The 72,089-nt window shown below is 35.4% G+C and overlaps 6 protein-coding genes across 6 annotated transcripts; 1 reads left to right on the top strand and 5 right to left on the bottom strand.

Annotated features, from left to right (window-relative positions):
* Positions 1 to 1,859: 1,859 nt before the first annotated feature.
* On the bottom strand, positions 1,860 to 9,227 carry LOC136387933 (olfactory receptor 8K3-like). The gene is made up of 2 exons (XM_066360038.1): positions 9,211 to 9,227; positions 1,860 to 2,813 (listed from the first exon to the last, which is right to left on the bottom strand). The coding sequence occupies exon 2, from the start codon at positions 2,799 to 2,801 to the stop codon at positions 1,860 to 1,862; it is 942 nt and encodes a 313-aa protein (XP_066216135.1). The 5' UTR covers positions 2,802 to 2,813; positions 9,211 to 9,227.
* A 2,683-nt stretch (positions 9,228 to 11,910) lies between these two features.
* On the bottom strand, positions 11,911 to 12,879 carry LOC136388644 (olfactory receptor 5T9-like). The gene has a single exon (XM_066360467.1). It carries the CDS (start codon positions 12,877 to 12,879, stop codon positions 11,911 to 11,913), a length of 969 nt encoding a protein of 322 aa, XP_066216564.1.
* Positions 12,880 to 22,358: 9,479 nt separating this feature from the next.
* Positions 22,359 to 23,369, top strand: LOC136387934 (olfactory receptor 5T2-like). The gene has a single exon (XM_066360039.1). It carries the CDS (start codon positions 22,407 to 22,409, stop codon positions 23,367 to 23,369), a length of 963 nt encoding a protein of 320 aa, XP_066216136.1. The 5' UTR covers positions 22,359 to 22,406.
* A 5,647-nt stretch (positions 23,370 to 29,016) lies between these two features.
* On the bottom strand, positions 29,017 to 29,964 carry LOC136388645 (olfactory receptor 8H1-like). Its single transcript, XM_066360468.1, has one exon. The coding sequence runs from the start codon at positions 29,962 to 29,964 to the stop codon at positions 29,017 to 29,019; it is 948 nt and encodes a 315-aa protein (XP_066216565.1).
* A 16,621-nt stretch (positions 29,965 to 46,585) lies between these two features.
* LOC136388646 (olfactory receptor 8H1-like) lies at positions 46,586 to 48,638 on the bottom strand. Its single transcript, XM_066360469.1, has 2 exons — positions 48,612 to 48,638; positions 46,586 to 47,552 (listed from the first exon to the last, which is right to left on the bottom strand). Exon 2 carries the CDS (start codon positions 47,531 to 47,533, stop codon positions 46,586 to 46,588), a length of 948 nt encoding a protein of 315 aa, XP_066216566.1. The 5' UTR covers positions 47,534 to 47,552; positions 48,612 to 48,638.
* A 17,344-nt stretch (positions 48,639 to 65,982) lies between these two features.
* LOC136388648 (olfactory receptor 5J3-like) lies at positions 65,983 to 66,921 on the bottom strand. The gene has a single exon (XM_066360470.1). It carries the CDS (start codon positions 66,919 to 66,921, stop codon positions 65,983 to 65,985), a length of 939 nt encoding a protein of 312 aa, XP_066216567.1.
* Positions 66,922 to 72,089: the final 5,168 nt, after the last annotated feature.

The following is a 72,089-nucleotide window of genomic DNA, read 5'->3' on the forward strand; positions in this document are numbered from 1 at the left end:
TTGACACGTGTAATTGAAAGGACTTTATATTCTTCCTTCTTCTAAAGTTGCCTGGCTAGATCCTTTGCATTTCCACACAAATCTGATATCAACTTGGGTATTAAAAAATATTAATGTTATTTTAATTGTTACTTCATTACAAGCTATAGAAAATTTTAAGGAGGACTGATCCCATCACAACATTTGCTATTCCAAACCAATGGACATGTTATAATGTTACATTTATGTCTTCTTTAACAACTTAGTAAATTTTTTGTAGTTTCTACAAAGAATTCATTAGAATTTTCCTTAAGTATTTTACAGAACTTTTTGTTGTATAATCAATGGGTTAAATTTCTTTATCTGGGCTGTGGCCGGTTGGCTCAGTGGTAGAGCATCGGCCTGGCGTGCGGGGGACCCGGGTTCAATTCCCGGCCAGGGCACATAGGAGAAGTGCCCATTTGCTTCTCCATCCCCCCCCCCCCCCTTCCTCTCTGTCTCTCTCTTCCTCTCCTGCAGCCAAGGCTCCATTGGAGCAAAGATGGCCCGGGCGCTGGGGATGGCTCCTTGGCCTCTGCCCCAGGCGCTAGAGTGGCTCTGGTCGTGGTAGAGCGACGCCCCGGAGGGGCAGAGCATCACCCCCTGGTGGGCAGAGCATTGCCCCTGATGGGCGTGCCGGGTGGATCCTGGTCAGGCGCATGCGGGAGTCTGTCTGACTGTCTCTCCCCGTTTCCAGCTTCAGAAAAATACAAAAAAAAAAGAAAAAAAAATTTCTTTATCTGGTCTTACTAGTATATAAGAAATTGATCTTTTATATGCAGCCTTATATCTACCAACTTGCAAAATTCACTTATTGTTTCTGTTTTAGCTTGAAAATTCTTTTGGATTTTTAAAGTACAAAATTATGTGACTTAAAAATAATGACATGGCCGTGGCCGGTTGGCTCAGCGGTAGAGTGTTGGCCTGGCATGCGGGGGACCCGGGTTCGATTCCCGGCCAGGGCACATAGGAGAAGCGCCCATTTGCTTCTCCATCCCACCCCCCCTTTCTTCCTCTCTGTCTCTCTCTTCCCCTCGCCCAGCCAAGGCTCCATTGGAGCAAAGATGGCCCGGGCGCTGGGGATGGCTCCTTGGCCTCTGCCCCAGGCGCTAGGGTGGCTCTGGTCACGGCAGAGCGACGCCCCAGAGGGGCAGAGCATCGCCCCCTGGTTTGCAGAGCCTCGCCCCTGGTGGGCGTGCCAGGTGGATCCTGGTGGGGCGCATGCGAGAGTCTGTCTGACTGTCTCTCCCCGTTTCCAGCTTCAGAAAAGTACAAAATAAATAAATAAATAAATAATGACACTATTATTTCTGTTTCCCCAGGCATATATGTGTTCACATGTCATATCTCAAAATAAGGCTGAGATCCCACCCAGATAAAGGAAGACAGAGTTAAAGTGTCACAAAGGCAATTTTTTTTATGTATTATTCAGTGCTATATATACTCCCTGCACAAAGAACAATAACTACCATCTTCGATTTATCATTATACCAGTATGATGGGCACAATATATTTTATTAGAAGACACAAAATGTCTTTAAAATAAATTATCTAATAGAGGGCATGTTAAAAAAACTTCCCTTTAATTGTAACATAAGTATTTGGCAATATGAAAACATTTATGGGAACTTCGGCCTCTTACAATAAAACCTTAGGACAAATCAAAGTTGATACCGGAATAATCACCACTACTTGAACACCTACCTATTAGTTGAAAACAAGAAAAATATTTCTAGTTTATCATGCCTTTTCCACATCACTGCTTTCTAAGGCTTATCTTATATCATAAGCAGTTTCTATAACTTAATTCATTGTATATACATTCTACAATATATTGAACTTCACCTGGGGGTTTGGCTCAGATTTTTCCATATCCTATGCAGGGCACCTTTCACTTCTTTGTTCCTCAAGCTGTAGATCAATGGATTCAGCATGGGAATGATCAAAGTGTAGAACACAGAGGCCATTTTATCATTATCAAAGGAATGGCTAGACTTGGGCTGCATATACATGTAGGATAGAGTTGCATACAATATAACCACCACTGTCAGATGAGACCCACAGGTGGAGAACGCCTTCTGCCTGCCCTCCGCAGAGTTCATCCTGAGGATAGACCGAAGGATCAGTATATAGGACACAAGGACTATCAGAAGAGAGGACACCAAATTCAACACTGAAAAGATCAGTATTATCAACTCAATTTCACGTGTGCTTGAGCACAGCAAAGTCAACAAAGGAAGATTTTCGCAATAGAAATGATTAATGACATTATAGCCACAGAAGGGCGAAATGAAAATCTTTATGCTGATTATCAGAGAGAGAAAGGCACTGTAGAGATAGGGAACTGCTACTAGCACCCAGCATACCCTTGGTGACATGATGACTGTGTACAGTAGAGGGTTACAGATGGCCACATAGCGGTCATAAGCCATTGCCGACAGAATGAAAAGTTCACTAATGATGAACAAGATGAAGAAAGCTAGCTGGGTTGCACACCAATTGTAGGAGATGGTTTTTTGTTTAGTTACAATGTTTGCCAACATTTTGGGTCCCACAGTTGTTGAATAACCAACATCAATGAAAGCCAGGTGTCTGAGAAAGAAGTACATGGGTGTTTGAAGCATGGAGTCTATCGTCGAAAGGATGATCATGCCCAAGTTGCTCACCACTGAGATCGTATAAATGAGGAGGAACACCCCGAAAAAGGGCACCTGCAATTCCTGGATGTCTGTAATTCCCATTAAAATAAATTCTTTTAGCACTGTTTGGTTTTGCTTGTCCATTAAGGAAGATTACTGTGGGAAGAACCATCAGAAGAGTCATTAGTTTTCAGGAGCTATCACCTGGTAAACTTTTAGTATGCAAAGCCATTATGTGTAACCCAAATTCAAGGTTTTTAGATGCAGTACTTTAAAATAAGGACCACTCCCATCATTAAACTTAGAATCAAATATATAAACTATTACAACATAACATATAGTAGCCTTAATTTTTGTGTCACATGCTGGTTATTATTATAAGGTGCATACAATCTATGGCCTGTCATCAATGTATTGTTAGAAAAGTTTGGCCTAGAATGGGAATATTGTTCGCAAAAAAAAAATCAAACATTTTTAATTCAAAATTTATGTAATTAGGTAAATATATCACATTTTAGTAGAAATTATAATAAAAAGTAACATAACCTTCTGCTTCTTGACCATGATACTTCAGTGTCAATATCCAAAGAAATCTATTTTTATTTTTTTTTGTAGCAGAGACAGAGAGAGTCAGAGAGAGGGACAGACAGACAGGAAGAGAGAGAAATGAGAAACATCAATTTTTCATTGTGGTTCCTTAGTTGTTCATTGATTGATTTCTCCTATGTGCCTTGACCAGGGGCCACAGCAGACCGAGTGACCCCATGCTCGAGCCAGCGACCTTGGGTTTACTCTGGTGAGCCTTGCTCAAACCAGATGAGCTTGCGCTCAAGCTGGCGACCTCGGGGTCTTGAATCTGGGTCAACTGCATCTCAGTTTGATGCTCTATCCACTGCGCCACCACTTGGTCAGGCCCAAAGAAATCATTATTAACTTATTTACTAGACTTTGATTTGTTTCTCTTCATTATAATAATATTCTCATTCCAGAATTCATGTAACTTTTTTATCCTTTTTTTCTCTTTTAAAAATTTATATTAATTTTAATTTATTGTGTTAACATGAATTCAAGTGTCCCACTCAATTTAACACCCTCACCCCCACCCTCATGTCCCCCATTCTCATCACTTTGTCCCCCTTCTCCTCACTCTCTCCCCCCTTCACTTTGGGATTAGCTGTCCTTTTATCTGTATCTCTGTGTTATGTATATATAATTTCACTAATTCCTTCACCTTCTCTGATCCCATCCCTTCATCCTCCTTCCCTCTGACAGCTGTCCTTCTGTTCCCTGTGACCCTGCCTCTGTCTCTATTCCGTTCCTCAGTTCACTGTGTTCATTAGATTCCACATATAAGTGAGGTCCTATGATATTTTTCTTTCTCTGCCTGGCTTATCTCACTTAGCATAATAGTCTCCAGGTACATCCATGTTCTCACAAAAGGTTAAGATTTCCTTCTCTTTCATGGCCACATAGTATTCCTTTGTCTATATGTACCACAACATTTTTATTCGCTCGTCTATTGATGGTCACTTGGGCTATTTCCAGATCTTGGCTATTGTAAACAATGCTGTAATAAACATGAGGGTGCATTTCTTCTTTTGAATCAGAGATTTGGTATTCATAGAATATCTTCCTAAAAGAGGGATAGCTGGGTCAAAGGGCACTTCCACTTTTAATTTTTTGAGGAATCTCCATACTGTTTTCCACAGTGGCTGCACAAGTCTGCATTCTCACCAGCAGTGCAGGAGGGTTCCTTTTTCTCTGCAGTCTTGTCAGCACTTATTGTGTGTTGTTTTGTTAAAGAGCACCATTCTGACAGGTGTTAGGGGGTATCTCATTGTGGTTTTAATTTGTATTTCTCTGATGATTAATGACATTGAAGGTTTCTTCATATGCCTATTGGCCATCTGTATGTCCTCTTTGGAGAAGTGTCTATTCAGTTCTTTTGCCCATTTTTTAATTGGATTAACTTCCTGGTATTGAGTTTTAGAAGTTCTTTATAAATTTTGATTATTAACCTTTTATCAGATGTATTGGCTAATATGTTCTCCCACTGTGTGGGTTGTCTTTTTATTTTGTTAATGGTGTCTTTTTCTGTGCTAAATACTTTCAGTTTTATATAGTCCCATTTGTCTATTTTGTCCTTATTTCACTTGCCCATGGAGATAAATTGGCAAAAATACTGCTATGAGATATATTGGAGAGTTTACTGCCTGTGTTTTCTTCCAAGATGTTTATGGTTTCATGACTTACATTTAAGTCTTTTATCCATCTTGAGTTTATTTTTGTGAATGGTGCAAGTTGGTGGTCTAGTTCCATTTTTTGCATGTACCTGTCCAATTTTCCCAACACCATTTATTAATGTCTGTCCTTCCTTGTATGCTTTTATCTCCTTTGTCAAATATCAATTGACCATAAAGATGTGGGTTTATTTCTGGGTTTTCTGTTCTGTTCCATTGATCTGTATTCCTGTTCTTATGCCAGTACCAAGCTGTTTTGATTACAATTGCCTTGCAGTATAACTTGATATCAGGAAGTGTGATACCTCCTACTTTATTCTTCATTTTCAAGATTGCTGAAACTATTTATGTTCTTTTTTGGTAAAATGTCTATATTACCCAAAGCAACCTATAATAAATTCAATGCCATTCCTATTAAAATACCAATAGCATACTTCAAAGATACAGAAAAAATATTCATGTGACTTTTTAAAAATTATAATTTTATTTTACTATGCTCTTATATGTTGTATTTTTTAATGTATTGATTTTAGAGAGAGACAGGAACATCGATCTGCTTCTATATGTGCCCTGACCAGGGATCAAACCTGCAACCTCTGCACTTTGGGATGAGGCTCTAACCAACTCCGGTATCGAGCCAGGACAACTTTTATGAGTTTCAACAGTATTTAATAATTTTTACAGTGACAGAAAAGAATTTAGTTACTTTGCAAAAGTGCCTAACATGTTCACCCGAATGCACATAAATAACTTATTTTCTCTAGAAAATAAGTAGGCACTAGTGTGCTGATTTTTGAAGTTCTTGACATTTCTTGTTTCATACTGAATTAGCCCTGAATCTTAAGTTATTTAATTTGAGGAAAAACAATTAGCTGGCATTCCCATATGAGCTTTTTGACCTGAGGACTAATATCTCTGAAACTATGGATTTAATATTCTAGTTGTATTTTTCTAGCTTATTTTGAAACAAGTAAAAAAATCATTAATTTGCTGATATACTTCCCAAAATTATCTGGTAAATACTATGAGTATAATTATCCACAAAAAGAACATCACTCCAGATAATGCCATCTCAAATGCCTCAAGGGCTGAACACAATATTATTACATGGAGTATAAGGGTTGAAAGATAAAAAAATGTAACAGGAAATAAGGGGAAATACATATTGCCTGATTTATTTAAAATATTTAAATTTTACTTGTTTAAATGTATGTGGACAGGACAACTAATTATTTGATCCAGATAAAACCACCTGGACATGACATTGATAGAAATGGAGTATATTTGCTATATTTTAGTTTTAGTACTACTCTTACTGTCTTATTCCACCTTCTATCAAGTGAATTAACACATTTTAATTTAAATATAACATTTTCTCTACCTATAATTTCCTAATTTATTTCCCCTTCCAATTGTTTTTAAAGCAGGTGTTTCCAAACTTTCATGAAAAAAAATCATCTAAATTTGGTGCAAGCTCTTTCAGAGTGAAAATAATGAGCTCTACACTGCATCTCATCCTAGGAGGCCAACAGAATCCTGATTTAATTACACAAACACACACACACAGACACGATATCCATGACTACCATTTCATTTGTATAGATGTAAACATCTTAAATAGTATTAATATATCATTGATATCAATTCTAAAAAATGTATAAAAATACAATTCACTATGATCAAGCAGGGTTGATCAGAAATTTTGCTGAGTGCTTCAGTTTAGGATAAATATCATTTGCCACATTATTAGATTGACTTAGAAAAAAATATTAACATTAGATGAATAAATAGTACTATTTAGGATAGACAAAAAATTAAGAATTAAAATAAAATTTATAAATTGATAAAATATCTTATAAAAACTAGACTAAATTTGCTCTCAAAAGGAAAAAAATTAAAACTTTATTGAGAAACATTATGGAAGTCCTAAATAAATTGGTATAAATGCTATATGTTCCTGGATTGCACTAGTCAGTGTTATAAAATTATCAATTCTGCTTACGTTACTTGATTGACTCAAGGGCTTTTCAATCAAAAGCTCATTAGGGGATTTGTAGAATTTTACATTGGTTTAAAATGTATAGATAAAATATGTATTATAAAGAATAACAGGATAATTTTGAAAAGACCTTCCATATCTGATATTAAACCATATGAAAGTACAGTTTTATGTACTATAAAATTATGTAAATTGGACAGTGATGGGAAAATACTCTAATGAATCAAAATAGAGAACTCAAAATAAAACAATAAAAAAGATTGTATCGAAGTGTGGTGTATGACAGGATTGGCATTTAGGACAGGACGTTGAGACAAAAATCGTCTTTTCAATAAATAGAGCTAGAGAAAATGACCACCTCCATAGAAGATGATGAAACTAGATGTTCAGTTTCAAATAAAAATCAATCCTACACTGATCAAACTTAATGTCAGAAGAAAATATTTAAACTCTTACAGCCTTAAAAACTAGAAGTTCTGAATGCCACTAAGTAAACATAAGTTTCAAGAAAATCAGAATAGACATTCAAAATGTATTTGGCAGATTAAATCAGCTGCACAAAAATTATTCTATTCAAAAATATACTCACAATATTAACAAAATATTTACCAAAATGTAAAAATAATCACTCAGAAAGAATCAAACAAGAAAAATGGCAAAGTATAATGCCATAGCTATCAAGTTCTAACTAAAGAAAAGAAGATTTCACAGCAGTCTGTGTGGTTTGACAAACCTCTTCATGTGAACATTTGCCTTATTTTACAAATCCCTGGAGGCTTCCTGAAGCTCCGCTGAGTTGATATCTTTATCTGACCTGCTCCCCACCACTCCTGCTCAAGCACTCATTAGAAAAAACACAGGGAAACTGAGCAACAAGCCTGACCTTTTTCCGAAGGAAGCACAGCTTTTTTCTGAGTTGCACCAGACTTGGGGACTAGAGCTGATGCTGGTGCATTTCCTTCTTTGCAAATGCAAACACCAATCTCAACTAAGTTTTCTATAAAATTGAGCAAATATCCTCTACTAAGATAAATGTGTTGGTCAAATTGAGAATGTTGTATTACTAATCAAAAAAGAGAGAGAAAGAAAAAAGAAAGATTACAAAAAAGAAAAAATCTTGAAGAGTTAATTCTAAAAATATTTCAGGCTCAGCAGTCCTTGGGTAAGTTAACATCAGCAGCAATATGCACACATATTATTTTACAATTATCAAAAAGGGCAAACACCATATTCCTCTCATCCAACACAGCTAATAAGGCTACAGCTTTTATATATCTTTCTCTTTCTTATAGTGTAAAATACACTGCATTGCCTCAATAAGAGAGCACTAACTCTGCAATTATTTTGCATTTGTGAAGGATGTGAAGTAAATCTTTCCTAACTACACCTTTGAAATCTGACAATATATGCTGCCTGACTAATCTTACTTAGCAAATAGCAACATTTTGTAATTTAGAATGCGCAGTATTATAAGTACCAACTATGGGATTCAAAGCCAATCCCCAAATCACTATTTCGTGTCTTTCCATAGTGGTTGAAGATTTTAAAAACTGCACTTTGTAGAGCTATATCTCATTATGCTAAATTGTCAAACGTGTTCACAAAATTCTGTGGACTGAGTAACATGATGTGTGTTGTACTTGCAACAGAAAACTGAGACTTGTGGAAAGGTATAGAAGGTCACCTATCCTCTTTCTAGTCTTCAAAAAATAATTCTCCTTATTAACTTGTGATATTGTAACTTATAACATAGAACAACAGATGAAGAAGAAAACTTTCCTTAATGCATATAATAGTAAGGGAATACATTACGAGGGAGAAAAGGGAATAACCAAGCCTAGCACTCTGAAATGTTTAAGGAGAACTAACTTCACCAATCCTGACAGCAAGACATTTAAAGTATTCGATTTGAGGCATAGACACTCACTTAGCATCCATAACTCTGACCTGACCATCAGCATCTTCGCTTAGACAACATTCGAGATGAAACTTTCAAAACATTTTGCTCTTTCTTCAGAAAAAAAGCAATCATTTTTTGGTTCAGAAAATATATTTATGGTTTAGAATTTCAGTATAAATATAGAAATCATAACAAATAGAAATGAGGACACTTACTACCCTCAAAGAACATAGTATAGTGGTGAAAACATATCATTACTCCAGAAAACATAGTCATAACAAGAAGTTATTGATATGTGTGGTGTAATGTAATGAGTCTGGCATTGGTGATTAACATATCCAAAAATTAAATTAAAGAATAAAAAATTTTCACTGGGCTAACCTAGTAATCAGACAATCAGTGCCATCTACTCACCTAAAATAAGAAATGAGTTCTTCAACCTTGTGATCATAAACCTAACCGAAGCCAGAAGAATTTATAATTGTCTCTCCCCTTTGAGTCACTCCCCTGGGTTCTTGATTGCAATTTTTTGGTTATTCCCAAAGCATCGGAGAATGAGAAATTATGCCATGGTCTTTGCTAATTACCCAGGGTAACTTTTTTTTTTTTTTATTGAGGAAATGTTTTTTTATTTACAATTTACCTGCTTTTCTTTGTTATTATCTTTTCTTTATTCTGCATCCACTCAAATATCTGGATGCAAATATATTATAAACTACTTCAACATTCAGCATTTTCCACAATGCATTCTCCTCAAGTTTTATGTCTGAGGATGAAGACAGCACTCTTTACACATGTCCTATGGTGTTTTAAAAGATTTATTAAAAAAATTAAAAATATGTGTGTAACTCTTATTTTTTATATTAATTGACTACATTGAGTTAATAATACCCTAATTCCACACTTATAACCATTCTCATTTATTATTTCCTGTGTTCAACTTCCCTCCCCCACCAGGACCTGCCTCTACATTAGTTGATTCATGTCCTTAAGAAGAATTAGTGTTCTAAAATAAATATGACGGCTGCTTTAATGTGCTCATATGTTGTTATAGAACTCATTTTGTACCTAAAGTTTCACTCAACTGTATGTTCTGAAAATACATTCATTTACTACATACACATCAATATTTGTCTGACTTCTGTTTAATAAAATTATTATAATCTGGGTCTAACCTCATTTAATATGTTTGTTTTTATAGTAATAGGTATTTAATAAGGGAGCAGCTCTTGACTTCAGCATGAATGAATTTGCCTTCTTTCACTCAACACAAGATATCTGGGTTCCTCCATGTACTAGAATGTATCAACGGTATTATCCCTATTAGATGGTTAAGTAGTATCCCATTTTATGGATGTATTACAATTCGTTATTCATTCTCTGTTTGATGGATAGTTGGGTTGCTTTTAGCTTTGAAATACAGTGAAGATAGCCATTCTAAAAATTGGAGCCAAGATCTTTGTGTTCATCTATGTTTTCATTTTTCTTGGGTAAATGGCAGAATGACATGGCAGAGTCATGTGGTAAGTGTATGTTTTACTTCAAAAGAAACTGTCAGATTTGCTAAAGTAACTGCACCACTTGAATTTCCACCAGAAATGTGTGAGAGTTCCAGTTGTTCTGTATCCTCAATGACCACTTTATATTTTCAGTTATTATCATATTTTTAAACTTTACTCATTATAATAGGTATATGGAATCACGGTGTTGTTTTAAGTGGCGTTTCTTTCCCTAACATAACATTTAACGCTATTTTTATGGATGTATTAACCATCTGTGTATCTTCTGTGGTGAAATGTTTGTTCAAGTTTATGCCCATTTATTATTGTCCCTTTTAATATTTTGTGTTAGAGTTCTTCATATATTCTATATACAAGTTCTTTATTTAATAGCAATTTAGCAAATAGTCTGTACAAGTCTGTATTTTGTGTGTTTTTTTTGTTTTTAATTCGTAAAGATGGGTTGGAGCTCGGGTGTGAGAGGAGCCCAATCTGCCAGCCAAAGTACCGGCTCTCAGACTTGTGTTTGTCTTTTTACATTTGTTGAGTGTAAGAATAATCTTTGTGAATGCTAGTGCATAGTCTCTGTATTATGTAAGGAATTAAAGAATGGGATTTTATTCACACTCTGGATAAAATAATAAAACAGAGAGAAAAGTACCCTCCCAAATCAGCATAGTATCGACACCAGAAATTTAAACACATCTGTGGCCTCCGAACTACACATTACTGCCAAGTTATAGATCTGAGGATGAAGCTCAGTGCTTTGAACTGAAATCTAAACCAATGATTGCATGAAACGTGGTGTGGGCTATGATTTCGCTAACCAATTGGGTTACTTGTTGAAGGCAGTCAGGAATGGTTATAAAGTCACTAATAATTGTGAATGTTAGAACTTATCTGATTTGAGTAATATGATATGAAAGTCTATACTATACATTTTAAAGCAAAGATTAAGTGCATCAATGACTGTGTGTAAAAACATATGTATTATATACCAATATTCAAATGTGGATATTCTGACCTCAGAATGTGACTATATCTGGTGATAGAGTCTTTGTAAAAATAATTGAATTAAAATGAGGTCTTTAGTTTGGCCCTTAATCCAATACGACTGCTGTCTTTATAGAAAGAGATAAGACACAGAAATACTCAGAGAAATGAAAATGTGAAGATAGAGGTTGAAGATGGCTATCTACAAGAGAAGAAAATAAGGCCTCAGAAGAAATCAGCCTTGCCTTTAACTTGACCTAAGATTTCTAGATTCTGGAATAGTGAAAAATTAATAGCTGTTGCTTGAGCCAACAGGATGTGGTGCTTTGCTATGGCGACCCTGACAAACAAATGCAACAGATAACAGCATGCATGCGTGCGTGTGTGTATCTGAGAACAAAATGAGTGACACAAATGCATGACACTGTTTTCCTGCATGTGTGCAAATTGCACAGGTAGAAGTATGCCTATAATCCTCATATAACAATATCTAAGACAAATACAAAGACACAAATACACTAAGACAAAACATTTTTATTATGACTTCTTGATATGGAGACAACAACAAACATCCTTCTTAAATTTTTAAAAATGTAATGCATAGTGTAAAAATATACTTTATTCATACACCCATTTTCTCAAACATTCTTTTCATTGCCTCTTTCACATCCCTGTTCCTCAAACTGTAGATGATGGGGTTCAGCATGGGAATCACGATGGTGTAAAATGTCGACACTATCATGTCATGGTCCAAGGCGTAGCTGGAAGTCGGCCTCACATACATGAAGAGGATGGTCCCATGATAAATCGACACTCCAGTTAGGTGAGAGCCGCAGGTGGAAAAGACTTTTCTCCTCCCTTCAGCAGAATGCATGCTCAGAATGGCCAACAGAATGAACCCGTAGGAGATCAGGACAATCAGGATAGTGACCACCTCAATAGAGCCCACAAAGTAGAAGAGCAGAAGCTGGTTTGCGTGCGTGTCAGAACAAGAAATAGCAAGGAGAGGAGGGATGTCACAAAAGACATGTCTGATTTCATTGGACGCACAGAAGGATAAGCTAAAAGTAGCCACGGTGTGTATAGAAGCATGCAAAATGCCACCGACATAGGAAGCAAGGATGAGTGACAGATAGACTCTGGGTGACATGCTAACTGAATACAGGAGAGGGTTGTAGATTGCCACATAGCGATCATATGCCATTGCGGCCAAGAGGAAGCATTCTGTGGTCCCAAAAGTAACAAAGAGAAACATTTGTGCTATACAGCCAAGATAAGAAATAGTTTTATTCTCGTTCAGGAAATTGACCAACATCTTAGGAGTGACAACTGAAGAATAACAGGCATCCAAGAATGATAGCACACTAAGAAAATAGTACATAGGGTTGTGGAGCCGAGAATCTCTAGTGATTAATAAAAGCATTCCCAAATTCCCTATCAGAGTAAAAAGATAGATTGATAGAAACAGTAAAAATAGAAAGACTTGCACCTTAAAATTATCTGTGAAGCCCACTAATATAAACACAGTGACTTCAGTCACATTTTTCACCTGAATCCTGTGTAAATCTAAGTCTGATGTCAAGTGTGACATTTTTAATTTTATTTACAGGTTTTAAAGCATTAGTTTTGTAAATAATATCTACCCTATTACATCCTGTTTTTTGTTCCTTAGAAGGAAATATTAAAATCCTTGGCAGTGAGGCAATAGGCAATGATGAAGAAGCTGGGCCCAGTGACTGCATTCCCCTGTTAGATTAAAGAAACGTGCATCGAATGATTGGCTAAATTTATCATGTTAAAAAAAGTCAATTCATGTCAAATAATTTCCAATTTATTTTATGTTAAATATACTATTAATCGGTTTCATGTCCCATCATCTTAAAATTCACAGAGATAAATGAATATAGGAATTTTAGCCCCAAAACATTATATATAAACATTATATATATATATATACATACATACACACACACACACACAACTGAATACTAATTCTAGATTTTTTACAGTGGTCATGAAATGCCTTTTCTTAATGTCTACAATTGTTAAAATGAAAGCAAACACACTTATATCACAAGATTGTGTATACAGGAGAACTGCATTTAAATGAGAAAAACTATATTTATTTTTAAATTGATCCCAGATAACTATTAAATAGGATAAGTTAGACTTATGTCTCAACTTTTTGTATGGAGTAACTTTTTTCAACCAAACCATTGTGTGTGTGTGTTTGCACATATCATGTATATGTGTATGATTTGTAGCTAGTATCTCTTTCCACTACTGCTTCTAGAACACTGGTGAACAAACAGCAGATATTATTCCCCAGGTGGATGCATCTTATATGCAAACTATAATAAAGCATTCATTTCACTTTGCTTTCCAGTGTTCTTTTCAGATACCCCGTCACCAATTGTTCAGTTCGGCCTGCAGCATTTATTATACTGTTAATGTTTTTCCATATCTAATTTAATGCCAATGTAAGAATTTCTTTTGTTTTTAAACATACTCATTATCCTTGCAAAGTATGTGGGTGTTTTTTTTAACACACATATGTCAAATATAAGTCATGGTAATTTCTTTAACATATATAATTTCTGAAGGGTCACTAAAATGATTATAAAAGAAAATTACCCGATAATAGAATATAAAATTTATAGAAGCTATTGTTAAAAGAGTAAAATTACATTAGGAGCCACAGAGCATTGTTTTATTTCTGATATATTTCCCTACAACTTCAGACTGTTTCTCATTTAGTGAAGTAGGAAAAACAGGAAACCATATAAAAAACAGTTGAAGAGTCATCTGTATTTCGCCTGAAAGTCTTCAAGGTTTAAACGAAAAGAAACATTGCATCTACCATACTTAGGAACAGGGTTTCAGGACTGTGGTTCTTGATTTTCCTTCAAGGTCAGAGACTGAAGGAGTGAAAAATTTGCAATGCATAAGAAAAGGGACATGCCAATGATTTATATTTGTGACATGAAACACACGGCATGTTTGTCATATTGAGATGTCTACACACCAAATAGAAATGAGAACATTAGCCTAAAACTCTTCTAGAAAAAGGGAAAAAGCTACATGTCTCTATTTCTCAAGAAAGGTCTGTCCCGATTCATGTGGAAGGCTTTAAATAAAGAGAATAAATAGCTTTTTAAATATGAGAATTCCAACAATCCTCCCCATAAAGTGCTCATTTAATTCTTAAAGAATGCTAAAGTAGCCTGACCAGGCGGTGGCGCAGTGGATAGAGCGTCAGACTGGGATGCAGAGGACCCAGGTTCGAGACTCCGAGGTCGCCAGCTTGAGCGCCAGCTCATCTGGTTTGAGTAAAAAACCCACCAGCTTGAACCCAAGGTCGCTGGCTCCAGCAAAGGGTTACTCAGTCTGCTGAAGGCCGTGGTCCAGGCATATATAAGAAAGCAACCAATGAACAACTAAGGTGTTGCAACGTGCAATGAAAAACTGATGATTGATGCTTCTCGTCTTTCTCTGTTCCTGTCTGTCTGTCCCTGTCTATCCCTCTCTCTGATTCTCTCTCTGTCTCTGTAAAAAAAAAAAAAAAAAAAAAAGAATGCTAAAGTAAAGAATTTAAGCTAATTTCAACTTCTGTGCAAATACAGGTAACTCACAGTACTCTTTAGAACACACACATAAAAATGTCCTACAATAATTTTCAGTTTAGTTTGAATGGTGACATTAATAAAAAAAACAAAGCAAGCAATTAATAATATACATATTAATTAATATTTTATTTTGGCACCATGATGAATTTATTTCTGTTTAAAAATTTTCTCATTCTTCTCTCTGTCCCACTATTCTCTGTCTCTGTCAGTCTCTGTCTCTGTCTCTCTCTCATTTATGGCTTATATGCAAAAAATAGTTATGAAAGAGATTCAGGAACAAAACAGGAATTAAGCTGATCAAAAGAATCACATTGAAAACAACAAAAAATACGCAAGCAACTTTAGAAAAATATACCAATGTGTAATCTACTAAAGGTATCCCTTACAAAATACATGCTGTCTGTTCTATTCAGAAGAAATTTTCAGCAATGTTACAATTCTAACATTTACTTAATAATGTGTCTGAGATAATACACTTGTGGAAGGTTGAGAACATTAAATTTTTACTCTAAAACCCTGTATTAAAATCTGAGCTTGAGCACCTAGAGACAGTGTAACCTTGAAAAAGTCACTTTAGCTTTCCAAAACAAAGAGTAACTAAGCATCACCAAATTTTTAGGCATATATTGTTCAACAACATGAACATGGAGTAATTTTAAAGTGCTTATTTATGACATGTATTAAAATACTTATTAAGGTGTTTGAATTATGTATAAAGGATACATTCATATGAAATATGACTTTCAATTTTGATTTAACTACAAAATATAAATAAAAAGGTATGAAATGAGTTTTTCTACAAAGTAATGAGCAATAAATGTGCACCAAACTATTCTTCTTTTAGTTATATGTATGTTTGTTACATGACTATGACAATTAAGATATCTTTAAATACTCTCCTCATGAGATTATACCCAGTGAATCCCAATATTCTACGGTATCAAGAACCTTAAAAAAAGAACTTTAAAAATGCATTTCTGTCATTGCATTTTGAGAGGCTGTTACAGTAAAATTATAACGTGTTTTCTTAAATTCTTCTGATATTTTTGACGTAATTTTCTTATAACTTTCGATTTCTCTGACTTTATTCGTAGTTCAATTAGGTGGTTTTAGAATGAAGGCATATTTGAATTCAAACTGTGTCCCATTGAATCAATTATCTGCTTCACTCTGGGGAACTGGAGGGATGATGGAACAAATGTATGGGGTTTATCTATTTCACTGAAGATGCTCTTCAAACAGGCATTTCAGTCAACTAATATAGGACACTGTAACTAATTGTGATTATATGGAACTAATTTCACTTTAAGAGACAGGAGTTAAAAGACAAATATTAGATTTCAAAATTTAACAAAACACGCTCATTCTGGAACATTAAAATCAAATGAGTTCCTCCATCCTCGTTACAATCAGAAAACATAAAGCACCACCCCTGAGAATAGTAACACAAACACTAAGCTTGAAACAAAGGAGAGCTATGATAGCAGCTACAACATATTATTAAGTAGCTACTGGTGTTAGAAATTTTGTGTACATTATTTTATGTAATCTATATGGCAACCTGCAAACTAATTCAGTGTCCTTTTATAGATGGGAGAACTGAGAACCAGCCTGACACATAACTTGACTAAGGTCACATAGTAACTAACAGAGCCAGGATTCATTCCAGGTTTCTCTGTCTCTAAACTAAGCTCTTTGCACTTGACCATATCACAGACTCATTCTGATATGCCATAAATTTGGAAATGTCATCTCCTAGAAACAACACAAAATAACATCCTCATGTATCTGAATTCATTTACGAAGCCACGAACTTAAGTAGACCATTATATACTAAAAAAAAATAATAAAGTAGCTTCTAGATCAACTAGCTGCTTAGTAAAACACATTTAAAATTCTTTGATAGGCATTCATGAGAAAAAAATATGATTTCAAAATGGCATATAACCTACGGTCAGTTACTTTTCTCTTCATTTAATAATTTTCTAAAATTTGAAATATAGGCCCTTTTCTACTACCTTTATTCTGTTATCTTCAATCCAGGAAATTAAATGAAGTTTATAATTTACAAATATATTGACCAAATTACATTGAGTCTTTCTCGTTATCTCTGCCATTTCCTTGGAATTCTCTTATTCAATTTTTAATTTAACTCTACTTAACTAGAAATTTATATTTCATATTTAAATATTAAAGTATATAATCTAGTTTGAGATTCAAGATTGCAACATCTAATATTTCTTAAAGTGATGAAAAACCTTTCCTTTTACCTGTGAAAATGTAGTCCTCACTCAATTAAGATATGTTCTGAATACTAACCATTTGGACTTTTATACCAAGTTCTCAATCTCTTCTTGAAGTCCACAGGGATACTAAAAAAAAAAATCACTAATTCTCTTATGGGACTCACTAAGTAACTAGATGACTTATTTTTTTTTTGTAGTAAATAAGAAAATGATTCTGGAGCAATAAACAATATGATAAAAATGATTACCTGAATGTATTTTGGCCTCTGGCATAAAATTATACTTCAATGGAAAATGAATTTGAGCAAGACTTGAAAAGAAATTTAATGATTCAGAGCATAAACCTCACTCTGACACCAAATAGCTATGTGCAATGGCTTGCTAACTTAAATTCTCTGAAATCCAGTTTCCTTTTTCCTGCTTCCTTCTCTTAAAATCTTGTCACCATATACATAATGAAATAATCTAAAAGTATAATCTATGATAAAATTTATAGAAATTTAACAAAGATTACTATCCTTATTTAAATTTTAATATAGCACACTTCTAATTGGTATGAGAGCTACAGATAAACTCATTACATATTTAATAGAGGAGATAAGATATGAAAACATGAACAGGAATAACAACAGCAGAGATGGGACAGTGTACACATAATGATAACATTATATGTAACAGAACACAATATCCATCAAAATCCCAGAGGTATGTTTTAAAAAGTAAAACAAAAAATTTATCAGATTTCTGTGGAACCACAAAAGACCCCAAAGAGCCAAAACAATCTTGAGAAAAAAAGAACAAAGCCAGAGGTATCACACTCCCTGACTTTAAATTATACTACAAAGCAACAATAATTAAAACAGAATTGTATTGACAGAAAAATAGGCACAGAGACCAGTGGAACAGAATGGAGAACTCAGATATAAACCTAAATGTATACAGGCAAATAATTTTTGACAATGGATCCTAAAACATACAACAGAGAAAAGAAAGACTCTCCAATAAATGGTGCTGGAAATATTGAAAAGCCTCATGCAAAAGAGTGAAACTAGGCTGTAGTTTGTCCTTGTTTACAAAAATTAACTCAAAATATATCAAAGACCTAAATATATAGGACCTGAAAATAAATGACATAAGTGAAAACATTGGTACTAAACTTATGAATCTTGGTCTTAAAAACAACTTTATTAATATGACCCCAAAGGCAAGGGAAGTAAAGACAAAAATAAATAAATGGGATTACATCAAACTGAAAAGCTTCTTTCTGAACAGCAAAAGAAAATGCCAACACGCAAAAAGGCAACCAGCTAAATGGGAGAATACATTTGCAAATGACAGCTTCAACCAAAATATATAATATCCAAAATATATAAAGAACTCATACAACTCAACACCAAACAAAAAATCCAATTAAAAATGGACAGAGGACCTGAGCAGATACCTCTCCCAAGAAGACAGTACTTTCTGAGTCCTACATCTTTCAGAAGCTTCTTCCCTGTTGAAACCTTACCTTCTCAGTGTACCTGCCTACTCAATGGATATTCTTCTCAGCATTTTTTCCCTCCTGGTGAAGCCCTATCCTTTCTGAAGGGAGTATGTGTTGCATACTTCTGAGATCCTCTGTGGACTATAATACTACATTAGTCTCTCACTGTCCTTTTCTGACACTCCTGTTGAGCCTGGATAAGGCTGGGAAGCTTCTGAAAAACTGAAGAAAAATAACATTTGACTGAGCCTCCCAGTCTACCACTGTTAAATTTTTCTAGATGCGGCATTTTTTAAAGAAGTAAAACCAAAGAAAAAGTGATCAGATTTGGGTGGAAACACAAAAGACCTGTTTTGTCCTAGATGCACTGTGCATATGTTTGTTGTTTGTGTGTCTATTGATTAATCAGTAGACGTTTTTATTTAATTCGAGTAAACTAAAGATAGTATTTAGGATTCACAAAATAACATGATTTATACAGTCTTACAGAGTTTACACTTTTAATGTTTTCTTCACATTCCTGTCATTTTGGGGGGTTTTCTTATTAATTTGAATAATAATCTTCCAATAAGCTCAAATACACACTTTATTCATTTAAACAGTCCATTTTCTGTATTTGTGATTCTGTTTCTATTTTGGGTTTTAAAATTAATTTTTCATTAGATTTCACATAAAAGTAAAAATCATATAGTATTTGTCTTTCTCTGACTGGATTATTTCACTTAGCATAATACTCTTCGGGTCCATCCATGCTGTCGCAAAAGGTTAGATTTCTTGTTTTTTTTATGGCAGAGTAGTATTCCATTGTGTAAATGTACCACAGGGGGTTGCGACCAGGTAGAAGAAGGTAAAGGGGGAATAAATGAGGGTTGAAAGAGACTTGACTTTAGATGGGGACACACAATACAATATACAGATGATGCATTATAGAATTGCACACTTGAAACCTATACAACTTTATAAACTCATGCTACCCCAATAAAATCAATAAAATTTTTAAGTCCGTTTTTCTTGAGGCTTCATTTTAAACCAGAGACCAAAAAGCTTTATCCATTTCATAAATATCAATGTGTAATACATTATTCCAAAACCACTTACTTTTTTGTTAGTGAGTAAATCATCATGTTTCTATTTTAAACCGGGAGGTAATTTTGTCATATTCCCTTTGGAGCATCTCCTGTGGGTTTTTTATCAAAATTAAATAACTTGATATAAACAATTTAAATGAATCATATTTGTGATGTTTCTAAACATGCCTTTGCTGTTGTACAGGTAAGAGACATTTTCAGATAATTTGCAGAAGAATATTTTAATAGGTGAGACCTAAAATATCAAGGTCATATATACGCTATGAAGTCTCCCATACTAAACTCCACAATTGTCGCCTATTGCTTTCATCAGTCTGATTTATGCAGAGTCTAAGATAATACTTCCTAAAAAAAAACCCAAAATGTAGAAAATATTGAATTTATGTTTTAAGGCAAAATGAGAAAGCTCCAAATAGAGTTTATGTTTTCTTTTTCTTGATGGAGAAAGATAGGCCAAAACAATCAGGAAATTTATCAATAGAGGACAAGAAAGCATTTGACTTATTCAACTATCTGGGACTCCTTTCATAGAATGAGGAAAATGATAATTTTTGAGATTTATTTTGTTAGCTAAGTAATGTAAAAGCCATTTAAGATTATTACTTATTTTATAATGTTTCACTAATTGTAATAGCTTTTTAAAAATCTAAATACATCAGAGATCATGTTTTGCTTATTTCTGCGGGCTGGTGAGCGGGGAAGTTAGTTGCATAATGAAGCCATGGCAGAAGAAGAAGCAATGGAAAGTGCTTGCACCATGAAGGAGACCCAGGATTGAATCTTGATTCTGGCATTTACACGTTGTGAGCATTGCTATAAAGTTGAATAGCAGGAATGTGTGCCAAAGTCCATTCCCACACCTCAGTAAGTGGCTACTGTTATTTCTCTCCTTCTTTGCATACTCAGTATTTCAATATTGAACCCGAGATTTTTGGAGTATTCTACTCACTATTAACTTTATATTTTTGGAAGTGGGTTTGTATTAATTATAAAAGTTGATTCTACATTACTAAATTCTTAAGACACAGTCATTTTCTCTTTATGCCTCTGAGATCTTTTAATATGTTTTAATAAATTTTAGTCATTTCCATCTAACAAAAATGATGGTTTTAAGAAAAATTTAACCCAAATGTTTAACATGGTAATTTTTCATTTTCATATACACTCAAAGCAAAATTATGCCCACTGCAGTGTGGCAAGCGGGGTTGTGGTGATTTGTGTGTGTTATATGAGTTGTTCTTGTTTTCTGTGCCTTTAATCTTCCCAATAATTCTATGAAAATGTTTTCTCCTGATATTGACTATTCTTCTAAGTAATTCTGACTTTGTCTTTCCGAGAAGATTGTTAGCATGTGCTTTATTCTCTCATTCTAATTCAAATGGTTCTTTCTCTCACTGATGGGATCATGTCAATGTATTGAAGCTGGAGCTTGACTTGTACTCTGAATTTAAATAAAGTACAAAACATTACTTGCAGCAGACTATGTGCTCTTAAGACTAACTCAAATTTTGTATAGGAAGATATATTAAAAAATCAAATAAATGACTGTGATAACTAACTTGAATAAAATCTATTCTTCCAACTAGTGTTATATTATGGGCTAATAAAGAAATTTTGAATTCAGGTGAAAGTATTACTTTGACTTCTAATTTAAATAACTGTGGGACACAGCAGAAGAGATTTTTTTCCTATAATTTCTAACTGATTTCTTGCTGTTTATCTACTCTGAAATATTAAATTTGGCATCTAGGTGCAATGGTTATTTCCTGCTTTTGTTATATTTTTAATTGCTGATCTTTATGAACTTATTGTATTATTACTTTTAGATAATAGCTACCTAGTTGTTATTTCACTGAATCCAAAATTAACAATATGCAGTATTCTGAAAGAAAAATTACATTTTTTGTTTTTCTTATTATTCTCCCATTTTCACAACAGAATTTTGAGAGAGTAAAAAAACATACTATGAAGAATTTAAATTTCCAAAAATACTACAAATGACCAAATATTTGCCCATTAAGGATGATATAATGCTGAGTATTTTCTAAAAATTGAATGAAGCATACACTATTACTCAATTTTATATTAAATCATAATTCATGTTCTTAAAAATCTTGATTAGTTTTTTCAATAACCTAATGGAGCTGAAACATTTTTAGATAGATTAATTCATAAAATATTACAATTTATTAGGATGTTAGTCTTTCAAACAAACTTGATTCAATACATTTATTTAAAGTTATTTTAAAGATTTAATTTTATTAATGTTTTCCCCTTAATATTTATCTTATTTTAAAATAAAATTAATGTCATTTTATAATAGAAAAGTTTTTTAGCTGTTTGTTTGTATTTCATGGTGACTTTATAGGAAAACAATTAAAAGAATTCAGTGGTAAATCAACCACTTGACTTCAGGGTTTTGTAAATAACATGAGTTGAGCCTGTGAGTTAAAACCCAAATTTTCCATCTGATTCTGTAGTGAATGGCATCAATGTTTGGCCCATGGTCATGTTCCTGGCTCCTGAATTGCAGCTGAGAAGTTATTCACTGAAAACAAATAAATATGAAGACAGTTTACTTTAACTGAGTTACAATATTGCTCATTTTTGGTCAGAGCAATATGAATTATAATTTTATAAATAGCTTCAAGTTTGTTTCATGAAATTTCAACATGAAGAATGTCACTGAAGTTACTAAGTTTGTACTGAAGGGCTTTACGGACAATCTTGAACTGCAAATTATCTTATTTTTCCTGTTTCTAGCAATTTATCTGTTTACGCTGATGGGAAATTTAGGGTTAGTTGTATTGGTCATTAGGGATTCCCAGCTCCACAACCCCATGTACTGTTTTCTGAGTGTGTTATCATCTGTGGACGCCTGCTTTTCCTCAGTAATTCTACCTAATATGTTAGCAGATTTTCTGTCAAGAAATAAAGTCATCTCTTTCCTTGGATGTGCAACACAGATGTTTCTTGCTGTTACTTTTGGGACCACAGAATGCTTCCTCTTGGCCGCAATGGCATATGATCGCTATGTGGCCATCTACAACCCTCTCCTGTATTCAGTTAGCATGTCACCCAGAGTCTATCTGTCACTCATCCTTGCTTCCTATGTCGGTGGCATTTTGCATGCTTCTATACACACCGTGGCTACTTTTAGCTTATCCTTCTGTGCATCCAATGAAATCAGACATGTCTTTTGTGATATCCCTCCTCTCCTTGCTATTTCTTGTTCTGATACGCACACAAACCAGCTTCTTCTCTTTCTCTTTGTGGGCTCTATTGAGGTGGTCACTATCCTGATTGTCCTGATCTCCTACGGGTTCATTCTGTTGGCCATTCTGAGCATGCATTCTGCTGAAGGGAGGAGAAAAGTCTTTTCCACCTGCGGCTCTCACCTAACTGGAGTGTCAATTTATCATGGGACCATCCTCTTCATGTATGTGAGGCCGACTTCCAGCTACGCCTTGGACCATGACATGATAGTGTCGACATTTTACACCATTGTGATTCCCATGCTGAACCCCATCATCTACAGTTTGAGGAACAGAGATGTGAAAGAGGCAATGAAAAGAGTGTTTAGGGAAAAGGTGTGTATAAATAAAGTATATTTTCACACTAACCATGAAATTTAAATAAATTAAGACTAGTGCTTGTTTCCATATCAAAAAGTTATAATAAAAAGTTTTGTTGTAGTGTATTACTAGTGTCTTTCTTTTCTTAAACTGAGTTGTATAAAGATCATGGTCATAACTCCATTTGAGCAATTTGCACACATACACATAAACTGTGTGGCATTCAATTGCTTTTTATGCAATTCATTCTTAAGATGCACAGACACACACATATTTACATATATGCTGATAGTGGTTCTATTAGTTTGTCAGGGTTGCCACAATAAAGTACAATAGACTAGCTGGTGGCTTATAAAACAGTAATTTATTCCAAAGTGTTCTATAATCTAGAAGTCTGAGGTCAAGGTAAAGGCAGGGTTGGTTTCTTTTGAGGCTTCTCCCCTTGGCTTGTAGATAGCAGTCTTCCCCCTCTGTCTTCACATGATCTTTTTTTTTTTTTTTTTTTTGTATTTTTCTGAAGCTGGAAACGGGGAGAGACAGTCAGACAGACTCCCGCATGCGCCCGACCGGGATCCACCCGGAATGCCCACCAGGGGCGACGCTCTGCCCACCAGGGGGCAATGCTCTGCCTCTCCGGGGCATCGCTCTGCCGCGACCAGAGCCACTCTAGCGCCTGGGGCAGAGGCCAAGGAGCCATCTCCAGCTCCCGGGCCATCTTTGCTCCAATGGAGCCTTGGCTGCAGAAGGGGAAGAGAGAGACAGAGAGGAAGGAGGGGGGGTGTGGAGAAGCAAATGGGCGCTTCTTCTATGTGCCCTGGCCGGGAATCGAACCCGGGTCCCCCGCACGCCAGGCCTACGCTCTACTGCTGAGCCAACCGGCCAGGGCCCACATGATCTTTTCTATTTGAGAGTCTGTGTCCTAATATCCTCCTCCTCCTCTTCTTCTTTTTAAGGTTTAATTTATGGATTTTACAGAGAGAGGGAGAGAGATAGAGAGAGAGTGTGAAAGGCTAGGGGAGAAGTGTGAAAAGCATCAACTCATAGCTACCTCTCATATGTGCCTTGACCAGGCAAGCCCGGGGTTTCGAACCAGTGACTTCAGCATTCCAGAGCGATGCTTTATCCATTGTCCCATTATAGATCAGGCCTAATATCCTCCTTCTAGAAAGATACCAGTCATATTAGATTAGGGCCATCCAAAAGACCTTATTTTAAATACAGTCACAAGATGCAGTATACAGGTGTTTGGATTTGAACATGAACATGGGTATATTATACACTGCTCACAAAAATTAGGGGATATTTTTTTGCTTCATATTCATTTTGAACTATGAATACAAGCACAATCTGGAGAGTAAGGTACAGCTGGCTGGCCCATTGGACTCTTCCCCCAGCCCAGCCCCAGCTCACCTTTATGCTTTTCCCCAGAGGCCTGGTCCTGACTCAACCTTGTTTCTGTTTTATTTTGACCCTTACCACTCTGTGATGCCCTGGTAGATGCTATCATAGATCAGCCCCTAAGTGAGGTACAGAAAAACATACTGACTAGGCTTACATTTACCTCTGCTTCCAACAGATCTCATTTTCATTGCAAGTACATGTGTCCTTCAAAATAATTTTAAGTGGCAATAACCCTTCCTTCTTTCATTCCTTCTATTATTTATTATTATTGGTATCACTTTTTAAAAACCCTTTTAATTTCAACCACCCAAAAATCTCCTTAGAACATAGAGTACTAAGAATATTCTTCTACGGTGGGGTGGGATTATTAAATTTAAATGACACTCAGCAGTACAAACACAGAGCATCTCTTACCACAATGTATTCCCCCATCACTATGAGATAGTTGGGGTTCGGTAACAGAGAAGAAACAAAAGGCACAAGTTACCTATGTGAAATGTTAGATGGAGATAACTGTTATGAAAAACAAATGAAGTAGGAAAGAGGGATAGCAACAAGTACAAGTTTAAATAAAATGGTATAGGAAATTCCTGTGAAGAAGAGTCTAAGGAAAATGTTATGCAGTTGTCTGTGAAAGAGAATTTTCAAGACAAAGAGAAGAGAATGGAAAAATTCCAGGAAGTAACAGGACTAGTATATACAGGAAGACTTAGGAGGTCATGTGATTATAATAACATGAACATGAAGAATAGAATAATAATGAGTTTTCAGAGATAAGCAGTGGGGATAATATAATTTTTGACCAGTGGATTCTTGTAAAGGTTTTGGTTTTTACTCTTAGTGTGATGAGAAGTTTTATAGGATTTGAACTCTTGAAATCTTCTTGTAGAAGAAAGTAATATGAACCAACTTACTGTTGAACAGTATCACTCTTGCTCTTATGAGAATAGATGCCAGAGGGAAAGGCCAAAACACAGAGACAAGCTAGGAGGCTGCAGCAATAATCTAACACTCAGAAGATGGTCCCTCATGGGGACTGGACACATCAGTAGCAGAGAAAGTGTGAAAAAGGAGTCAGACTCCCAACGTATTCTCTGTATAAAATCAACATAATATGTTGATAGCTTAGATATAAGGTGTATGTGATAAAGAGAAAAGTACAGGAACATTCTTAAGTCTTTGCCTGAACAAGTAGAAAGATGGCTCTCCATTATGTGAGATAAACATATGGATATTGCTAACACCTAAGTGAAAGTTATATTGTGATCATAAACTAGGTCAATTATATATCTAAAGTCCCTTGAATATTGTCTGGCACATGAATATATTATTACAATTATCTATTAGTTATTTGGGAAAAAAGAGCTGTCCATATTTTTGGCATCCTTTGATCTTGATTATTATCTTTATCATATGTAATTAAATAGAATTTTAGCATAACATCATAAACTGAAAGGTTATATCTTAAATTATTTCAGACTACATTTAACATAAATTATGATGTGCACTAATATAATAAGGAAATTACAGGGCAAATGAAAGTAGTCTAAATCTTTCATGTCGCCTATAAATTATATTACACATAAGTAATAAATAAATAAGAAATAGTAAATAAATAAGCTTTATAAACTATATTGTAAAGAGGACAAAATGGTGTTAATTTAATTATAATTTAAATTTAACTAACATTTTCTCAACTTAAGTATTATCTACAACTCACAGAACTTGTTGACCATCTTTGCCCGCACAGTCCAAAAAGATGTTTCCTAATACACATACATAGAAATAGGCATACATGAAAGGTTAAAATATAGTTTATAAAAAAATACCTGGAAAATGAACAGAGCCTATAAGTATATGAAAAGACATAATGCTTAGCCAAGATGAGAAATGAGCCATAAAAGCATATTATTAAATGATAAATGCTCATCACATACCTGTTTCTAATTGCAAACAAAAACAAATAACAATTGCTGTAAATATAGAGTCTAGAACAAACAGAATTTAAAGCAAAAATAAGTCATACTTTAAAATAGCATTGATATATCAGGGAATTTTTAAATAAATAGAGAAAAAGAATGCATAATTAAAAGATTAAATAACTTGGCTGACTGTTTTGAATTAGTGAAAAAATTTTAAACTTCTAACTCCTAACAAGGAGGTGGCACTTTATTTTAAATATTTAAAAAGTATTTAGAAACAATGATCAAATATAATTTTACAAATAAAACAAAACATTTCAAAAAAGTAAAAATTTTATACTCATTTTTGCTTGAATGAAATCAATATATTTAGTTGCAAAAGTTTAACAAGAGCGTCAAATATAATGATTGGAGAAAATTCGACATTGGGTAGTAAACACACAATGCCACATACAGATAAAGTATCATCTGTACCGTTAAAACCCTATATAATCTAATTAACCAATGTCACCCCAATAAATTTAATTATAAAAGAATAAAGCATTGAGGGGAGGAGCTAAAAGACAATAACTGGAAGACACACCACACACACAAAAAGAGAGGGTTTAGCAGCTAACACACTTTATTCTATTGGGATTGGCAATCTGTCATGAGGCCTGAACATCCCTAGATCTTCCTAGTTATACAAGAAATGCAAAGCCCTGACTGCTCTTTATTTGGGCTGTTTACCAGGATTGTATTTTTCAGTGAGCTACTGTGAACAACAAGGTAATGTTCCTGTGGACAAAGAAGAGACATTAATCTGCTTATCATAAATGTAGTGAGTCCTCCAAACTCAGAGATCCTCTCCTATAACCCAGCTCACCGTGTGTGCCTTCATCCATCCGGTCCCACCTGCATCTCATTCATGGGACCTGGGGGGGGGTATGAGGAGCGGAACTCATAAGTAAATATGAACTGTGGCTATTGTTTCTGCTCTGAGTAATAATGTCTTTTGTTACTGGACTAGAAGTTCTGTGTCTTCTGCCATTATCCCTCCAACAGTAGACTACCTGGCTAGTTTTTTCCCCTGAAAGTATTTTTATAATTATTTTTAAAAATTAAGTGTATTAGGGTGAAAATGCCTAATAAGATTATTTAGGTATCAAGTGTACAATTCTATGATACATCATCTGCATATTGTATTGTTTACCCACCAATCAAAGTCAAACCTTCCATCACCATATATTTGATCCTCTTATCCCATTACCTTCCCCACTCCCTTCTACCTGGTATTCACCATACTGTTGTCTGTGTCTGAGATTTTGTGTTTATTTGTCTTGTTTGTACATTTGTTGCTTTCAGTTTTAAAGAAAAATTCCTTTTGCAATTGCAACAAAAACAATAAAATACCTAGGAATACATTTAACAAAGGATATGAAGGACCTATCTATATACTAAAAACTACAAAGCAGTATTAAAAGAGATTGAAAAAGATACAATGAAATGGAAAGACCTTCTATATTCAATGATTGGAAGAATCGACATAGTTAAACTATCAATATAGTTAAATCCATATTACTTGGCTAGTTTTTAAGTTGGGTAATATACCAGACTCTTAGTTATTCTTGAAAATTTACATTCATCCTATTGGCAAAATTAAGAAGTGATAATATCCTATCCTTGTGGAGATGCAGAGAAAAGTGTCCTCTGGTACCATTATACAGCCTTTTGGGGAAGCAATTTGACAATATCTAGTATATACTGATGTACACTTATTGGCAAACTCAATAAATTGTATATATCAACTATGTACAGATTTTACATGTCAGGCATACACAAAGAGTTTTTTTTTTAAATAACCCAAATACTTGGAAAATGAAAATAGTGTTTTAAAATGACCTTTAAGTAACAGAGAAAATGAAAACAGAAATTCCAGATTATATAAAGAAAAAATTTTTAAATAAAGGAAATTTTAGCACTTTGAAAGTTTCTGGGTTGCCAAAATATCTATCAATTCTTAGTTTTTCAATGTGTCTTATAAAATTAGAATAAATGTGTGAAGCATTTAATTTATGAATTTATTTTTAACGACCATAAGTCTATCGATATCAAGAAGAAGTCAATAGTATTTTAATATACACAGAATTTCAAAACAAAAAGCATTTTACTGAGGCTTACTGACACATTACAAGGATAATGAGTTTAACACATATTTTATGGTTTGCAATTACAATGTATGTTTCAAAAGACATATTCCTGGAAATGTGCAAGATTATATTTGATTAAGTAAAGAATGGTTCAACAGAAATGCAAACAAATGAAAGGACTTAATTAGTTTTGGAAAGGCCAAGGAAATACCCAACATGGAAGAAGGAAAAAAAGTTAACTGTTTAAGATCATTGTTATTTTAACGGCCTGGTGCCCCTTCTCTTCTGCATGGCTCTAAGGACAGCATTTTTCACCTCCTTATTCCTAAGGCTATAAATGAGTGGATTCAGCATGGGGATCACAATAGTGTAAAAAACAGAAGCCACTTGATCCTTTCCCAAGGAGTAGGACTTCCGTGGTTTCAAATAAGTAAAAATTACACTGCCATAAAAAATGATGACTCCCAGCAAATGGGAGGCACAGGTAGAGAAGGCTTTTTGCTTTCCTGAAGTAGAAGCTATTTTCAGGATAGTGGACAGAATAGACAGATAAGACACAGATATTGTGATAAGAGACACCATTAGAATGGAGCCAACCAAAATAAATATCATTAACTCGGTGCCATGTGTATCAGTGCAGGACAGGGCTAGAAGTGGGGAAGTGTCACAGAAAAAGTGATGGATTACATTGGAGTCACAGAAATGCAGTCTGTTCATGAAAAGCACATTGATAGTGGAGTTCATCAAGCCAATCAAATAGGACCCAAAGACGAGGCAACAACAGAGTCTTTTGGACATAACAACTGGGTAGTATAGAGGATTGCAGATAGCTACATAGCGGTCATAGGCCATTGTGGAGAGAAGAAGACATTCAGTGACACCCAAGAGGACAAAAAAGTACATCTGGGTGAAGCAGCTCATGTATGAAATGGACTTGGAGGAAATCAATAAGTTCTCTAAGGTTTTAGGTGTGATGACATTTGTGTAACTGATGTCAAGAAGTGACAGGTTACTGAGAAAAAAGTACATAGGGGTGTGAAGCTGGATATCCAGATGAATTATCAAAATCATCCCCGCATTTCCCAGAATGCTAATCAGGTACACCAGGAGAAATAGTGTGAAGAGAACCAGCTGGAGCTCTTGAGAATCTGTTAACCCCGTCAGAACAAAGTCAGACAAATTTGTGTTATTCCTTCTATCCATTGTGTTCAACTGCATCAAACTGTTGAGAATCAAAGGTGATGCTTAGCCAGAATGAGTTAAAAAAGTTTTATTTCTATTAGTTCAGTATTTGTAAAAATTGGTAATAATGAGTGATTTACAAAATATAATGTGAAAAATTAAATTTGATTGGCAGATGTAGAAATAGGTCTAATTTTTTTATGTTTATAACAACTTTATTCATAATTGCCCCAAATTGAATGTAACCAAAATATCCCACAGGATATGGGTAAACAATGCAGTATGGCGCAGAACTACAAACAAATATGGTATCAAGCTATGAAAAGAGAGACGATTTAAATGCAGAATACTAAGTGAAAGAAGCCAATCTAAAAAGACTACATATGGTATGATTGCAACCATATGATATTCCAGAAATGGCAAAGCTATGGTGACAATTAGTACATGAAGTGCAGAAATTATAGGGCAGTGAAACTATTTTGTATAAAACTATAAGGGTGGACATGTGACATTATCCATTTGTCCAAACCCACAGAAAGTACAACACAAAGAGTAAACTCTAAAATAAACTACAAAGTTAGGTTAATAATGTAATAATGATGTACCAGTGTTAGTTCCAGACTGCACTAAATGGACCACACTGATACAGATGTTGGAGGGAGAGTCCAAGTATGTGTGTGAGGAAACACTGCTCAATACTGCTGTGAACCTGAAACTGCTCTCAGAATACTGTCTACTGATTTGTAATATATAATCCTTTCTGAAGGGCATTTTGGGCCATTAAAAATATCTGGCTGAATTGTTCACAGTGGCCAAGACAGGGAAACAACCAAAAAGCCCTTCAATAGATGACTGGATAAAGAAGATGTGGTACAGAATACTACTCAGCCATAAGAAATGATGACATCAAATCATTTACAACAACATCGATGGACCTTCATAATATTATAGTGAGCAAAATAAGTAAATCAGAAAAACTAAGAATTATATGATTCCATACATAGGTGGGTCATAAAAATGAGACTCAGGGACATGGACAATAGTGTGGTAGTTACCTGGGGTGGGGAGGGTAAGGGAGAGAGTGGGGGGAGGGGAGGGTCACAAAGAAAACCAGATAGAAGGTGACAGAAGACTATATGACTTGGGTGATGGCTGTGCAACATAATCAAATGTCAAAATAACCTGAAGATGTTATCTCTGAACCTATGTATCCTGATTGATTAATGTCACTCCATTAAAATTAATTTAAAAAATTTTCTGGCTCAACCTGATCTGTAGTGCTGTAGTGGATAAAAGTATCGACCTGGAATGCTGAGGTTGCCAGTTCGAAACCCTGGGCTGCCCTGGTCAAGGCCCATATGGGAGTTGATGCTTCCTGCTCCTCTCCCCTTCTCTCTCCTTTCTCTCTCTCTCTCTCTGAGATGAATAAATAAAATCTGAAAAAAATTGTTTTAAATAATTTCTGGCTGAGAGTTGGAAAACATACTCCACAATGATTTAATGTAACATTCATGCAGTTCTGGTTTTGTGCTTTCCTTTGCTTCACTTGTTCTGTACCCAGTGCTTTATTTTTTTAAACTAAATCTGTTGGGGTGACACTGGCTAATAAAATTCCATAGGTTCTAGGTATACAATTCTTTAATATGCCACCTGTATATTGTGTTGTGTATTCATCACACCAAGTCTCCTTCCATCACCATTTATTCCATCTATCCCCTCTTCTACCTCCCCCTGACGCCCTGTCTGAAGTAGGCATAAATTGACCTTTGGCATGATATAACAGAAACCATCATGTTGCATAATTAGAATGAGCCTGACACTGTTTTAAATGCTTCCCTTTATTAATATATTTACTTCACCTGAAATATGTTTGTGTTTAAACACTTTATTCTTTTTAATGAATCTACTGGAGTCACCCTGGCTAACAAAATTATACAGTTTTCAGATAGATACAGTCCATCTGTGTTCCATACTGTGAGTGTCCCATCCCAAGTCAAGTCTCCTTCCATCACCATTTATGCACCCTGTACCCTCCTCCACCTCTCCTCACTCCCCCTATCCTCGCAATCACCATACTCTTATCTGTGTCCATGAGTTTTGTCTCTCTTTGATTTCTTAATCGCTCATCCCACCTACTCCTCCCAACAGCTGTCAGCCTACTTTCTATCTATTAGTCCACAGGAGCTAGTATTACCCTAATTTTTTTAAATGATAAAGAGCTGCACAGAGAGTTAAGTAATTTATTCAAAACTAGAACTATCAAATGTTGGCTCTGGCGTTCTACAAAGAATAATTGAGTCCAAAGAAAAGGCTCTTGTTCACGGTGGCCAAGACAAGGAAACTACCAAAAAGCCCTTTCAATAGATGATTGAATAAAGAAGATGTGGTACATTTATACTATGGAATACTACTCAGCCATAAGAAACGATGACATCGGATCATTTACAGCAATATGGATGGACCTTGATAACAATATACTGAGTAAAATAAGTAAATCAGAAAAAAACTGAAAATTATATGATTCCATACATAGGTGGGACACAAAAATTAGACTCTGCGACATGAACAAGAGTGTGGTGGTTACCAGGGGGAGGAGAAGGGAGGAGATGGAGGGGACAGGAGGAGGAGAGGGGCAAAAAAAAACCCAATACAAGGTGATGGAAGACAGTTTGACTTTGGGTGATGGGTATACAACATAATCAAATATAAAAATAACCTGGAGATTTTTTTCTCTGAATCTATGTACCCTAATTAATCAGTCACCCCATTAAAATTAATAAAAACAGTTTAAAATTCTTTAAAAAAGAACATGCTCATTATACTATATTCCTTTTTATGATTTGAACAAACCTGAGGAAAAATGTTAGATATATAATAACAATGATAGAAAAAGCAATTCTTAAGCATTACTTACTGTCCTTTTGTTTTGAAAATAATTTAATAGTAACACAAAAAAGTTTCAAACTTAGGGTATTAATATTATAGACCACATATTAGCATTAACTTTCAAAAGATATGTTTTCTGAAGTTAACCATTTAAAATCACATTTGTAATTGAACTTATTAGACGTATTAGGGTGACACTTGTTAACACAATTATACCAGTTTCAGGAGCCCAATTCTACAACATATCTCTGTACACTGTATTGTGTGCTCTTTAAAGATTCTAAAACATTTACATTGTTTGTAGGCCATAATTCCATCAACTCTATATTTCTGGTTTCACAAAACTTGGCATTACTTAGGGTAAGGTCTAAGTGTTATGTGTGTGCACTTTTCTGGAAATGCCCCCATTGGCTCTGGTCTTAATTAAAATTTTCTAATTTTGAGAGTAATACTTACCAAGATCCAAAATAAGTGGAAAAAAAAAACAACTTGTTCCAATATTACCTATCAGAAATTGGTCGACCTCAAGTTTTTATCACAAATTAAATAGGAAAACTACTTGAGTCAAAGATTTCGGTAATATATTCTTTTCATTGAGATAGGTTTCTTGTAAATTTTTGTACACTCATCTTGTTTAATTCTGAGGTTAAAAAAAATCAACTTAGAAATTTTGTGCAGGTCCTAGTCAAATGGAAAATTTGCAAGGAATTATGTCGAAAAGGAATATCAAGGAGCTAACTGTGAGCATAAGCAGAGCAGGGCATGTCTTGTCTCATCCTGATAACTCCAGGGCATCTGATATACTGGGGATTGAGGATAACGCAACATCTAATCACCCCTAGAGACCAGTTTCCAAACACGATTGCTTGGCATGTTTCCAAGGACCAATGCTCAGGGACTAAATGCAGTTCAGTTGTTTCGAGGAAATAATTGCCTGTTTCCTTAGATGTCACACAACGAGGCGCCTGGTTTGGTATTCATTTGTGATCCTCTAAATTTTAAACTGCTGGTGGAGGAAGCCATTTCTAGAGACACACTTGACTACTCCATAACAGGAAGCATCAAGGATGAAAGAATTCATTTTTCACAATGAAACAATGTTGTTGTTTTTTTATTTATGTATTCCTTTTTACAAAAGAGAGAGAGAGAGAGACAGAGAGATAAGCATCAATTGGTAGTTGTGGCACGTTAGTTGTTCACTGATTGCTTCTCACATGTGCCTTACCCACAGGGCTCCAACACAGCCGGTGATCCCTTGCTTAAACCAGCAACCTTGGGCTTAAGCAGTGACCTTGGGCTTCAAGTCAGCAACCTTTAGGCTTAAGCAAGCAACCATGGGATCATGTTGATGATCCCACGCTCAGGCTGGAGCCTCTGTGCTCAAGCTGGTGAGCTGCACTCAAGCTGGATAAATCCATGCATAAGCCAGCAACCTCAGGGTTTTGAACCTGGGACCTCAGCGTCTCATGTCAATGCTTTAGCCACTGTGCCACCACCAGTCAGGCCATAATGAAACATTTTTATGTTTAAAAGTGTGATACTATCATAGGAATAAATTATACTCATTAAAAAATAATTAAAATGCAACTACATTTAAAGAGCAAAATGAGAAGTAAAATGTTATAACATTTTGATGAATTTCTCCCAATTATTTTCTTGCATTTATTAATGCTTATCTGCATATTTATATATTTTCAGAATTATTCTCATTCTGTATATTCAGCATCCAAATCCTCATTTTATGACCAAAATTTCATAATACACTATGACCAATGTTATGTTAGCCTTTGATAAACCCATAATTTATTCATTTATGATTGTGCCCCATAACAAATTTGCCTCTAAATGTGTTCATCAGCTGATGAATATTTTAAGGCATCACAAGGAAAACATGGTGCAGGTTCTCCATCTGGTTTGGCAATCACCTAGTTCATCTACACAGTAATCTTTTGCAATTTTTTTTACTATTTTAGGATCAAGTATTTTCTTAAATACGAATGAGAAATTAAAATAAGAAAAGGAACTGAAATATCTTAGAAAATTATTTATCAAGATAAAGAAGGAAAAAAATAATCTGAAAATGGATAAACTGAGAGTAAGATTAAAATATTCTTGTGAGTCTTGTATTAATTCATGATAATGAAATCAATATCCATGTAGATCTAAAAATGAGTGTTTTTTATTTTAATGGGGTGACATTAATCAATCAGGGTACATAGGTTCAGAGAAAACATCTCAAGGTTATTTTGACATTTGATTATGTTGCATACCCATCACTCAAAGTCATATAGTCTTCCGTCACCTTCTATCTGGTTTTCTTTGTGCCCCTCCTCTCCTCGCACCGTCTCCTTTCCCCTCCCCACTCACCTCCGGTGGTAACCACCACAGTCTTTTCCATGTCCCTGAGTCTCATTTTTTATGTCCCACCTATGTATGGAATTATATAGTTTTTAGTTTTTTTCTGATTTACTTATTTCACTCAGTATAATGTTATCAAGGTCCATTCATGTTGTTGTAAATGATCTGATGTCATTTCTTATGGCTGAGTAGTATTCCATAGTATATATGTACCACATCTTCCTTATCCAGTCATCTATTGAAGGGCTTTTTGGTTGTTTCCATGTCTTGACCACTGTGAACAATGCTGCAGTGAACATGGGGCTGCATGTGTCTTTACGTATCAATGTTTCTGAGTTTTGGGGGTATATTTTCAGTAGAGGAATTGCTGGATCATAAGGTAGTTCTATTTTTAATTTTTTGAGGAATCACCATACTTTTTTTTCATAGTGGTTGTACTACCTTACATTCCCACCAACAGAGGCTGAGGGTTCCTTTTTCTCCACAGCCTCTCCAACATTTGCTATTACCTGCCTTGTTGATAATAGCTAATCTAACAGGTGTGAGGTGGTATCTCGTTGTAGTTTTGATTTGCATTTCTCTAATAGCTAGTGAAGATGAGCATCTTTTCATATATATGTTGGCCATTTGTATTTCTTCCTGGGAGAAGTGTCTGTTCATGTCCTCTTCCCACTTTTTTATTGGATTTTTTTGCCTGTTTGTTGTTGAGTTTCATGAGTTCTTTGTATATTTTTGGGTATTAGGCCCTTATCTGAGCTGTTGTTTGAAAATATTATCTCCCATTTAGTTGGCTTTCTGTTAGTTTTGTTGTCTATTTCTTTTACTGTGCAAATCTTCTTAGTCTGATGTGGTCCCATTCATTTATCTTTGCCTTCACTTCCCTTGCCTTTGGAGTCAAATTCATAAAGTTCTCTTTGTAACAAAGGTCCATGAGTTTAGTGCCTATGTTTTCTTCTATGTGATTTATTGTTTCAGGTCTTATATTTAGATCTTTGATCCATTTTGAATTAATTTTAGTACAAGGGGACAAACTGTAGTCGAGTTTCATTCTTTTGCATGTGGTTTTCCAGTTTTCCCAGCACCATTTGTTGAAGAGGCTTTCTTTTCTCCATTGTGTGTTGTTGTCCCCTTTATCAAAAATTATTTGAGCCTGACCAGGTGGTGGTGCAGTGGATAGAGCATCGAACTGGGATGCCAAGGACCCAGGTTCAAGACCCCAAGGTCGCCAGTTTGAGCAGTGGTCCCCAATCCCCAGGCTGCAGACCGGTACTGGTCCATGGGCCATTTGGTACTGGTCCGCAGAGAAAGAATAAATAACTTACATTATTTCCGTTTTATTTATATTTAAGTCTGAATGATGTTTTATTATTTTTAAATGACCAGATTCCCTGTTACATCCAGCTAAGACTCACTCTTGACTCTTGTCTCGGTCACGTGATACATTTATCCATCCCACCCTAAAGGCTGGTCTGTGAAAATATTTTCTGACATTAAACCGGTCAGTGGCCCAAAAAAGGTTGGGGACCACTGAGCTTGAGCACGGGCTGATCTGGTTTGAGCAAAAGCTCACCAGCCTAGTCCCAAGGTCACTGGCTCGAGCAAGCTGTTATTCAGTCTGCTGAAGGCCCACGGTCAAGGCACATATGAGAAAGCAATCAATGAACAACTAATTGTTGCAATGCACAATGAAAAACTAATGATTGATGCTTCTCATATCTTTCTGTTCCTGTCTGTCTGTTCCTGTCTATCCCTCTCTCTGACTCTCTCTTTGTCACTGTAAGAAAAAAAAAATTTGATCATATACATGTGGTTTTACTTCTAGTTTTTCCATTCTGTTCCATTGTTCTGAGCGTCTATTTTTCTGCCAATTCCATGCTGTTTTGATTATCCTGGCTCTATAATATAATTTGAAATCAGGTATTATACTGCCTCCAGCTTTGTTCTTTTTCCTTAGGATTGCTCTGGCTATTCAGGGTTTTTTATAGTTCCATATAAACCTGATGATTTTTTGTTCCATTTCTTTAAAAAATGACATTAAAATTTTGATGGGAATTACATTAAATTTATAAATTGTTTTGAGTAATATAGGCATTTTAATTATATTTATTCTTTCTATCCAAGAACAAGATAGGGTCAGACAGACAGGAATGGAGAGAGATGAGAAGCATCAATCATTAGTTTTTTGTTGTTGTTGTGACACCTTAGTTATTCATTGATTGCTTTCTCATATGTGCCTTGACCATGGGCCTTCAGCAGACCGAGTAACCCCTTCCTCGAGCCAGCAACATTGGGTCCAAGCTGGTGAGCTTTGCTCAAACCAGAGGAGTCCACACTCAAGCTGGGGACCTTTGGGTCTCGAACCTGGGTCCTCTGCATCCCAGTCCGATGCTCTATCCACTGCTCCTCCTCCTGGTCAGGCTATTATATCTTTTGATTCCCCTTAACAATGCTTTGTAGTTTTCATTATATAGGTCCTTTACATTCTTTGTTCTGTTTATTTCTAGGTATATTATTTTTTGTTGTTGCAACCATGAAAGGGATTTTTTTTTAGTTTGTTTTCTGATATTTCATTGTTCGCATATAGGAAGGCAATGGACTTTTGTATATTAATTTTGTATCCTGTGACCTTACCGTAGTCTTTGTGTTTGTAGTCTTTTTATTGTGTTTGTGGAGTCTTTGGGGTATTCGATGTACAGGATCATATCATCTGCAAAAAGTGAAACTTTTACTTCTTCTTTCCCAATATGAATGCCTTTTATTTCTTTCTCTTTTCTGATTGATCTAGCTAGAACTTCCAGTACTATGTTGAATAAGAGTGAAGAGAGTGGACAACCTTGTCTTGTTCCTGATTTTAGGGGGAAAGTTCTCAGTTTAATGCCATTTAATATGTTAGCTGATGGTTTATCATAGATGGCCTTTATTATGTTTAGATATTTTCCTTCTATACTCATTTTGACAAGTGTTTTAAACATAAAATGATGTATTTTATCAAATGTCTTTTCTGCATCTATTGATAAGATCATATGGTTTTTGTTCTTTGTTTTGTTGATACGGTGTATTACGTTAATTGTTTTACTTATGTTGAACCATCCTTGTGATTCTGGAATGAATTCCACTTGATCATGATGATTTTTTTTAATGTGTTGTTGTATTCTATTTGCTAGTATTTTGTTTAGTATTTTAGTATCTGTATTCATTAGAGATATTGGTCTATAGTGATCATTTTTGTGTTGTCCTTGCCAGGATTTGGTATGAGGGTTATGTTGGCCTCATAAAATGTGTTTGGCAATATTGCTTCTTCTTCAAATTTTTGGAAGACTTTGAGTAGAATACAAACCAAGTCTTCTTTGAATGTTTGATAGAATTCACTAGTATAGCCGTCTGGCCCTGGACTTTCATTTTTGGGGAGGTTTTTAATAGTTGTTTCTATTTTCTCCCTGCTTATGGGTCTGTTTAGGCTTTCCGCTTCTTCATGACTCAGTCTAGGAAGATTGTATTGTTCTAGGAATTTATCCATTTATTCTATATTGTTGTATTTGGTGGCATATAGTTTTTCATAGTATTCTACAATAATTCTTTGTATATCTATGATATCTGTGGTGATTTCTCCTCTTTCAGTTTGAATTTTGTTTATATGAGTCCTTTCTCTTTTTTCCTTCATGAGTCTTGCCAAGGGTTTGTCAATTTTGTTGATCTTTTCATAGCACAAGCTCCTTGTTTTGTTATTTTTTCTATAGTTTTTCTATTCTCTATTTGTTTATTTCTGCTCTGATTTTTATTATTTCCTTCTTCTGCTGGTTATTGGTTGTCTTTGTTCTTCTTTTTCTAGTTCCTTAAGATATGAAATTAAGTAGTTAACTTGAGCTCTCTCTAGTTTGTTCATATAGGCCTGTAGTGATATGAACTTCCCTCTTACTACTGCTTTTGTTGTATCCCAGATATTCTGATACGTTGTATTGTTATTTTTGTTTGCTTGTATGAATCTTTTAATCTCTGCTTTTATTTCTTCTTTGACCCACTCATTTTTTAAAAGTATGTTGTTTAGTTTCCACATTTTTGTGGGTTTGTTTACCTCTTTTTTGCAGTTGAATTCTAGTTTCAAGGTTTTATGATCAGAAAATATTTTTGGTATAATTTCAACCTTCCTGAATTTGTTGATGTCATTTTTGTGGCCCAACATATGGTCAATTCTTGAGAATGTTCCATGTACACTAGAGAAAAATGTATATTCTGGCACTTTGAGACAAATATCCTGTAGATATCTATCATATCCAATTGCTCTAGTGTTTTGCTTAAGGCCAATATTTCTTTATTGATTTTCTGTTTGGATGAATGATCTAGAGCAGGGCTCTCCAAACTGCTGCCCCCTGAGGCCATTTATCCGGTCCCCGCCGCACTTCCAGAGGGGACACCTCTTTCATTGGTAGACATTGACCATCTCATTAGCCAAAAGCTGGCCCATAGTTACCAATAAAATGCTGGTCAGTATGTTGATTTAAATTTACTTGTTCTTTATTTTAAATATTGTATTTGTTCCTGTTTTGTTTTTTTACTTTAAAATAAGATATGTGCAGTGTGCATAGAGATTTGTTCATAGTTTTTTTATAGTCTGGTCCTCCAATGGTCAGAGGGACAGTAAACTGGCCCCCTGTATAAAAAGTTTGGGGACCCCTGATCTAGAGCCATCAGCAGTGTAGAGGTCTCCAAGTTTGATTGTATTTCTGTTGGTTTTTGTTTTTAGGTCAGTCAGTAACTAACTGTCTTATATGTTTTGGTTCTCCTTGGTTTGGTGCATATATATTAAGAAAGTGTTATAAAAAAAAAGTGTTATGCCTTCTTGATTCAATGTCTCCTTTATCATTATGAAATGACTGTTTTAGTATCTGATTACCTTTGCTGTCTTGTATTCAGCACTGTTAGATATGAATATTGCTACACCTGCTTTTTTGGGATGTTATTTGCTTGGAGTTTTGTTTTCCAACATTTCACTTTGAATTTGTTTTTATCCTTGTAGCTTAGATGTGTTTCTTGTAGGCAGCATACAGTTGGATTTTCTTTTTAAATCCATTCTGCTACTCTGTGTCTTTTTATTGGTGAGTTCAATCCATTTACATTTAGTGTAATTATTGACAGTTGAGGGTTTCCTATTACCATTTTATATATTGCTTTCTGATAGTTTTGTATCTTGTTTGGTTCTTCTCCTTTATTTTTCTATCATTTGTTTATGTTTGGGTGTAATCCATACTTCTTTTCCCTGTAACTTCTTTTTTCAAGCCATGTACTTCTGTGTTGGTTTTTTCAGGAGTGGTTACCATTTAGTAATGGAAAGCATACATATCATGTTAATTGTAGTACATTATTCATGAGTGCTTCTGCACTCCATCCTCCTTTGCTACTGTTAATCTTTGTCCTCTCCCCTTTTTTGTTTCTTTGTCACAGATTAATCTTGTTTTTATTGCAATCTTTTTTTGTGTGTGTATTTTTCTGAAGTTGGAAACAGGGAGGCAGTCAGACAGACTCCGCATGCGCCTGACCGGAATCCACCCGACATGCCCACCAGGAGGCAATGCTCTGCCCATCTAGGGCATTGCTCTTTTGCAACCAGGGCCATTCTAGTGCCTGAGGCGGAGGCCATTGAGCCATCCTCAGCGCCCAGGCCAACTTTGCTCCAATGGAGCCTTGGTTGCGGGAGGGGAAGAGAGAGACAGAGTGAAAGGAGAGGGGGAGGGGTGGAGAAGCAGATGAGCGCTTCACCTGTTTGCCTTGGCTGGGAATTGAACCCGGGACTCCTGCACACCAGGCCGACACTCTACCACTGAGCTTTTACTTGTAGTTTTGTTTTATTTTATTCTTTGTGTCTGGTTGGAAAACACCGTTTAGTATTTCCTGAAGTGTGGGCTTTCTGGTGATAAATTCCTTTATCTTTTCTATATCTGTGAATGTTTTTATTTCTCCTTTGTATTTGAAGGATAGCTTTGATGGGTATAGTATTCTTGGCTGGAAGTTCCACTCTTTCAGAACTTTAAACATTGGGGTCTTCTCTCTTCTAGCTTGAAGAGATTCTGCTTAGAAATCTGTTGATAATCTAATGGGCCTTCCTTTATATGTTGGATTATTCTTTTCCATGGTTTCCTTGAGAATTTTTTGTTGTTGTTATTGGCTTGTGTCAATTTCAATATGATGTGCCTTGGAGTAGGTTTTGTTAGGGTTAAGATAACTTGGTGTTCTGTTTGCTTCTTGAATACAAGGCTTTAGTTCTTTCCACAGGTTTGGGAAGTTCTCCTCTATTATTTGTTTGAATATGTTCTCCATTCCATTTTATCTCTCTTCTCCTTCTGATATACCCATTATTCTTATGTTGCTCTTTCTGATGGAGTCAGACAATTCTTGTAGCGCTATCTCATTTTTTTAAATTCATGAGTCTCTCTCCTCTTCTCTCTGTAGTACCTCTAGTTACCCGTCTTCTGTGTCACTAATTCTTTCCTCTATCTGGCCTGTTCTATTGGCTAAGCTTGTTACCTCATTTCTCAGTTCATGAATTGAGTTTTTCTTCTGTTTGATTCATTTTCATAGTTCCATTTTTCTTCGTAAAGTATTCTTTCTGTTCATTGAATTATTTTTTGAGCCCCCTAAATTGCCTTTCTGTGCTTTCCTGTATTTCCCAGTGTATTTTTAGGCATTCAATTTTAAATTATCTGTCATTTAACTCCAAGGTTTCTAAGCTATTGAAATTGTTTTTATAAACATTTTCTCATCTATCTGAGCTACATCACTGTCTTTTGTATTCATGATATTCAATTTCTTTTTCTTTAGTGGCATTTGAGAATGGTATTGTTAATAACACTAATAAGAGTTAATAAAAAAATTTTTGAGAAAATGCAGTGAAAAACTAAAAATTCTATTGTGCTAAGTGGAAAGAATATACTTAGAACACAAAACCTGGGTTTTTTGGGAGTGACAAAGAGGCAAAAATGAGGCAAGAACCCACAAAATGCGACAAAGAAAAAATTTGGATCAAGAATAAAATAATTTGTTTGTAAATGATGGTTGAATGAGAGAAAGTGTATAAAAGAAGAAAAAAGAAGAAAGTACAGTGATAAATGAAAATTCTATTGTATTAAGTAGCACAAAAGCTGTAGAATGGAGAGCCAGAGTTGGGGGAAATGCTGAAGAGATAAAAAGGGAAGTAAAAAGCACACAAAATGCCACAAAAAATTTTGAATCCAGAATAAAATAATTTATTTGTGGGTTAGAGTCTAATGAGAGAAAAAGTGAAAGAAAAAAGAAGAAAGAAAAAGAGAGAAAGAAAAATAACTGAGTTAAGTTTTTTGGAATGTAACACTCATAGGAAAAAAAAGAATGGAAAATGTAACACCTATGGGTAATAATGTTCAAGATGAAAAAAAAGAATAAAGTGGAAAGAGGATAAAATGACCAAGAGGGATGGAAAAAAATAAAAAGAGAGGTCGCCGGTTCGAAACCTTGGGCTTGCCTGGTCAAGGCACATATGGGAGTTGATGCTTCCTGCTCCTCCCCTTTCTCTCTCTCTCTCTGTCTCTCTCTCTCACTCCTCTCTCTCTAAAAAATCAATAAATAAAATATTTAAAAAAAAATAAAAAGATTTAAAAATACAAAAAGAAAAATAGAAAAAGTTATAGACTGTGGATTTTTTCTGGTTTTGAGAAATTATCTTCTTTCTTTTTATTTCTTCTCTTCTTTTGGGCTGGTGGCTCTGTACCCCAGGTTCTGCCTCTGTGGCACTCTTAGGCAGAAATTTGCTGTTGTATCACTATGGTGATGACATAAACAAGGCCTCAGTCGCTGGTAGGTGGGGCTTTTTAGAGTTTGCAGGCTCTGACAATGGGAGAGTCCATTTTCCTGAAGCCTCTCCCAAATCTCTTTTTCCTGAACCAGCAGCCTGTGACCCAGCTGTGAAGTTGCCCCAGCCACTGCCTAAAAGCAAGATGCTCTAAGAGCTGCCAAATCCTCCTCATTTTTCCACATAATGCAGAGTTCTGGGTAAGGCTTTGCTAGCCAGAGCTACCAGCATAATCAGGCAGGGTTGGGAGCCGATTGCCTTTCAGGTGTCTTTCTATGAGCTTCCAGGCATGTTTAGTATGCCTCAGCACTCCACAGGTCTGCTCTCCACACTCCACAGGTCTGCTCTCCACGGGCTGTCTGCAAGCTGCTGGCGCCCTTCCCCATACCACTTTCACAGTTCTCTTCCCCAGGAGTGCACTTTGTTAGCCTGAATGTCTGGCACAGGTGCCATGCCCAGACAGGTCTGGGTGTAGGGAAGCTGGCTTTCATGCACTTCCCATGTGCTATTGTTTGGGAAGCTGGGATTATTCAGAAACTCTGGTCACAGTCCACACAGAGGGTTACACCTGACAGTCTCCGACCCAGCCCCTCTGTCTGGAAACGCAGGCACCCACGCCCGAAGAACCAGGTGGATCCACTTGCACACTGCCCGTGATTGCCGACCAGGATACCTGGAGTAAACAAGGCAACTGTTCACTCACCTCTGCCAGGGTTTGCAGCTGGCATTAGGTCTGTGTGGGCTGAGCTGTGGGCACACTCTTATCTCAGCTTGAATGTCTCTGCCATAGCCCAGCTTTTTCCGCACCCCCAGCCCTCACTTTCTCTCAGTTCCAAATGAAAGCAGCCCTTGCTCAGGTCAGTGAGAAAGGCGGAATACTCCATTCTCTGTCTTATTTCCTTCAAAGTGGATTATATATTCAGCCACCAGTTTCCCAATCATATATTTGTTTGATGTATGTGTATTTCAGATGCTCCTGAGATTGTTTTTCTTTCTCTAGATGTTTAATTTGTTGAAGTTTTAGGGAGAGGTATTGGGAGCACCGCTTATGGTGCCATTTCTCTGACGTCACTCAAAAATGACTATTATAGGAAACTGTTCATACTTCAAATTTTCAGAAAATAATTTGTTGGTGTTGATAAAGGAGCTACTTTTGTATGTATTACATCTTTGATGAACTTTTGGAAGGCAATTCTTCTATTCACAAAAACTTAATGCTGTTAAGACATGATAATTTGGAAATTAAAAAGCCAATACTAATATACTTGATGTAGGTAAACTTGGGATTGAAGGCAAAGAGGAAACTAATGGTAATTCTCAATGTCAGTGCCACCATAATAAGCACAGTGATTGCAAAATTAACAGGAACAAGTTTTTCTTGCTTAATGTTTTCTCAATTTGAAACTCATTCCAGTTATTGATGATTGCAGGGCTATTGTGTCATTTATTGTTATGGCAGAAACCAAAGTCTGATCAGATTTTAAATCTGTCTACTTCGCTCTTTGGATATATTCTTGTCTTCTATGTTTGTTTGCTTTCACATCTTACATTCTGATAGCACAATATCCTCTAAGCATATGTTATATTTTTCTGTACACAACTCTAGAAACAACCATTTCTCCAAGGATGATCGCATTTGGAAACCAGAATCTGGTCTACAGATTCTATTTTCACATGTGCACTTACATTTTTCCCATAAGAATACACTTGAAATCTATATAGTCTAATTAACCAATGTCACCCCTATAAATTTAATTAAAAAAGAATAAACCATTGATGGGAGGAGCTAAAACACAATAACTGAAAGACACACCACACACAAAAAAAGAGAGGGTTTAGCAGCTAACACACTTTATTCCATTGGGATTGGCAATCTATCATGAGGCCTGAACACCCATTGATCTTCCAGGGTATACAAGAAATTCAAAGCCCTGACTGCTCTCTACTTGGGCTGTTTATCAATGTTGTTTTTTCAGTGAACTACTGTGAGCAATAAGGTAATGTTCCTGTAGACAAAGAATAGACATGAATCTTCTTGCCATAAATTTAATGAGTCCCCCAAACTCAGAGATCCTCTTCTATAATGCAGCTCACTGTGTGTGCCTTCATCCAGCTGGTCCCATCTGCATCTCACTCATGGAACTTGGGGGCTATGAGGTGCTGATGTAAATATGAACTGTGGCTATTGTTTTTGCTCTGAGTAATAATGTCCTTTGTTACTGGACTAGAAGTTTTGTGTCTTCTGCCATCATCCCTCCAACAACAGTAGGCTACCTGGCTAGTCTTTTTTTCCTAAAAGTATTTTTATAATTATTTTAAAAATTAGGTGTATTAGGGTGACAATGCCTAATATGATTAAATAGGTTTCAAGTGTACAATTCTATGATATATCATTTGCATATTGTATTGTTTACCCACCAATCAAAGTCAAACATTCCATCACCATATATTTGATCCTCTTATCCCATTACCTTCCCCACCCCCTTTCACCTGGTAATGACCATACATTGTGTTTGTCTTATTTGTTCATTTGTTGCTTTCAGTTTTTTTCTAAAAATTCCTTTTGCAATTGCAATAAAAACAATAAAGTACCTAGGAATATATTTAACAAAGGATGTGAAGGACTTATCTATATACTAAAAACTACAAAGCAGTATTAAAAGAGATTGAAAAAGATACAATGAAATGGAAAGACCTTCTGTATTCAAAAATTGGAAGAATCAATAGTTAAACTATCAACATAGTTAAATCCATATTACTTGACTAGTTTTTAAGTTGGGTAAAAAACCAGACTCTTCATTATTCTTGAAAATTTACAGTCATCCTGTTGGCAAAATTAAGAAGTGATAATATCCTATGCTGGTGGAGATGCAGAGAAAGTGTCCTCTGGTACCATGCTACAGCCTTTTGGGGAGGCAATTTGACAATATCTAATATATACTGATGGATACTTATTGGCAAACTCAATGAACTGTACACATTAACTATGTACAGATTTTACATGTCAGGAATACTCAAAAAATTGTTTTTTTAAAATAACCCAAATACTTAGAAAATGAAAAAGAAGTTTTGAAATGACCTTTAAGTAATAGAGAAAATTAAAACAGAAATTCCAGATTTTATAAAAAAAATTTTTTTATATAAAGGAAATTTTAGCACTCTGAAATTTTCTGGGTTCCCACAATATCTATCAATTCTTAGATTTTCAATGTGTCTTATAAAATTAGAATAAATGTATGAAGCATTTAATTTATGAATTTATTTTTAACGACCATAAGTCTATCGATATCAAGAAGTCAATGGTATTTTAACATACACAGAATTTCAAAACAGAAAGCATTTTACTGAGGCTTACTGACACATCACAAGGACCATGAGTTTAACACGTATTTTATGGTTTGCAATTACAATGTACGTTTCAAAAGACATATTCCGGGAAATGTGCAAGGTTATATTTGATTAAGTAAAGAATGGTTCAACAGAAATGCAAACAAATGAAAGGACTTAATTGGTTTTGGAAAGGCCAAGGAAATACACAACATGGAAGAAGGAAAAAAAGTTAACTGTTTAAAATCATTGTTACTTTAACTGCCTGGTGCCCTTTCTCTTCTGCATGGCTCTAAGAACAGCATTTTTCACCTCCTTATTCCTAAGACTATAAATGAGTGGATTCAGCATGGGGATCACAATAGTGTAAAAAACAGAAGCCACTTGATCCTTTCCCAAGGAGTAGGACTTCCGTGGTTTCAAGTAAGTAAAAATCATAGTGCCATAAAAGATGGTGACTCCTAGCAAATGGGAGGCACAGGTAGTGAAGGCTTTTTGTTTTCCTGAAGTGGAAGCCATTTTCACAACAGTGGACAGAATGGACAGGTAAGACACAGATATTGTGGTAAGAGATACCATTAGGGTGGAGCCAGCCAATATGAATATCATTAACTCGGTGCCATGTGTGTCAGTGCAGGACAGGGCTAGAAGTGGAGAAGTGTCACAGAAAAAGTGATGGATTACATTGGAGTCACAGAAATGCAGTCTGTTCATGAAAAGCACATTGATAGTGGAGTTCATCAAGCCAATCAAATAGGACCCAAAGACGAGGCAACAACAGAGTCTTTTGGACATAACAACTGGGTAGTATAGAGGATTGCAGATAGCTACATAGCGGTCATAGGCCATTGCGGAGAGAAGAAGACATTCAGTGACACCCAAGAGGACAAAAAAGTACATCTGGGTGAAGCAGCTCATGTATGAAATGGACTTGGAGGAAATCAATAAGTTCTCTAAGGTTTTAGGTGTAATGACATTTGAGTAACTAATGTCAAGAAGTGACAGGTTACTGAGAAAAAAATACATGGGGGTGTGAAGCTGGATATCCAGATGAATTATCAAAATCATCCCTGCATTTCCCAGAATGCTAATCAGGTACACCAGGAGAAATAGTGTGAAGAGAACCAGCTGGAGCTCTTGAGAATCTGTTAACCCCATCAGAACAAACTCAGACATGTTTGTGTTATTCCTTCTATCCATTGTGTTCAACTGCGTCAAACTGTTGAGAAACAAAGGTGATGCTTAGGCAGAATGAGTTCAAAAAGGTTTATTTATATTAGTCCAGTATTTCTAAAAATTGGTAATGAGTGGTTTACAGAATATAATGGGAAAAATTAAATTTAAGGGACTAATATAGAAATATGTCTAATTTTTTTGATGTTTATAACAACTTCATGCATAATTGCCCCAAATTAGAAGTAACCAAAATATTCCATAGGATACGGGCAAACAATGGAGTATGGTGCCGAGTTACAAACAAATGAGATATCAAGCTATGAAATTTCTAAGTGAAAGAAGCCAATCTAAAAAGAGTACATATGGCCTGACCAGGCTTTGATGCAGTGGATAGAGTGTCAGACTGGGATGCAGTGGACCCAGGTTAGAGACCCCAAGGTCACCAGCTTGAGTGAGGGCTCATCTGGTTTGAGCAAGGCTCACCAGCTTGGACCCAAGGTCGCTGGCTCGAGCAAGGAGTTATTCAGTCTGTTGTAGCCCCATGGTCAAGGCACATATGAGAAAGCAATCAATGAACAACTAAGGTGTCGCGACGAAAAACTGATGATTGCTGCTTCTCATCTCTCTCAATTCCTGTCTGTCTGTTCCTATCTATCTCTCTCTCTGTCTCTGAAAAAAAAAGACTAGATATGGTGTGATTGCAGCTATATGATATTTCAGAAATGGCAAAACTGTGGCGTTGGTAAGTAGGTAAAGTGCAGGATTTTTAGAGCAGTGAAACTATTTTGTATAAAACTATAATGGTGGACACATGACATTATCCATTTGTCCCAAGCCACAGAAAGTACAACACAAAGAGTAAACTCTAACAGAAACTACAAACTTAGTTAATAATAATGCACCAGTGTTAGTTCCAGACTGCAGTAAATGAACCACACTGATGTGAATGTTGGAGGGAGAGTCTAAGTATGTGTGTGGGGAAACAGTGCTCAATACTGCTGTGAACCTGAAACTGCTCTCAGAATACTGTCTACTGATTTGTAATATATCATCCTTTCTGAAGGGCATTTTGGGCCATTATACTTTTCTGGCTGAGCCTGACCTGTGCTGGCACAGTGGATGAAGCGTTGACCCGGAATGCTGAGTTTGCCAGTTCAAAACCCTGGGCTTGCACAGACAGTCAAGGCACATATGGGAGTTGATGCTTCCTGCTCCTCCTCCTTTCTCTCTCCCTTTCTTTCTCTCTCTCTAACAATGAATAAATAAAATCTGAAAGAAAATTTAAAAAAATTTTTAGCTGACAGTTAGAAAGCTTACTCCACGGTGATTTAATGTAACATTCATGCAGCTGGTTATTGTGTTTTTCTTTGCTTCACTTGTTCTGTACCCAGTGTATTTTTTAACTAAATCTGTTGGGGTGACACTGGCTAATAAAGTTCCGTAGGTTCTAGGTATACAATTCTATAATATGCCACCCGTATATGGTGTTGTGTATTCACCACCCCAAGTCAAGTCTCCTTCCATCACCATTTATCCCGTCTATCCCCTCTTCTACCTCTCCCTGACGCCCTGTCTGAAGAAGGCTTAAACTGACCCTTGGGCATGATATGACAGAAACCATCATGTTGCATAATTAGAGTGAGCCTGACACTGTTTTAAATTCTTCCCTTTATTAATATGTTTGCTTCATCTGAAATATTTTTGTATTTAAACATTTTTTCCCTTTATATTGAATCTACTGGAGTCACCCTGGCTAACAAAATTACACAGTTTTCAGATAGATGCACAACTCTAGAATTCATCTGTTTTCCATACTGTGAGTGTCCCACCCCAAGTGAAGTCTCCTTCCATCACCATTTATGCACCCTGTACCCTCCTCCACCTCTTCTCACTCCCCCTCTCCCCGCAATCACCACACTCTTATCTGTGTCCATGAGTTTTGTCTCTCTTTTATTTTCTTAATAGCTCATCCCACCCCCTCTTCCCAACAGCTGTCAGCCTACTTTCTACCTAGTAGTCCACAAGTGCTAGTATAAACTAACTTTTTAAATGATAAAGGGCCGCACAGAGAGTTTAAGTAACTTATTCAAAATTAGAACTAGCAAATGTTGTCTCTGGCATTCTACAAAGAATAATTGAGTCAAAAGAACACGCTCATTATACTATATTCCTTTTTATGATTTGAACAAACCTGAGGAAAAATGCTAGATATATAATAACAATGATAGAAAAAAGCAATTCTTATGCATTACTTACTGTCCTTTTGTTTAGAAAAGCATTTAATAGTAACACAAAAAAGTTTCAAACCTAGGGTATTAAAATTATAGACCACATATTAACATTAATTTTCAAAAGATATGTTTTCCGAAGTTAACTATTTCAAATAACATTTGTAATTGAATTTATTAGATGTATTAGAGTGACACTAGCTAACACAATTATACCAGTTTCAGGCGCCCAATTCTACAACATATCTCTGTACACTGTATTGTGTGCTCCTTAATAAATTATAACTCTAAAACATGTACATTGTTTGTAGGCTATAATTCCATCAACTCTATATTTCTGGTTTCACAGAACCTGGTCTTACTTAGGGTAAGGTCTAAGTGTTATATGTGTGTGCACTTTTCTGAAAATGCCCCCATTGGCTCTCATCTTAATTAAAACTTTCTAATTTTGAGAGTAATACTTACCAAGATCCAAAATAAGTGGAAAAAAACCAACTTGTTCCAATATTACCTATCAGAAATTGGTCGACCTCAAGTTTTTATCACAAATAAAATAGGAAAACTACTTGAGTCAAAGATTTCGGTAATATATTCTTTTCTTTGTGATAAGCTTCTTGTAAATTTTTGTACACTCATCCTGTTTAATTCTGAGTTAAAAAAAAATCAACTTAGAAATTTTGTGCAGGTCCTAGTCAAATGGAAAATTTGCCAGGAATTATGTCGAAAAGGAATATCAAGGAGCTAGCTGTGAGAATAAGCAGAGCAGGGCATGTCTTGTCTCATCCTGATAACTCCAGGGCATCTGATATACTGGGGATTGAGGATAACGCAACATTTAAACACCCCTGGAGACCAGTTTCCAAACACGATTGCTTGGCATGTTTCCAAGGACCAATCAATGCTCAGGGACTAAATGCAGTTATGTTGTTTCGAGGAAATAATTGCCTGTTTCCTCAGATTTCACACAACGAGGCGCCTGGTTTGGTATTCTTTTGTGATCCTCTAAATTTTAAACTGCTGATGAAGAAGCCATTTCTAGAGACATGCTTGAATACTCCATGACAGGAAGCATCAAGGATGAAAGAATTTGTTTTTCACAATGAAACAATGTTTTTTTAATTTTCTTTATGTATTTTTTTTTTTTTTTTTTTTTTTTTTTTTTGCATTTTTCCGAAGCTGGAAACAGGGAGGCAGTCAGATTCCCGCATGTGCCCGACCGGGATCTACCCGGCATGCCCACCAGGGGGCGATGCTCTGCCTCTCTGGGGCGTTGCTTTGTTGCATCCAGAACCATTCTAGAGCCTGAGGCAGAGGCCACAGAGCCATCCTCAGTGCCCGGGCCATCTTTGCTCCAATGGAGCCTCGGCTGCGGGAGGGGAAGAGAGAGACAGAGAGGAAAGAGAGGGGGAGGGGTGGAGAAGCAGATGGGCGCCTCTCCTGTGTGCCCTGGCTGGGAATCAAACTCGGGACTCCTGCATGCCAGGCCCACGCTCTATGACTGAGCCAATCGGCCAGGGCCTTTATGTATTTCTTTTTGCAAAAGGGAGAGAGAGACAGAGAGATGAGAAGCATCAACTGGTAGTTGTGGCACGTTAGTTGTTCACTGATTGCTTCTCTTATATGCCTTACCCACAGGGCTCAAACAGAGCCCGTGATCCCTTGCTTAAACCAGCAACCTTGGGCTCAAGCAGTGACCTTGGGCTTTAAGTCAGCAACGTTTGGGCTCAAGCCAGCAACAATGGGATCATGTTGATGATCCCACGCTCCAGCTGGAGCCTTTGTGCTCAGGCTGGTGAACCAGCACTCAAGCTACTTGAGCCCATGCACAAGTCAGCAACCTCAGGTTTTTTGAACCTGGGACCTCAGCGTCTCAGGTCAATATTTATCCACTCTGCCACCACTGGTCAGGCCATAATGAAATATTTTTATGTTTAAAAATGTGATACTATTGTAGTAATAAATTATATTCATTAGAAAAAAATTAAAATGCAACAAAATTTAAAGAGCAAAATGAGAAGTAAAATGTTATAACATTTGATGAATTTCTCCCAATTATTTTCTTGCATTTATTAATGCTTATCTGCATATTTATATATTTTCAGAATATTCTCATACTGTATATTTAGCATCCAATACTCATTTTATGACCAAAATTTCATAATATACTATGACCAATGTTATGTTAGCCTTTGATAAACCCATAATTTATTCTTTTATGATTGTGCCCCATAACTAACTTCCCTCTAAATGTGTTCATCAGCTGATGAATATTTTAAGGCATCACAAGGAAAACATGGTGTAGGTTCTCCATCTGGCTTGGCAATCACCTAATTCATCTACGGAGTAATCTTCTGCAATTTTCTTACTAATTTAGGATTAAGTATTTTCTTAAATATGAAATTAAAATATGAAAAGAAACTGAAATATTTTAGAAAATTATTTAACCAAGATAAAGAAGGAAAGGAATAATCTGAAAATGGATAAACTGAGAGTAAGATTAAAATATTCTTGTGAGTCTTGCATTAATTTATGATAATTAAATCAATTTCAATGTTGATTTAAATGTGAGTCTTATAGGAAAGAGTGTTCATACTCCAGAATTTCAGAAAATAATTTGTTGGTATTGATTACAATAATTTGTTGGTTTTGTATGTATTACATCTTTGATGAACTTTTGGAAGGCAATTCTTCTATTCACAAAAACTAGTGCTGCTAAGACATGATTATTTGGAAATTAAAAAGCCAGCACCAATCTATTTGATGTAGGTAACCCTGGGATTGAAGGCAAAGGAGAAACTAATGGTAATTCTCAATGTCATTGCCACCTTAATAAGCAGGGCGATTGCAAAATTAACATGAACAAGTTTTTCTTGCTTAATGTTTTCCCAATTTGAAACTTATTCCAGTTATTGATGATTGCTGGGCTATTGTGTCATTTATTGTTATGGCAGAAACCAAAGTCTGATCAGAGATTTTAAATTTGTCTACTTCGCTCTTTGGACATATTCTTATCTTCTGTTTGTTTGTCTTCACGTCTTACATTCTGATAGTACAATATCCTCTAGGCATATGTTACATTTTTATGTACACAGCTCTAGAAACAACCATTTCTCCAAGGATGATGGCATTTGGAAACCAGGATCTGGTCCACATATTCTATTTTCACATGTGCACTTACATTTTTCCCATAACAATACACTTGAAATCTATATAGTCTAATTAACCAATGTCACTCCAATAAATTTAATGTAAAGTATTTCTCACATACTTTAAATGCTTTTAAATTTCCAAATCATTGTTATTATAACTTTTCAAATGAAGGCTCTATGATGTAAGTAAAAATGTTTGATTTGGGGAGCTATAATTATGAATTTGTGTCCAGAAATATTTACTAGCATTCTGGCCAAGTGAAAATTTCTTAATCTCTTTAAATCTGTGTCCATGTCTAGAAAGTGACAATAATAATACCTGTCTCATGTGTTTGTGAAGATAACGTTAAACTATATAGATTCAAAATATCTTGCATGTTTTATTGAAAATATGATAGGCAACCAATCAATAATTTTTGAGTTCTTAACATAAATGACTTTATAATAATTTATTATATCTATACATTCACATTCATTAAGCTATTTTTTACTCTTGAGCAACTGCATGAATCATAATTTTTTGTTTCTTTTAAAAAAATGTAATACAGAACACACATTGATTTGTTTTCTTTAGATAAATAATCAGAAGTGGTATTCTGGGGCCACAATTACATTCCTCTACCTACCACTGTGAGACATTCTAGAATATTCTGGCAAATTTTTCTTTCTATGAACATTTCCCATGACTATCAGTTTCATCAAAACCTTTTTTTACATTGACCACTTCCATCTTCTCAAATTCTATATTTAATAAAGATTGATAAATCAAAAGTTATCTTGTTCAGTATTTACTTCATTACTACAAATGAGGAACACTTCCTCGTATGTTTGTTTACTATTTATATACTCATCACTTTAAATATTATTGAAAACCTAATTCCAATCAGTGGCTAATTTTTAAACTGTACTAGATGGAAAAACTCATTTTAAAAATTATTTTTCTTTATTTATTTACATTTCAGTATCAAATATGCTAGTACATGATAGGCAAAAATATCACTTGAAATAATTAATAATCAATTAATTAAACCAATAAGTATTGATCTCCCACAATTTGATACTTTTCTAGTAATCCTAAAAGTGTGAAGATGAATAAGATGCAGTCTTATCCTCATGAGAATAAATAGCTCAGAAGAGGAGTTAGAAGTAAAAACAAAAATTTACAATCCATTTTTACACTACAATGTTCAATGACAGAGCAATGCAGGAAGAAATCTAATATTCTGAAGGAAATTTTCAAGAAAATCTTTAAAGGGATTCAATTTCTTCTTCTTGGTCTTTAAGAATGGTTACTGTATTGTATTGGGATAAATTATATATAAAGACGTATGCAAGGGCAAGGAGAAAAGAATTTATAACCTGGTAAATTGAAGAAAGTAAGCCAATTACTACATACAGAATTCATAGTACGTGGTTGGAGAATGGAGAGGCAAGAGAAGCAGATTTAAAACCTGCAGATTAATATACAAATATTGATTGACTTACGACCTATGCAACTTACGACCATTCGACTTTACAACCACAACGTTAGCCACGACTGCTCCGCATCTGGCAGTGCAAGCGTTGCCCAGGTGGGCATACGACAGTGTGGACCAACTTCCAGCAGCACTACCATCTCTGTGTGCACCATTTCAACTGTTATCCCAGACTCGGTACAGCAATTTGTGTCTTGGCTATTTTTCATCAAACCTTTCCCAAGATGTCTACCAAGAGGAAATTGTCTTTGCAAATATTAAACCAGTTGTACTGATAATGCAGTGTTTTACTTAAACCTGACGAATGTAAAAATAAGAAACAAAATGGTGTAGAGATGGCATAAAATGAACAAAAAAATTATGATATATAACAATAATGAAAGAATATTATGATAAAATATGACTTAAAGATTTTTATAACATCATTTCACAGTACTGTACATATAGCCTACTCAACTTACTACCAAATCGTGTTACAATCGGTCTGTCGGAACCAATCGTGGTCGTAAGTCAAGCACTAGCTGTAATCAGCTCAAAGAATTTGGACCTCTTATTAAAAGAACAGAAAATATGTGGCACAAAGGAAGAAGAGTTATAATAGAAAAAAGTGGAGATGAATTAAAGGGGAACTAAGAAGGTTGCCTTGGAAGAAGTTAGAAGGCTATATCAAGAGTTAAGTTCAAGCGTGCGGAGGACCCGGGTTCGATTCCCAGCCAGGGCACACAGAAGAAGCTCCCATTTGCTTCTCCACCCCTCCGCTGCGCTTTCCTCTCTGTCTCTCTCTTCCCCTCCCGCAGCCAAGGCTCCATTGGAGCAAAGATGGCCCGGGCGCTGGGGATGGCTCTGTGGCCTCTGCCTCAGGCGCTAGAGTGGCTCTGGTCGCAACATGGCGACGCCCAGGATGGGCAGAGCATCGCCCCCTGGTGGACAGAGCATCGCCCCCTGGTGGGTAGAGCGTCGCCCCTGGTGGGCGTGCCAGGTGGATCCCGGTCGGGCGCATGCGGGAGTCTGTCTGACTGTTTCTCCCTGTTTCCAGCTTCAGAAAAATGCAAAAAAAAAAAAGAGTTAAGTTCAGAAAACACGCTGACTTGAACTGAGACAGCAGCAATGATGAATAGAAAAGAAGAGGAAAGTTATTTAAGAAACAGAATCAGCAATAACTAATCCAATAAATATTTGCGTAGAGTAGAAGATAAACCTAAGCTCACTTGCTAGGTATTTTTTTGTATGATCCAGTATAACAAAACACCTTTATCCAGAAAAAAATAATATAAAAATAGAAATTGTGTACTGGAACAGCAGTGAGAATAGCTTTAAGTGTTGAGTTTGAGAAATTTGAGTGACATTCAGAAAAAAAAAATTATTTTTCTTGAGTGAGATTTAATATAATTGGATGTCAAATAGAAGTATGAATGTATCTCTCACTCGGACTTTCATAGATATCTTAGCGTGTGAAAAAAATTATTTTGTAACACCAGTGTAGTAAAAAGCAAACTGGACTGAAATTCAGAATATATGCAGCTTTTTTTTTTTTTGGTTGTTTTTTTTTTCTCTCTCTCTCTTTGGGACTTTGTTTTCTGAATGAATTATAAGGCCCTATTTGATTATAAATTTTTATTATTCTAAAAAAAGAACACAGTGCCCAAAAGAGGCCTTATCACCTCTTTGAAATTCGTAACTTACAGTCTATTTAACAGCCATCAGTAGAATGCCTAATTTTAGGAAAGATACCTGGAGGCCAACACACGTAACCATCCATATTATACTCAAACAGCACCCTACAAAGTCTCACCAAAATGTCATCCATCTTTGGCTTGAATTTTCCAAATCATCTTTATTTTCTATGCATCTCACTTAATCTTAGTATCTTATATCTTGCGAAACTTCATTACACTGAGTCAAAATGTGTTTCATATAGTTTCTAAGTAGTAAAAATATTGCTAAAAACACACTTACTTGATTTTCAAATACATTAGTGCAAAACCTTTAAAGTTCTTACAATTTTATTTCTTCAGACTCTATAAAATAAATATAATTACTCATTTCCCTTCTTTTCATGACATATAATCAATAACAAGAATCAAATATAACATGTGCCTTGACCCTTTCAATCCCATGTTTCTTTACCTAATATGTTTTTAAACCCTTTTGCTTAACCTTGCAAAAGAACTGGGACATTTAAATATATAATATTCATACCTACATATATGATATTAATTGAATGTTGTTTGACAACTATGAGTTAAAGCAGATTCCAACACTGTAATACCTTAATCTTATTATATAAATTATGTGTAGAGAGATATAGAGACAGTGATATACAAATATAGCTATATATTGATATATACTATTATCAGCCTTGACTGCTAACAGAGGCTTTTAATAACAACAAAATCAGGCCAGTTTATAGATCTAAACAAAGAGACCACATTCATTAACATGCTATAAAATTACATTTAATTACTGGCTTAATGTAAAAAAGTAAAAAGACTTGTCGGAAACAAGGTCACCGTGAAGTGCAGAAGCAGATGAAACAAATTTGAGGGAGATATTTGCTTGGTTATATGGTCCTTTAGTGATTGCTGGAAAAATTATCTTTGTAAATATATTAGATCTTGCTAAATCTGAGAGGTTCATTTTTGTTGTCCTTTTATATTACAGCCTAAAATTATTGAAAGAATTCACCCTGCCAATGTGCAGCTTAAGTAAGAAATATTTGAAGCATCTGAGTTCCTCCTGTCTTTTCCATGGTATCCCTAAATAATACCTTTATCTTTAATCTTACAATATTTCAGATTGCCTATTTCCTTTAATTTCACCCCTTCTATTTAATTTAATATATGCTTCTGTTTTCTTGATTTTGGTCCAGTGATCATGTTCTCAAATTGTCCCAGTAGAGCCCAAGCTCTACGTCAATCAGGCATCCCTGATTCGACTTCCCCGTGCAGTGGGACACTCCTGCTTATTAGCAGGGCTGGCAGCCTCTTCGAGACTACTCTTGAGGCAGCTATGAGGATGCTACTGTTAAATGCCACTGGAGGAAAGACACGACCAACACACAAATTAGTTGCAATAATCACACAGGCAATTTATTACTCACAAATCCTTTTGATGTGCCTGTGTACAGCTTAAGGGGGCCCCGTCGGCGTGCTCCTCTCTCTAGGCTGGCTTTGGTCAGAGCTCAGAGCGGCGTGGAGACAGTCCCCGTCAACGTTGGAGTCTGGGCGACTACTACAGCAGGGGGCCCCTCAGCTTTAGTACCCTTTCTGGCCAACGCCTTCTACAGGATTATCACCTCAAACTACCTTTTTGGGAGTTCCTTGCAGGGAACTTGCTTTATGTCAATCTACTGAAATGTTTACATTAAACCACTTTTAAAGATGTTCTTATTTTCATTAATTTACAAAATTAATGTAAATAACACCAAGCCACTTCTTATCTATGTATAACTTCACACACATACTAACTGGGCTCTGCTTGTAAGTCAGAGTCTGTTTATCACATTACAGAGTTATGGCACTAAGCCACTATATTAATTCCTACCCAATTAGCTTAATTTTAATAATTATTTTTAATATCCTTTTAATTACTTTTATATATCTTCCATATTTTTATATTTCTATATATTTAATTACTATAACCCTATATTACTACAACACAAATCCTTAAAATACCATCCTTTCTCTCTCCAACAAATCTCTCCAGTATTTAACAGTGTACCTGCCGGGAGCATCAAGACATATTTCTTAAATGTTTTCTGCTGAAAATTCATGGACACTGAGCAAATATTTTTCTCATCATAATTCTTGTCATTGCTACTTTGGCCTCTGTGTTTCTCACATTGTATATAAGAAGATTTAGTATTGGCAACAGAAGGGTATAAAACACAGACAGGATTTTAGCTCTCTCCTGTTGGTAACTAGAGCTGGTTCCCAGAGAAGTAAATATCACTGTTCCGTAGAAGAGAGTCACTACTGTTAAGTGGGAAGCACAGGTGGAGAAAGCTTTATGTCTGCTCCTTGCAGAGTGTGTCTTCAGGATGGTGAGAAGTATTCTGAAATAGGAACTAACCACTATCAGAAAGGTAGTCACTGATGTCACTCCAGAGAGGACAGTAAACAAAACCTCGCTGTATTGGGTGTCAGAACAAGAAAGTTGAAAGAGCAATGAGATATCACAGAAATAATGGTTAATGACATTGGGCCCACAGAAAGACAGTCTGAGCAAGCCACTCAGGTGGGTGAATGAGTTAGCACAACCTAGTAGGTAGGAAGCAGTCACCAGGTGGATGCACAACGTGGGAGTCATGAGACCTTTGTAGTGAAGTGGGTGGCAAATGGCAAGATAGCGGTCATACGCCATTGCAGCCAGGAGGAAGCATTCAGTGGTCAGGAACATGCTGACAAAGGAATACTGAAGGAGGCAGCCATGATAGGAGATGACCTTCTGTCCTGCTATGTAGTTCACCAACATTTTAGGAATAAAGACTGAAGAATAGCAGAAATCCAAGAAAGCCAATTGGCAAAGGAAAAAATACTTGGGAGAATGGACCTGGGTACTAGCCAGGATTATTGCAATAACCCAAACATTGCCCACCACAGTACTGAGATAGATCAAGAGAAACAACACAAAAAGGACAGTATTCAGTTCAGGATTGTCAGTCAGCCCCAGGAGGATGAATTCGGTGATCACACTGGCATTTCTGCCAGCCATTGATGTGGCTGCTCTATGAAGGATCTGCAGGGGTCAAGCAGGAAAAGAAAATAACCAAACATACAGCTTGGATGAATGAATTCAAGTCACTACCTTCTTCAGAAAATTGCATGGCTTTACGTCATCAATAATAATAATCCACAGTAAATCCAGTTCTCATAAGAATGAAACATTAGCCCAACTCAAAATTTTAGTTGGCTCAAAGTTACAGTGGGTGATATCAATGGCAGTACCCTACATAAGAACCCTAGGAGAAATTAAAATACCCTTGGAGAGCCCTAATAGAAATGTTTTTTTTTTTTAACAAAGAGAGGTGAAGAGATAGATCCTTGATAACAGCATAGTTCAGATTCTAAAACATAAGACAAGAATCTCGTTTTTTGGATGGTATATTACTTTTCAGTGTTTTAATAATATGTTTATGATATAAAAACAGAATCCTTTAATAAAGAGCAGGTGCAGTCATTATTCAATAGGTAAATTTTTGAGATAGCTGTAAAAATTTTCTTCTTGACATCTTTATAACTTTGACAACTAATGCATATGACAAATACATTAAACAATAAAACATCATATAAACATACTACATGCATATATATATGTATATATATATATATACATATATATATATATATATGGTCTACCGGAAAGTTCTGTTCGTTTCTATCACAATAAGTTTCAATATATAAGCACATGTTTATTTGGTGCATGTGTGCCTCTCTATTTTTATCACTTAATGTATACATACTGATGTAGCAAATTAACTAAAACAAAATTGATTCACATTAGTCTTATGTGTGAAGCGATAGTATACCCATGGCTACTGATAAAGTTCATTTACGCCACTGTAATTTTTATGAATTTCAACAAGGAAGAAATGCTACAGAAGCATGTCTGTTGCATCCACCATATTCCCCGGACTTAGCACCATCAGACTATCACTTGTTTTTGTCCTTACAAAATTTTTTGAAGGGCAAAAAATTCAAAAATGAAGAAGATATCAAACAAGCACTGGTTCAATTTTTTGCATCAAAAGATAAAACATTTTTCAAAAATGGGATATACAAGTTGCCCTCATGCTGGCAAGAAATCATTAATAATAATGGCAATTATATTATTTAATAAAGTTTATTTACAGTAAGAAAAATTTGTATTTTGTTTTATTCCAAAAATGGACAGAACTTTCCGGTAGACCTTATATTTATATTGTGCCTGTTATGTGTATGTATATATGTATATATAATAGGTAATAAAACATAATAGATTACTTATAAAAATGAAAATCAAGTGTGTCTAAAAAGGAGAGTGAAAAAAATTAAACATTTTCTCCGATAATAACATGACTTGTTTGTTAAAATTCACTTGTTCCAGGAAGTCATTCTTTGCTGCTCCAACAGATATTTATCATTTCATCTGATTTCTTGTAGCAGGTATTTTCCAATGGCTTATATTAGTACACATCAGATATTTTTTTATTAAGATTTAATCATGAAACTTTTTCAATATTTTTGAATTCTTTCAGTCAAAAGGTCTCAAACCTAATTTTCAGGGCCCCGCATATGTTTTGGGCACATGAGATCACGTAGTGATCTAGCTTTTTATGCAGGAAAAGATAGATAATTATATTAATTTTATTCAGACTTTATCTATAACAAAAATACATGAAGAGTAAGGTTCTGATGTCTCATATATTTGAGGAAGGCTCGATTAAATTATTTTTAAGGAAAGCTTTCTTTACTGCAGGATTTCTAGGTAGCATAATACAGTACTATGCTTCGGAAGTTTCCAACAGGAGAAAGAAATAATATAGAGTATGTTTCATATTAGCCTGATGATTGAACCTATCTTCACTGAACATGTATAAATATGGCAATCCATGCTTTAGAAATAAGAGTTCCCTAATATTGAATAAAGAATGAGAAAGATATATACTTGGATTTCTACCCTTCACAACCACTGTGATTGATGTAAAGAAAGCCATTTAATAACAATTCAAACACTGCAAACCATACTACAAAACAGCTTGGATTATATCCCTTTTACTGAAAGCCAGAGGTTACAAAGAATGACTAGTTACTTTCCACCACATTAAACTGTCTTTTCATGTCTAATGCTTAATTTCCTGGCTTAATTTAGTTGGATTTATCAGCCTTCCTCAAGAGGTAGTTGTGAGAAATAAATAGGAAAATACATAGGAACTGTCTACTTCACCATAAATAGTCTCTAAGTTATATATTCAAAGTAAAACAAATAAAGAAAATAGAGACCAGATTATCTGTTCACCTACTGAATAAATGGCTTTTGACTTAAATAGTTTTTTGGTATTTTTGCTTTTTTGCTTTAGCTGCATTTAGTTAGTTTTGCCTTGATCAACTTTCTTTTTAAACAAACCATTTTGTTACTTCGATGATGATTTTCTTCCTACTTCATTGATTTCATATTTGTGTACTAAATTTTAATTTAATAAATAATAATTTTCATCTGACTGCTATTTACATGGCACTTCCTTCTGCTGTAAAGTCAGTTATATATAATTAATTAATCTTTAAATCTCAAAATTAGTTCTACTAATGGGCCCAAATAAATCATTGCTCTTTTCTTCAGATTTAACAAAATTTAAGAGTTTGTGAGAATCAATCTTAGATTTTAAAGAATTGCTTTACATACATTCAGCTCTTACAATTGACATCACTATACGTTGAGAATTATGTGATGCTTTAAATATAGAGACCTGAGGAAATATGGAATAAACTCACTAATTCTTTTAAGAGAGCCAGTGGACTTCATAGTGGTCTAATTCTATTTTCTCTCATAATAATTGGAATGTATCTGAGGCAAATTGGCAAATTATTATTTCTTTCACATTGTTTTCACAGCAGGTATTGAGAGTTGCTGTTTTTGTAAAGCAGTCAGAGACAGCATTTATAATTCTTCTGTTCGAAAACTAAATATAACACCTACCTGGTATTGAGAGGAAACCTGGCCCTTTCAGTTTCCTGATTCGTGCTTATATTTGGCTCAGGGCGTTTGGAGGATGGAATCCCCAGTGATTCTGTGAGCACTAAACAGCCAAAGAGAAGCCTGGGGCAAAAGTAAGGCCCCGCACTAACTTTCCAAATTGTTGTGATTCATGTATTTGTCCTTTTCTCAGTTTTAGAGAAAATTGTCAATGTTCCTGTTTTACTTATATGAGGCTGTTACGAGGAAAAACTGAGCTATTATAAACAAACTCTTCTAGTGTTTATAATTATGATTTATATAATTTAATTATACATACATATTATCTACAATACATAATTTTATAATTTAAACAATGCAAAGTTTCGGCCCTGGCCGGTTGGCTCAGCGGTAGAGCGTTGGCCTGGCGTGAGGGGGACTCGGGTTCGATTCCCGGCCAGGGCACATAGGAGAAGTACCCATTTGCTTCTCCACCCCCCCCTCCTTCCTCTCTGTCTCTCTCTTCCCCTACCGCAGCCAAGGCTCCATTTGAGCAAAGATGGCCCGGGCACTGGGGATGGCTCCTTGGCCTCTGCCCCAGGCGCTAGAGTGGCTCTGGTCGCGGCAGAGCGACGCCCCAGAGGGGCAGAGCATCGCCCTCTGGTGGGCAGAGCATCGCCCCTGGTGGGCGTGCCGGCTGGATCCCTGTCGGGCGCATGCGGGAGTCTGTCTGACTGTCTCTCCCCATTTCCAGCTTCAGAAAAATACAAAAAACAAAAACAAAAACAAAAAAACAATGCAAAGTTTCATTTCTACTTATTGATGAACATGTGCTTCTAAATAATTATTATGGGTAGTAATTATGAAAAATATACACATATTTCAATGTGAGACAACCAAGAAGATGTGGAAGCAATTACTACATAGAATTTATGAGTGTATTTTCATAAATTAAATTACCTTTAATACTAGGGTAACATTTGATTATGGTTCAATCAGTTATGAGTGTTAACAATCAATTATGAAACTGATAAATATCAGTTTTAATATTTTTGTCATTATATTGGCTGAACATACAATTTCATGCAGCCTTTTAATATTGACAAAGTAAAGGTGAACATAATGATGGTAGAATGTGAAACCATATTGCATGAAGGATAATAGAAATATCCAGTGTGTGAAAATTAGACTCAGGATGGTATTCTTGCAAAAACTGAACATGTGAGGAGCCTAAGAATGGAGAGTGAGAATATATAAATTCTAAGACTTCATAAGAATATAGAGCTGATATAAGCTCTAAAGAGAGATATATGTCTTGCTTAAATTTTTAAAAAGTCATTAATTGGCAAAGTTTATTAAGTTCTGGTTTTGTAGAGGAAGGTAGACAACCATGAGAGCATTTTTAGAGAGTATTCTATTCAGATTAGGGTTAGATGGATCCTTAGATATCCATAATTCTCAGAGTTTGAATTTGTTCACAGGCCACATTTGACCAAGGACAACTGAAAATTGTCATCAATGCTGGGGTTTGTATGATCACTATGTGCTCATAGTACAAAACCAAATCTCAAATTTTAGGAACATGAGTTCAATGCTTTGGTTCGAGGATTTCTTCTCAATAAGTGTTAAACACGAGCATCACGCACATATGCACATGTAGCCATGTCCTGTCTAAATGGTACGAGCAATATATTTTCCTGATGGCAAGGCCAATTTTCAAATCATCATCTCTAAGGCTACATACACAAAATAAAAAATTAACGCATATTTGATAGAGATTCTCTGAGGGCTAAGGGGAAAATTATGTGTGATAGACATTTGCTAAGTCCCAATTTCTCCAAGTGTTGAACAGTAATCAGCTTTATGAAAGAGGTGAAGAAATTGGAGCTACAAGTGTCATTCTCAATATTTTCCATGATATTTCACATGATAATTGATGAAATAGCATCATATTTTTCATAGACAAAGTCTTCATTTATTTTCTATCAACTAATTATACCTATCATTTAAGGACATTTAGAATCTGCTTGATTGAGTTTTATTTACATAGAGAATATGCAGGTACAGTATATTACTCATTTTTCAATATCCAGCCTACAAATCTGCCACACCCTCCATTTTTCCTCAGAATTCTAGGAGAGAGAATTTTTATTCTCATTTCAATATCAAGTTGTAAAAGCTATTTGTTAGCATGAGTTAAAGGTCAGTATTCAAAAAGAAAAAAATAACACTTTTTTTCATAAAATAATCCCCCTCCCACACATACATACTTAACCTGTATTATTTTATTTGTATCCTGAGGGTCAGACCCTTCTTTCATAGGATGTATATTGTAACAGAATTTATTAATAGTATAAATAGTCTGATTTATTTTTCTGAGTTTCCATTATCTTGCCTGTTTATAATTCCTTGTGTTTCATACTCTAGCATATAAGATGTTGAATGCTTTTGAAAATTGTGAAGACCGATATGTAATTCAGTTTACTTATTGTTATTATCATGTTATTTTATTTAATTCTGAAAATTAAAACTTTCATAAAAATGCATTCACACAAATGTTTCATGCACAAATATCACCTCTATATAGCTTTACAGAACATAATTCCAAATAAAAGATTAAATAATCTTAGAGAATCATGAAGTGCTATCTAAATGTTATATGATGTTCTCAGTGTTGTTGGTGGTGGTGTTATTATTTTTCTCATTCTAACAGGTAAATTTTTATATAAATTTCTTTGCATAATTTTCTAATATAATAAGCACTTCAGTTTATTACTGTTACAGATATTGGAACCATTCACTTCTATGATTTTGACTGTCACTGAGAGGAAAATTCTTGTTTAGCCTGCTATGTAAAAACATGAGTTAATATATAAAGCATTCCGCTATCTCATCATGCTGCTTAGCCTATTTGAATGTAGTTATATCAGTATTTAAACAAACTCCAAAAATTTAACTTAATTATATTTGTAAATGAAGATAGTTTCTAGAATACTGTTTTACTTTTAAAACAAGGACATTTTATAGGCAATTAGGAAAAAATTGATTACTATGGAATAATTAGTAATAATGGGCTGATTTTACCATTATATACCTGTACATATAATTTGAATCAAAGGGAAAATAATTGGCTTCGCATACTTTTCCTATCTAGAATTCCTTCAAGAAATTTTCTGTTTAATGTCTAAAGAATATATTGGAAGATCCTTAAAGAAAATGGAAGAAATAAATCTGATTTTTACAATTCCATAATTATCATGAAGACAGCTTTTCTAAAATTTTTCAGGGCAGGTTTTCTCTGAGTATTAGTGGCTCTTTCATGTGAAGTGGTCATAAAACTGTGACATTCCATCTTGTTCAGTTTCATGTGTAGTCAGCTGGATGCAGGAATAAGGAAATGATTTAGGACTAACCACTGGGATTAGAAAGGCAATCTAGAACTAATTTCTCATTCTGACTATTTAGATTTCTTTTGAATAATATCTGACTACAAATAGTCCAGGTTAATTTCAGGGACATGTACTGTCAGTTTTATTGGACAAGTCATGTACCGATATCTTTTGCTTGAAAAGTATTTTATTTTTTCTGTGCACCAAAGAGACCAAAGTAAGAGGTATTTTATTATTCATGAATCTTATGTTTGTATCTCTCTATTTGTGTTTTTACATCTATAAATCTATATGCATATATTTATTTCTACCTATATAAAAGTATTAAAATGTCAACAATTGTCCAGAGATAAAGAACCCAGATCTTCATATAGTTGTTAGGTTAGATTAACGCAATAACCAAACACATGTACTATAACATGTGATTGGGGGGGGGAGGCTTTTTCTTCCACTGTAAAACAGAGGGTTCCAATGAAATAAACTCTAATATTCCTTTGGGACCAAAGTTTTAATAAATTCATACAGGTATCATCATTCAAAACACTTGTTGGTATTCTATTTCATGGTTCATATGGTATACAATTAACAAGGAAAGTATTTCATTGCTATAGCCCTTTTCACAGCTTCTTTTACCTCCTTGTTTCTTAGGCTATAAATCAGTGGGTTTAACATAGGAATCACAAGGGTATAAAGCACAGATACCACCTTTTCTTGTTCTAAGGAATATTGGGAGCTCGGTTGAATATAACTAAAGCTAATGGAGCCATAGAATAAAGTCACAGCTGTGAGATGGGAAGCACATGTGGAGAAGGCTTTGCGTCTGCCTGCTGCTGAGCGGATCTTCAGGATAGCAGCGACAATGAAGACATAGGAGATCATCACAGTCAAGAACGTGATGATGGCGATAACGCCAGAGAAGATTAAAAGCAACAATTCATTCATGGATGTGTCAGAGCATGACAGCTTCAACAGTGGGGGAAGGTCGCAGAAGAAGTGACTGATGACATTGGGCCCGCAGAAAGACAGTTTCATCAAGCCAATTGTGTGTGTCAGTGAGTTGATTAAACCTCCTATGCATGATCCAATGACCAGGGCAACACACACTGTTTTAGTCATAGCCACTGTATAAAGCAAAGGGTTCACAATGGCCATGTAGCGGTCATACGCCATTACCGCCAGCAAGAAGCCCTCAGTGGTAAGAAGTGATACAAATAAAAAATATTGCACTATGCATGCAGGAAATGAGATTGTTTCCTGTTCCACAAAGAAGTTCAGCAGCATTTTGGGTGCAAAGACTGAAGAATAGCAGGCATCCACAAATGACAGGCAGCTAAGGAAATGATACATGGGTGTTTGGAGTTTGGGAGTTACTTGGATTAGAAAGAGCATTCCTAAATTGCCCACCAAAGAAATTATATAGATGAGCAGAAACAACATGAAGAGGAACACTTTCAGCTCAGCACGCTCTGTTAGCCCCACAAGGATGAATTCAGTAAGCAATGTAAAATTAACATCAGCCATGTGTTTGATTTTCTTGGGACCTGTTAATGATAAGAAGACTCAAATCAGTTGAGAAGAATCTTTCTGCACTATCCAGACTACTTAAAATCCCTAACTAGCTGTGTGGCTTGTATTATTGGTTTTTCTGCTTTGGTCATTTTATTTATAAATTAGAAATTTTTAACTAGAAAGTCTCTTGTCTTTTCAGTACTATTTGTTCCATAAGGAAATTTCATGCTGAAAATGAAAACACTAGCATTTTAGACTCAGGATGCATTCAAAATGCTGGTCTTAGAGTGAAGGGGAAAAAAAATTGAGTGAATTTCATTCTAAAATATGCAAAGAAATCCAGTTGATAAAGCTTAATAATCAAAGTTGAAAATTTAACCTATGGTACCATGAAACTCATAAACCTCTCATTTTGGACTTCATAGTAGCTATGTCAAAGTGTAAGAATAAACTGCACTGTGGCATTTGAAACAAGAGAGTCCACCTAGGCCTTTGTGTCTTGTTGGCACTTCACATTATTTTTTAACTTGGATGTGATTATATTTTAACATCCACAGTCTCTGGAACCATCCTTAGAAAACAGCCAGAGGCACTGGCTTCAGAGAAGGATGCCCACTGGGAATGGGGCTGGGAGAGAGGGCTCTCTCACTGAGGTGAGATGTGAAACACAGTGAACAACAGTTTATAATTGGGCTGTGCCAACAAATAGAAATATCTTCCTCAGAAAACTCAGGAAATAGAATCTTTACTTTTTCTGAGAAAAAGCAGAGCAAACCTAAGATAAAACAAACTATAAAACACACAGACATTATTCACAAACGTTTTTTATGTTGTGACACATTACTTAGAATATTTAGTGTCTTTTCCACTTAATGCATTTTTGTTGATCACTACTACATTTTATACGAAAAACTTAATTATATTTTTTTATTTATATAAAATATAAGAATAGTATTTTAAACAGTTCACAATACTGTATCTTTACATCCAAAGTGTAAACGATGCTGTTTTGGTGGCCTCATTCTTTCATTTATGAGACAGAGACACTATTTCTTAGAACAGTAGGTAAAACTCAGAATCAGTGTTGCCAGATTATGGCAATAATAAGAAAAAAAATAACTCTGTTAGATCTAGTTACTGAGAGGGGGGTAATACCTATGGAAATATGTAGTTATGATGGGTTACAATTAATCCTTTAGGCAAGAATACTTAAAAGTGAATTAAATCATTGATTTTTATTGTTCCATTAGGAGCTAGCTGCATAACAACTTTGATATTTATGTAGAAAATAAAATTTAAGTGTAAGATAAGGAGTAAGAATAAATGCACAAATTACAAATTGCCCCACCCCTGTAATTTGTAGTGTTTATCAGATTAAAATCTGAACATCATTTTTTCTTCTTTTCCATCCTTTTTTTTTCCTTTTTGTATTTTTAATCGATTTCTAGGATGTATGTAGATGGGATGTAAAAAAAAAAGTGAATTTTACTTACCAATGGAAGGGAAAATGGCCAACACCTTAGCTCATGTAGGAACCTCATGATCACTCATTCCCATGGTTTATTTCTCTATATTACCACCACAAACAAAAACAAAAACAATCGTTCAATCTATCTGACGTCTAAATTCATTCATAAATTAGGTAAATGACAGAAGTTACAGGTAGAAGGATTGAAATTCCAGCTTCTTCTTGAATAGAGAAGAAACTAAGACACAACCTCCAGGGTGTGAGAACAAGAGGTAGTTGATCAAAACACCCTTGTTTCAGAAGACAGGTTTTATATTTGCCTTAGTTCAAATGGGAATAGGGTCCCTGGAGTTAATCTTCTGATTAAAAGGATCTATTGAATATATTATTTAAAGTCCTTCTGTGTTGCATGAGGGATTTAGGAAACTCTCAAGAACTTAATGACTCCCTTAAGGCATTTAACTTTTTGAAAGTTCCAATAAAATGAAGAAAATATGAGGCAAGAATAAGTAAAAACAAACAAACAAAAAATCCAGAATATATGATCTATGAAAAAATGCAAGAAAATCGATAGTGATGTCTGCTTGGTGCTTTGGCAAGGGAAGCTTTTCAGAACATGTAAGCTGGGCCTCGGCTATAAGTAACACACACACATAGATGTGTGCACACAAAGTCAAAATTCACACTTAAGTAGGATTTCAGGTAGTAGAGTAAGACCTGATCAAAAACAATGTATTCCTTTATTAACTTGAGTTATAGAATGCTGCCAAAGCAAATTAAAAAACTATTGTTTCTTCAAAGGCTACCTTAAAATGAATTTGACTGCTCATCCCTTATTTTTTTAATTTGAACTAAATATATTGGGGTGACTATGGTTTTTTCCTTTGCTAAATTCCTTCACCATTTTTTTTGTATTTTTCTGAAGTTGGAAACGGGGAGGCAGTCAGACAGACTCCTGCATGCACCTGACCGGGATCCACCCACATGCCCACCAGGGGGCAATGCTCTGCCCATCTAGGGCATTGCTTTGTTGCAACCAGGGCCATTCTAGCACCTGAGGCAGAGCCATCCTCAGTGCCCGGGCCAACTTTGTTCCAATGGAGCCATGGCTGCGGGAGGGGAAGAGAGAGACAGAGAGGAAGGAGAGAGGGAGGGGTGGAAAAGCAGATGGGCACTTCTCCTGTGTGACCTGGCCAGGAATCAAACCTGGGACTCCTGCACACCAGACTGACACTCTACCACTGAGCCAACTGGCAAGGGCCTCTTCACCTTTTTTACTCATCCCCTCATTCCCATCACTTCTAAGTGAATAGAAATGCCATCATACATTTGCACAATGGAATACTACTGAGCTATAAAAAAAAAAGATTTTACCTTTTGCAAAAATATGGACAGAGCTGGAGAGCATTATGTGAAGTGAAATAAACCAGGCAGAGAAAGACAACTATCATATGATCTCACTTATATGTGGAACCTAATGAATAAAGTGAACTAAGAAACAAGATGGAAACAGACTCACAGATATCTTCAGTCTAGCATGCTTTCGCTAATAGAAAATTTGGGGGTTTTTTGCCTTTACCTTTAAAAGAATTATGAGTGTTTCTGGTAGCCATATTTCATACATATGGATGAAATAAGAAATATCCTTTGTTCTTTGTTCTAAAGACAATTAAAGTTTCCTTCTAAAATGCAAATTTCCTAAATCTCTAAATTAAAAGCTAATACAGCAGGTGGTAGGGTTAAGAATTAGATGATATTCTAAGCATAAGTTAGGCCAAAAGATGATCTATTATTTTAGAAGACCTAGAATATTTCAAGTATCTGATATTTTCTATTTCCTTTAAAACATATCGTTCATTCCCAGTCTATATATGAAGAATTATATAAGAAATATATGTACTAAATATAAAGAGCAACAGAATATGGAACGACATTTCGTAGTTTGTGTATCTGACAAGGCACTTATATTCACAATACATTTCAAAATACTGCCAATCGATAAGAAATTGACAAGTAAGACAATTAAATGCAAAAGAAATGAGAAAAGAGACTTTATAATAAGAGAAATTCAAAATACCAACAAGGAAATATAAAAATATTCAATATTTTTAACTCAAATATTTCTCCTTTTAAAATTAAATTGATTAGGGTGACATAGGTCTCAAGTGGACAATCAATAAGACATCTGCATCATGTGCTTATCACCTCAAGCAAAGTCTCTTTCTCTCCACACTTGTCTTTCCCTTTGCACACTTCCTCTTGTCCGCACCCCCTTTGCCCTCAGCCCATCGCCATATTGTATCTGTGCTTCTGTGTGTGTGTGTGTGTGTGTGTGTGTGTGTGTGTGTGTGTGTGTGTGTGTGTGTGTATATAGCTTAAATCTCTTCACTTTTTTTCATCCAGTCCCAGAAACTGCCTCCCCTCTGATGGCTGTCAGTCTTTTCTGGGTATCTGTTTCTGGTAGAAATGCAGACGGGTGCTGCCACTGTGGAAAACAGTATGGAGCTTCCTCAAAAAATTAAAAATGGCCCTGGATGGATAGCTTGGTTGGTTAGAGCATCATCCCACAGCTCAGGCGTTGCCGGTTTGATCCCCAGTCAGTGCACATACAGGAACAGACTGATGTTCCTTTCTCACTCTCTCTTTCTTCCTCCCTCTCACAGATCAACTTAAATAAAATTCTTTAATTAAAAGTGGAACTACCTTTTGAATCAGCAATCCCACTTCTGGGAATGTAGCAGAAGAAACCTAAATCACAGGTTTGAAAGAATATATGCACCCCTGTGTTCATTGCACCATTATTTGTAATAGCTAAAATCTGGAAACAACCCAAGTGCCCATCAGTTGATGAGTGAATAAAAAAGCTGTGGCACATTTACACAATAGGCTATTATGCGGCCATAAAAAAAAAAAGAAAAGAAAAAGAAATCTTACCTTTTGTGACAATGTCTACATACATTTTTGGTTGTCTTACATGGGGAGGAGTGATGCTGCTGACATCTAGTGTTACTTATCATGAACAGGTGCCTCCACAACAAAAATTCCATGAGTCCACACTGGCAATAATACCAAGGTTAAAAACCCTGACTTAGTTTGCCAATTTTTGTTTTTATGTGTGATAATTGGCATAGACAATTTTTCATGGAGTATCTCACTACTAGATTTATGTTTTTTCTGCTAACTTTTATTCCTTCCTTGTAGTGTAATATTAAATTAATCAAGATTTCACTGTTGAATTTTGCCTTGTTTATTAGTCTTTTACCCAGGTACTTTAAATAAACATTTAATTGTTTGCAAGATAAATTTTAATATATCTTTTTCTTATTAGAATTTTTAAAAAGGAGATTCGAGTCGGTGGTAGAGTGAATGGAAATGACCTTCACGTCTGAGGACAAAAGTGGGTAACAACCGAAATATAGAACAGTCACCCTGAATAACCAACAGAAGTCTAGCTGAAAAGAATCTGTAAAATTGGTAACTTACCACACCTCACATTGGAGAAAACTATCAACAGTTTATTTATTTTTTCTATCATTTATGTCATTTTCATCCTACGTCTTGCTTCTCCATGTTAAAATTCCCTTAGAAAATCGTTTTGGTATGGCTTTCATCAGTAAATATTTTTAAATTTATTTTTAATTATAGTTGACACACTGTATCATATTAGTGTTAAGTTTACAACATAGTGATTCGATACTGATGGACCTCAATA

This window comes from Saccopteryx leptura, chromosome 1, assembly GCF_036850995.1.
Source record: "Saccopteryx leptura isolate mSacLep1 chromosome 1, mSacLep1_pri_phased_curated, whole genome shotgun sequence".
NCBI lineage: Eukaryota > Metazoa > Chordata > Mammalia > Chiroptera > Emballonuridae > Saccopteryx > Saccopteryx leptura.

Excerpts from the sequence above, each read along its gene's own strand:
- LOC136387933 (XM_066360038.1), bottom strand. The coding sequence starts at position 2,801 with ATGGACAAGCAAAACCAAACAGTGCTAAAAGAATTTATTTTAATGGGA.
- LOC136388644 (XM_066360467.1), bottom strand. The coding sequence starts at position 12,879 with ATGTCACACTTGACATCAGACTTAGATTTACACAGGATTCAGGTGAAA.
- LOC136387934 (XM_066360039.1), top strand. The coding sequence starts at position 22,407 with ATGAAGAATGTCACTGAAGTTACTAAGTTTGTACTGAAGGGCTTTACG.
- LOC136388645 (XM_066360468.1), bottom strand. The coding sequence starts at position 29,964 with ATGGATAGAAGGAATAACACAAATTTGTCTGACTTTGTTCTGACGGGG.
- LOC136388646 (XM_066360469.1), bottom strand. The coding sequence starts at position 47,533 with ATGGATAGAAGGAATAACACAAACATGTCTGAGTTTGTTCTGATGGGG.
- LOC136388648 (XM_066360470.1), bottom strand. The coding sequence starts at position 66,921 with ATGGCTGATGTTAATTTTACATTGCTTACTGAATTCATCCTTGTGGGG.